The sequence below is a fragment of the Anabas testudineus genome, chromosome 14 (genome assembly GCF_900324465.2).
Source record: "Anabas testudineus chromosome 14, fAnaTes1.2, whole genome shotgun sequence".
Taxonomy (NCBI): domain Eukaryota; kingdom Metazoa; phylum Chordata; class Actinopteri; order Anabantiformes; family Anabantidae; genus Anabas; species Anabas testudineus.
Genome location: NC_046623.1, coordinates 16,636,765 through 16,708,270, shown reverse-complemented (window position 1 = coordinate 16,708,270; position 71,506 = coordinate 16,636,765). Strand labels below are relative to the sequence as shown.

The window sequence follows — 71,506 nt, the reverse complement described above, 5'->3', positions numbered from 1 at the left end:
GCGCTTCTTCCTTAAAAGCATGTGAGCTGCCAAGCCCTGAGACCGTTATGTAATAAAGCTGCTTCTCTCTGGCAGAAGAGCAAAGAGAAGAGGCTTTTTCTCTTTCTCTCTGCCTGGTTCTCCTCCCCATGCTCACTCTGTCACCTTTTTCCACACAGAGGGACACAAAGTGGTATGGGGACATGTCCCACTCAGGCTTTGGGCAAAGGATAATTTGTACTCCAATTTTTGTTTAGTCAAATACATGTAGTTTGTTTTCTCCTAATATGTTTTAGAAACACATTTGAATTTTGACAAAAGCATGTTGCGGATGGTGCCTAGTTTTCCTAGAAACTCAATTTTGCAGTCTGCCCATTTTTTCCCCACCAAGCCTAACATTATACATAAGACTCTGCAATACTGTCAAAACATAACAATAGAATCAAACAATACAGGGAAATCAGAAAAGTACTTACCAGAGCTTACCCTTCTTAACACAAAATAATCCAACTCAGAGCCAGTGCTACATGCTCAGATTAAAATAAATAAATAAAAAAATCAGCTTCTAACTTTGATAATGTAAAATGGACTTGGTAGGCCTCTACTTGCCCACAAACATCTTCTGAGTCTGATGCATTTCTCTCTTGTTTTTTCCAGGGAAACAAACAGATGTCACTGTTTGACCTGAAGCTTTTTGGAAAAAGCCACAAAAGCAACAGACAAATGTCTCATTAATTAATCAGCAAGGTGACACTTGTTCGGTGGATATTGATCATATGCACTTTGTTTTTGCCTCGTTTACTTTGCCTCTCAGTGAAGTTTGGGATCTATTATGAATCAAAGCAAAAAGTGAATTGTGTTGATTACGAGAGAAAAGTCTGTGCTGCATTCAACCTGTTACTACACTCACGATAATTCACCATGAATGTGAAACACAAGCAAACGTCTAATGTAACCTTACATCATCGTCCAGATCAGCAAACGGGGAACAAGAAGTTTTTCTTACAGACATCCAAGGTTCCTTGTCCTTTTCTACTAAGTTCTCAAGCAGTAGCAACATCAGAGACTCACATCTCTTGAGAGTTTTCTACCTTCTTACTCATTTTTTTGTCCTTTTCCTTCAGCATCTGACTCTCTTCCATTGCCTGCTGTGTCTCCTTCCCCAATTACCCTTTGGAAGACTCTGCAGATTACTTGGCCAGGTATCAGAGTGTGTGATTTGTTTTTCTCCTCCAATTGAAATGAATAAATGAATACATAAACAGCAATTGGAGCAAAAGAATGATTTTGTATTCTGCATCCACTGAAAGTAAATGTTTCTGTTATAAATGCTTTGCGCCAAAGGGCAGCATTGTTTTTATTTTGAAAATTATTTTCAATCTCTATGTGTGCTGCAGACTGATTATGTACAATAGAACAGACTAACTACACTGGGATACTTTTTTCCTCCCAGTGTTTTTGTTTTATAAAAATTCAAGTCAGTCATTTTTCTTTATCAACAAGGCTTAAGCAGTCAATATTGGACTGTACTCTTCAAGGCAGCCATTTCTATTATGCACTCCAGCCATTGTCAAAAACTGAATAGAAGCTAGAATAAAATTTACATGTCCAGTCCATGAGAGCAAAATGTTAGGCAGTAATGTGGGATAGTATTAAGACACAAAGTGCCAACCTTTTTATGGTGACTCAGTGAGATATATAGGCTGGCAGTTCTCTGCAAATGACTTCCATTAATGTACTGCAATAGTACATTAATGGAAGTACTGCACTTCAGAGGTACGTTGTAAGAGTTATTTCATTGTACGCCTCATTATAAGTTCTATATTTTGAATAAAAGCCTTGCACATGTGATGCATTACATTTTATAGTCATGTTACTGTACACCTTACAAATATTTACCAAAGATGTATTCTAGCTCTGCTTTGGTCTTGTTCAACATTTTACCTTTTAAATTTTCTGATAACATCTGGAGTGGAGTGCAGTTGTTTTATCAGAGCTTTTTTCCTGAAATTATCTACATGTCAAGGCTGGAATCAAACTGCTAATCCTGGGGTTCGTAGACAACTGCTCTGCCAACTGAGCTCCTGCCGCCCCAAGTCAATCGGGACTGCAAAGTTGTGCTTTTTTATATACGTAAAGAAATGCCTTCTTGTAATGCTGCAGGGAGAATTCGCCATCACCTTCTCTACTCCACCGGGAGGGAAACTCCTGACTGGTTTTACTGTGAAAGAAAAATACTGCATCAGAGAAAAGCAGAAGTTCTTCAGTGTGAGAAGTGAAGTTATGAGATCCATCATACACTCCTGATTTAACTTCCTTTGCTGTTTATTCTTTTCTTGACATTCAACCCCAAAATGAACTCTGGATCTGTGCTTTGTTTCTTTCAGCCTCAATGAACGACAGCCCAGTTTCCCTGAGGGGCTCTGTCACACTGCATGAGATTTTCTCAAATTACGGAGTCACAAAGAAATCCCATATAACAGCAATATCAGCCTCAAATGTCCTTAGATGCAAACCACAAAAAAGTGTTACTATTTGCAGCAGTAATGTTGCACACAACACAGAAAATGACTTCCTAAACTTGGTCATGGCAGCTTGTGGCAGCAGAGCAATGCAGACTTTAACCCACAAGCTTTCTTTAGCAATAAGGATAATATTAGTTATATAACATGGCATTTGGAGAGGCCACCACAGTGACAGGTTTATCTAAATGAGCTAGCTGTTAAGTCCTGGTTGAATGCTGCTGAACACTGGGCATCAGCTAATGATGTGGAAGGAGCCGAAGGCAAGACTCGTCAGTCCAGAGGAATAACTGGGTGATGGTAGGCATAAGAATAGGACATATTCTCTAGGCCATCATGATATCATCAGCATATTGTCTTTCCTCCCACAGCTACCGAACAGCAACTCATTCTTTGTCTTCTTCCTCTCTATCATCACATTTGAATGTTTACACCTCCTCGCCATAGTTTAGTTTTTATGTTTCTTCTCTACCCGCTTCTCTCACCTTGCAGAATATGAGACCCTGCCTCAGTCTCAGTCTTACCACTGAAACATTTGTCTTTTGTTCAATCATGCTATTCGGCTCCAGTAGATGTTTTGTTGCTTGCTTTACAGCATGAGTGAACGTGTGCCAAGACTGAAATGAGATATGGCAGATACAGAGCACAAGTAACTGAAATGGACTGAGGGGCAAGAGAATAAGAATATGGTGGGAAGAGGGGATGAAAGGAATGAGCACAAGGGCATGTAAGATGATAGATTAGGGGAAAGAAGGAGATGTTCAACAAGGATGAGGGAAGGTCCAGAGGCAGCAAAAGTCAGAGAAGAAAGTAAGAATAAAGAAAATGAGAAAAAACAGAAGATGGGAGTGCAGAAAAAAACAGGGTGATTACAGAGGAAAGTGAAGAGGTAAGAGACTGTGGAATAGAAGAGGTAGTAGAGGGGAAAAAATAGTCTAGGAAGGAGAAAATATGTCAAGACAAGGGCACAGAAAAATCCAGGAATGATCGGGGTTGAGGAATGAATAAAGTCACATGCACAGTCAGAAATGATACAACTATAAACTGCTTGACAATAAAACATTCACAGTAATTATTTAGGATTTCTCATCAGTCTAAACTCAGCTTTGCTTTGTTGAATGTTCTCTTTCCTTTTTATTTCACCGACCTTCACAGACTTGCCCATGGGCAGTTCCAGACCCTTTGTTTTCAGCCCCCTAAGGATTATAGACCTGCCCCTGGACTTGTTTTTCTTCATCCCTCATTTTTTAATATTATTTGAATTACACATCTGCTCCCTCCAAATTATAAACTCCATCCGCTTATTCAATTACCTGTAAATATGTATGCTGGACTCAAAGCTGCTTTTTTTCATCTACAAAATTGCTTTTCTTTATTGTTTGATACACATTTAATTTGTTTTATGTTGGTCTTATGTCATTTCAGTTATGTAACATAATTAAAAGTTGCTGTTTTACCATCATTGGATTACATGTGTGCGCTTTCCACTTGCCAGCCAAGCATCCTAAATCAAGAGGTCTTAAGCTTGTTGAAATCCATGGTTATATTTAATACCGACAACAGAGGATCATTTATTTGGCTTACATCACCAAATGCATCCTGTTCTATTAAATTACAAATAAGGCTTTTCGTGTGGAATTAACTAGTTTGATGGCTCACAGAAACACCACCAGTTAATAAGAGTCACACACACATATAGAGTTCTATGGAGCCTCTTGTGATTTTGTACCACAAAACAAAAACGTTTTTTGTTCTTCTGAAATAATGGGACTATAGTGATTATATTTAATAACTGTGGTTTTCAGAATCCTGAGAGTTGCACCAACTAAATAGGTACACTCATTAAAGTTATGAGTAAAACTGCTGTTTGCAGTTTGCTGTTTTGCTGTGCAGCAGTAAGGTGGTGCTTGTGGATTCAGAGACCATATCTGCAGCATACAATCCGCTCTTTGTAGTAATACAACTGGATTTATGTGGAACAAATTTGTCCTCTTTGCAGTTTTGAATTCTTTTATTCCAAACAATGACTCTGGCTTCAGTTTTGCTGCAGTAAGCTAGTTGGCTACACAGTCAGTAAACACTGCCTAATTCTTGAAGGTCAAAGCATAAATTCTCTTGGATCCAATGTGGACAATATGTTTGCTCGGTTCAGTGCCGAGCTATTTGGAACTCTTTACTGGGTAAAATCAGAATCAGTCTCCACTGACAGCTGTCTTGTATTAATGCAAGGTCCAGTAGACATGTATACTATTAACCCAATGTAGCTACAGTACTACACCTGCCACGGGAGTCATTCTGAGCACCAGGTACACAAACATTTGCCCACAAGTAGGTAAGGAGCTGACAAATGTAATAGATGTATAGCTTCACCTTGGCCGGTTACACGGTGTGATATCTTGCTGGAGCTGGTGTATACATATGACGCTCGTGTGAGTGTGTGTGTCCTGCCTAAAGCTGTGTTTCTCTCATTTTCACTCCTATAAATCACAGTGTAAACCCAGATTTACCATGGTCAGTGCAAGCATCATCTGGTTATGGTTCTTAGTCTTGCCCTGTTCAAAGTAAACTTTGCTTTCCCCTTCAGGGATACTGACGGGATCTCCTGTGTTCCTTCTTCTCTTGTAATATTCTTCATCCTTTTCTTTCTCTGTCCCCAATCTTCCCTTCTCTCCCCAAGGTCTTCCCAATGTCCTTTGTCAAAACCAACAGTTGCCATGCATATCTGTAATAAACTTGCTCAGCCGCACATTGCTATTGAATCATATCTTGTTACCATGACATGTCCCCTTAAACCATCTATTCTGGGAGGAGATATATCCATTCAAAGGGCACATGCTGTCTTGAATTCACTCACAAGAGCATACATTTTCTTATTCCAGATAATTGCACCATGTACTTTCAGAAAGTGGTTTGTCCCATTTTCCACTGGGGATTACACTGCAAAACTGACTTCCTGAAAGTATGACACAGTGCCAGCTGTAACCTTAATAGATGTATTGGCTTGTACAGGTACAAAATATAATTTCCTCTCGAGGCCAGAGCTTGTCCAGTCTCAAGAGCCTGAATCAATAAAGAACTTACAGGATAACACGGTGTGTGATCAAGGAAGCATTGTGTGAAACATTAAGCGGATGTATAGTTAAGGCACATCACGCTTTTGTAAAATAAGGTTCTCTTGTCATATTTCCCATTAATGGTGCACAGTGTCAACAGTACTCTTGACAAACCTGGACCTGATCAGAACCTATTTAGATTCTGTCTATGATTTGACTCCCTGCTGTTCTGTGTATGAAAGGCAACAAATACTGAATTGGATGAACCCTAAATTAAGTCTTGATAGATTGCGTCCACCAAATCAACACACATCTCCCATCACCTCCCAAGGGATGCATGACAAGCTAAAGCATCCATCAACAGTTGCAGGTTAAATTCAAACAGTGGGGAAGGCAAATGGAAATAGATCAGACTAGAAGCAAATGAAAACATATGGTCGCTCTTCGAGGATGAATAGCAGTTGTTACAAAGTGTAGTCAAAGGATATGGTGCTGCAGACTAAAAATGGAGCTTGTTAGCAGGGACATGACAAGAGTAAAAATGAGAAATAAAATAAGTTGTTTTACCACAGAGCTGCAGATTTAGTGTTTGGTCTTTGAGTCACGCAACCTTAAGATTGAACTTGGACTTAATTCTTGTTTTGTTATAAGAACATTTAGATAATGACATTATGGAAATTACAGATCTGCAACCTGATGAGTCAAATCATTTGCCATATTATGACTTTTATTATGAAGACTCTCTTTCACAGGAAAGCCGTGATCACATTCACACATATTCACACCCAGTAGCTGCCCAGTACAACCACTGTCTGACCTGAGCAGCACCACTGGAGCAGCTGGGATTAAGGGTCTCTGCAGCGATGATGATCAATGAGCGAGGGGGAAGTGCCGCTTTTTCACTTATCCTAACCAGATTCAATCGTACTGGTCTGAGGGGTTGAATCTGTGACCACAGGGTCATGAGCTCACTTTAGAGAAACTGTGTTATCTATTATGTTACGTATCTTATCTACTGTGTGGTGCATCCTGGCTGTAGTTTTTGGCAACATTACATGTATTATAATTAAAACATTATTATACAGTATGGGTATATCTGCTGTATTTTATATTATTTTTGACATATTTTAGATAATTCAAATTAATTTCCCTAGCAACACTAATCTGGATAATCAATTTTGTATTTATACATATATTTTATATACAGTTGGAAGGTTTTTTTGTTCCTTTCCCCTGCATGGTGCCATGTTGCTAGCTATATTTATTTATTTATTTCATGTCAGCTCTCCTGGTCAACTACACTGTTTGAAGTTGTTCAGATATTCTGAGATTTCAAGATGCAGAAGACCATGGAGAAAAAGATAAGGTGGATATGTCTTCCTTTTATAAATACACATGTACTGCTATGGTTTTTGGGCAACAAGTTCATATTACATGAGGGTATGCCCGAGGCTCTCTCCCTCCTTCATAAAAGTTCTTCTCAAACACTGAAACGATGATTTTAAATGATTGTTATTCATGTCATGTTTTGAAAAGAAGGGAAATACGTATGTTGTAATACCGAACATATCCATCATACCTCAAAACAGAGTGCCACACATATTTCACAATACTTGAGGATGTGAATACAGTTTTTGTGTTTAACCCCTCCTCTCTCTCTCTCTCTCTCCCCCTCACTCACACACCACTTGAAATGGTTTCATCCGGCACAGTCCCACCCAAAATAGATGTAAACAACTAGATAGATAGATAGATAGATAGAGAATGGGAGAGGAGGAGTTGGAGAGAGGAAGCATCCCCATTATTCATCGTCTCATCTCACTGCTGTAGATCCAGCAGGGGGAGGTGTTGCAATATTTGGCTGACTGTTGCAACTAACTACACAATTACATCCAGACTAACATATAAACAAATCACATCTCAGAAGTATTCCTCAATCAAAGATGGACTAAGTTGCAAGGTTCTCTGATAACCACTAGAAAATCATCGTGTTTTTTTGTCTCGTCTCTTTATTGATTGACCTCCAGTGTATCTGTCGCTTCCTTTCTCTCTCTCTCGTTCTCCCCTGTTCTTCAGCTTGAGTCTGCCATATTTGGCTGGAGGAAAGGTACATGTGGAGCAGGATGAAAGAGCTGTTCAAAACCATGAAATGTCTCCCCTCACTTGGGAGGTTCTGACATTTTTGTCTGTCTTGAAGGCGAGGAGAGTGAGAAAGAGACGAGGAGGAGGAGGGAGGGGGACAAAGAGGGTGAAAGCAGGTTACTGGAATGAACCCAAACACCAGGACAGAGTTGTATCTCAGTGTTACACACAGTGTGATTGTTGCATTCAGTGGGCGTCCATTGTCATCGAACAAATGAATAATAATAGAAGGTCTGGGATTTTGGTTTACTGTCACACTGAATGTATTAAATGTTCTGAATATATAATATTCCAAGTAGCTCTCAGCAAGTGGCTTTTTTTTATTTGACTTTTGATTTGGAAATTCAACTCATTACAACACCAACAATACTGGTTAACCTGCAGCTCCTTTGCCAAGCTAATAAGACCCCGATATTTTCTTCAGGAAGAGATTCAGATCACTCAAGGCCAGAACTAAATTGAACTTAATTTCGACAAACTGTACAAAACAGAAATCTAATACAATCAATGCTGAATAAAGAGCTCGAGGAAATAAGGTATCGGCCTCACAGTTTCTGACTGTTTCTGCATTGTGAATATCAGTTGGAGATGAACATGAACATGCACCATGAACGTAGAATAAACTAATCAAAAATGAAGGGAACACTTTATCATCACAGTAAAAGGGACACATGTTGTTCCTTGTCAGTTTTGGTGATGATGTCCTGAAAACGATTGCAGTTCTTGTTGATAAAAGCTGATGTATTCCCCATTTTGTGGGCAATAATTTTTAATTATAATACATGTAATGTTTCCAAAAACAACAGCTCTGGTTTTTAATTCTTCATCTCTGTTCCATTTCAGTTTATTATGACTGGTTTCACACAAAGTATTATGTAATTATTTAATCAATAGCAAATGTTATTCAAATTTTTTTCTGTCACAGATCAACATGAAGTTTTTCATGTGGCAATTTTGAGGTCTCATATTTTAATCCCATTATTAAAATATTGCACAGGCGCATGCACAACCAAGCTGCGTTGTGCCTCGTATGCTAACTATTATTTATTGTGAGAGAGGCCATGTGTAAGATCTTGATTTTTAGCATTAAATAAATCATTGTTGTATTATAAACCTCACCACTGACAAATCTCTCTCCCTCCTAATCTTTCAACACAAGCCTCCAGCTCTGCTGCTTTTTTTGTTCCAAATTACATCTCAAAGCCAAATTCTTGAAATTCTTGCATTTGAATTTTTCACAAGTTGGAGTTTTGTTGTGAGAACAAATGCCCCCACGACTAAAATAAAAAAACTAATTGTGTTTTAAGAATATGTTAAAAAACCAAACTACAACTACATACTGTACAGCTGTACATGACCTGGAAACTCAATCTGATAAAAGATGTTATGGAAACAAAATAGTAGAAAATAACACAAACTACTACATGCAGCATCAAATCATCAGTTTACATCTGTGATACCTTAACATTTAAAGAAGCTGTGGGAAATACCAGAAATGCTGATGTTGAAGTAAAACCAAACGATGCCAGAATTATCAATAGCAGTGTAAAAAAAAATTACTATTAAAAGCAATCAGCCAGTACTGTTTTGAAAGGGAAAAATTAATGTCATGAGCTATGAGGTCAGTGCATCAGAAGTCAGTATTTTAACCTGACTAAAAGATATTTCTTTTTACTATCCTCTAGTATCATGGTTCAAATGAAGGTTGGATTTTACCTCAACTAATCTATAGGTGAAAAACAACAGTGACTGAAGTGGAACTGAATATAAACAATAGTTTAAATTGTAGACAGCTTCTCCTAGTCAGTCACATTGACTGAAAACAGTGACAGCCTAAAGTTTATTCAGAGGTTTATATAATTATGTTCTTTTAAAACTTCTCTGGTAAAGTTGATTGAAGCTGGATAAGTCTTTAATTCTATCTTTGTGTAGAACCCTAGTGGGAGCTCTTCTTCCTAAGATCCGTTCATTCTTATTTTCAGGCAGGTTGAGTTACATTTTAACTTGGTTATATTCATTAATTTATTTTCTGGAAATACTTCTCTGGTGTGATGGAATCCAAACCAACAGCACATCACGTTTTTCCACTTTCCTCATCAGTTCACTACTAGAAACATACTCTGCCCTTAAACCACTGATCTCTGCCACAGTGGAACAGTCTTATTGTTTTTGTTGTTGTTTTCTACCAGACTTTTTGCTTCAGTAAATCTGAAAGAACTTCATATTCTAAAAGACTTACTGAAAGATTTACTGGACTGTTACAGAACCTAAATAGTTTTCACATAGAAATAGAAAAATGTAATTGAATGTAAACGTAGTAAACAGACTGAAACACATATGAATTGATAATCTATTTATTTCTTTCTGACAGTACAGTGTAAGCACAGATTCTCAGATAAGGGTCCATAGTGGGTTAGCGTGTGATTGACAGAGCATCAGATATACCAGTGGCAGGACACAGTGAGACCACATTATCTCCCATAACCTTTCTCTTTGCCTCTCTAGTGACACTTCGACACTGTCCTGCAACCATCCAGGTGAGTTTCTTGTTGGCACCATGAAACCAGACAGCAAAGATAAGAATGAGGGTGGGAAAGGTTTCTGGAGTGAGAACGGAAAATTCAATAGACACTTTCCAGAAAAGACATTAAGAAGTTACTTAGCTAAATCCATTACGCCACAGGATGCGGCTGCCATGATGCCTTAAATCAAATCATGCATCCAGGTAATTGTTCTCACATTAGAAAAACTGCATCCGCTCTACTTGCCTGAACGCGCAGTCACGCTGCCTCGTCCATGAGATGGAGGTTGATAAAAGTGAAAGGCCTGAGATGAAGTATGAATATGATAATGGTGGCTATGATCCTGATGATGCAGTAAGAGGTGGGTGTCACCAAGATTGCGTTGATGAGATTAAATGCATAATGAAGTAGAAACAACAACAGTGATGATGATGATGATGATGACTTATTGTGTAGATTCTCAGTTACACACTATAGTACAACACAATCCCACTCTTCTGCTGAGCAGCACCACTGGTGACTAGAGAGGATAAGTACCTTCATTAGAGTCAGCATGTTATTTATGTTTGGGAGAGAACTTGGCAGGGACTAAATATTAACAGCAAACTATTGTGCAGCCTGTCACAAGGGGGAAACTCAACACAAGGGAGGTAGATAAGTTCATGTATATTTAACACATCTAGTTTAATATTGTATTTATTATTTCAAGGTCCACTTATTTTATGTGTGTGTGGAGTTATTCACTGTATCTCAGCAGATGGCATTTACTCGCCACATGATAGTAAGAAGTGTATCTTCTACGGGATGTAATTCTAGTTCAATAAAAGGTTTAATATGGCCAAATACATAATTTACAAACTCATATAGTTTAAATCACACAAGCTCACCAATCAGAATTTACAGCACACTGTGGGCAGAGCACATTAGTCCTCATTCGCAAGTGAGAAAAATGACTGTGCCGCAGCAAATGAATTACTCAAACCTTCAATGTGCAAAGTCCAAATTGACCTTTACACGGAGCCTATCAAAGGGGAGCATTGCATAATTGAAAATCTTTAAAATATAAATGGACACTGAATCTCATCAACTTTCACTGTAGGACATCAACAGGATTAAACTCATGTAGTACCTCTGTGTTTTGTGTCTGTGTCACACACAGTCTCACTTTAGGCAGAGGAGAAATTGTTATAAAATTTCAATTATTATCATTAATTCTTTGCTGTTGCTAAAATATGTTTTCATACTGAATTTCTTTTTGCAACTGCATCAAATATAATCATCTCTCCCGTCTTTCACAGTATCACCTTTATTATTTTCTAAGACTAAACATATATATATATATATATTATTATTTATTATTAGTAGTAGTAGTAGTAGAAACATTATTCAAGCAGTTTTCTCTTTAGAAATAATTTGAATTATTAATATTCAGTTAGGGCCATACCACTGTACAGTCACTAATAACATAAATACAAACAAACAATTCCACCTTGAATACTGTGACATCATTTGCAGGTTTCATAAACATGCCTTAATTAAATCAAATATTAATATATATATAATATGAATGACATCAGTCAACACCTCCTGTTCTGTTTCCAGCTTAGCTCTGTTGATTTTTAAAGGGTTAATTTTATCATTATATAATATGGCTGATCTGTCATGATATCAGTACTTCCTGTTTAGTGCTTTTATGTTGTGTTCACTTCCGGTTTTCTCTGCGTCTTCCTGTCTCCAGCTTTATTTAATTATCCCTGATTACTTTCACCTGGCCCTTCTTGTCCCTTTATGAGCTCCCTCCAGTTCATTCTTCCTTTGTCAGGTTGTTGTGCTGTTTTCCAGCCTTTTGTTTTTGCTTGCTCTAAATTTATTTTTGTTTTTTGACCCTGGACCTGCACCCTGGACACCTTATTACCTCGGATCTCGTACCTGGACTGGACAACTCGGACTCACCTTGGACTGCAGACCCAGGGACCTCTGTCCCTCCTGAGATTTTTTCTGTTACCATAGCAGTGAGTTTGTTCTTATTCCAGTGATCACTTTGTTCTTTCTACTTTTGTTTGAGCTCCTCCTTCGGCCAGACAGATGGTTCCACACAAACTGAGCCATTACAACTGATCTCAGTTTAAATTGATATCCTATTATTTTATAATATAATCATGTAAAAGTATTCTTCATGAATTGTTTTTGTAGTTTAGTAACGTATTACTTTATCTTTAATATTGTTGGATGGACACTGTTACAGTTTAACATCTGACTGTTTGGCTTTAATTTGAGTTATTTTTAGTGCTGGTTTGGGCAAAAATTGTTATCTTCAGATGTTTTTATGTTTTTAGAAGTAGTAGTCAAAAGTCCAAGTGTTATCGATGAGATGCTGCCATATTAACAGTAACAGATTGGAGGCTTTGTGAAATCATGTAAAGCCTGTAAAAATAAAACATAACCAGGGGTATTGCAGTGAACCTACGCTCCCACAGCTGAGTCCCACACACTACATTTTCACCAAATGCACCACTATCGGCCCGAGGTGCTTGATTTTCTGCCTAAATTAAGACACAAAGCATTTTTCAGTTCCTCAGGAGAGCGCGAATGACCTAGAGTTGGGCAACAGGTATGAAGACACACTTCCTGATCCAGAATATACTTGGCTGTTTTATGCACAAGGAACTCTCAGTGAACTGAGAAGGGTCAGAGGGGTCACGGTATGAAAGCTGGAGCAAACCCTGATGTGATCCTATCTTATTGTCAGGAGGAATCTATCATCAATGGCTCATTTTATATATTGCCTTTTTTCACGTCTTATGACTTTTATAACAACAAATCACAGCCTTTGAATTCTTATAGTCATAGTTTATACGTGTTCTGTTGAAGCTTCCACAGAGAGCCAGGCTGGAACTGGGCTCCCACCAGGGCTTTTAGAGGCTGCTGAGTAAAGGTGTAGAAAGGGACGCGTTTCCATAGACTCCCCACTGGTTAGTGCAGAGGGATGAAAGCCACACAGGCAGATGGCCTGCACTTTCAAGGTTTTCAGCTAAACAGGTGGTTATAGAGGCGCTAGCAGGTTGTATAAATACTGGAGCTGAATTTGCATGTAGTGTGAAGATAATGGCCAAAAACATTAATATCTTTAAAGCTTTAGTAATCAATATTTGAGAAACCCACAAACCCACAGAGAATTAACCAGCCCTGAGGTTCTCCTCAGCTGTACTCTGCACTTTTTCAGTCCCTAGAAAGACGTGTAAAAATACTGTACTTTTAAGCCCATGGCACAATTACTAAAGAAATCTTGAATTTTGGGTAGGCTAGCTCTTCCTTTAAAGTCACAAATGTGCTTTAGTTTGGAATTTCCCTAATTACTTTAGGCATCACTTGGTGAAAAACTGAATTTTGGGGAAACTCTGAAGAGTGTTATTGTTGCAAAAGCAGTTTCTGTCCTTGTCTGAATGCTGATTCTGTTCTTCTTCCTTTTGTTGCCATGAACCTGAGTTGCCATTAAAATCCACTGCCATACACAGATTCACTGTTGTGGATCCAAGCTGCCTGCAGCTGCCATCCTCTTTGAAGGAGCAAGCTTTCAAGCCTAGAGGGGAAGGGTGTTTGAGGAGATTTTCTCTTTTTTTTTGTAACTCTGATCATGTAGGGCCTGTGCAGGTTTTTGACAATTTTGTTGTGTCGTTTTGTAGAGAACCTCTTTTATTTGTCCTGAAAATTAAAACTGCTACAAACTCACATTTCCACCATTTGGTGTTTCCATGGCATTAAAGGCCCTGAACCTGGCGTATGCAATCCCTGGCTGTTTGTATTAGTCAGAGGAAAAACAAATGAGAGAGGTCCCCTGCACCATGAGAGCATCAAGGCTGAGTAAATCATCAAGTGTTGTTGTGAGTAACCGATGTGCCAGTTGTTCACAATGGGACAGAGAGCTACGGCCTTGGGTGAAACAAGATGTTATATAAACATCCTGATGTAGATTCACAAAGGAGTGATGAGCTTTGGATAAAGCTTTCTCCTACGCAATGAATTCAAATCAAGGCACTGGGAGAGCAGATATATTCCAAGGCATGCCAAATCAGGCAGTAAAAACCACTGAAGTGTGTGAAGATGCATTTTATTGATTCCGTGAGGTAGGTTTCTTATTTATAACACTTAAACTGTTGTGCAGAATTGTACAGATGCTTCTTCTCTTGTTCTTTCGGATGCCAACAGTGATGAAGTGAAGAGAATTCTTTTTAATTTAGCTTTGTGTTGCTAAATGGTACCTAAAAGTACAGCGGCGCTTTGCTCGTCCATCTGCAGTGGTGAGAGTCACAGCCTTTTAATATGAACAAATTAAAATATCTCCCTGAGAATCAGTTGTCCTGCTGTTAACTTAATGATGCAGGTGACACGATCATCTGATGGGATGTGAACTGTAAAGAACTGTAACCAGAGTTAATGGACTAAATGTCTCATTCTGTGATTTGCTGCTTTAAATGACATCAAAACAGAGAAATGAGTTTCTAGATGGTGTCGGTGTGATGTTGAGATGCTCTGTTGGGACTGTCCACTTAATGAGGGGTGTTCGTAATGTATTATGTTTCTGACACACTTCTCAAGCTGCATTAGGGCTTTTTCTATCATCTGTGATCAAAGAAAAAGGCATCTTTATGGCTACTTCGTCTTACAACCCAAAAAGAAAATGGACTGACAAGAATATGTGGATTTTCAGACTCGGACTTTTAAAGTTCTTTTGAAAACTCAAGTCTGTGATGGTTGGGGAGCGGGGCATTAGTGGTTTTTCTCAATAGAAAGTGAGGCTCCAACTACAAAAAGATGTAAATGGAAACACAGCGGCCTTTATTTTGAAACCATCAGGGTGTGATGAAGGCCACAGGCAGAAATGCATTTGTTTTTCACTATAAAGTTGTTTTCTGCAGCACTGAAAGTGTTGCTGGATATTTCAAATCATTAGCATTCTGCCAGGGGAACAGCTAATCTTGATGGCAACTGTTGTGTAATAATAGGGAGATTTACTTTTGATAGGAAAAATGCATCACACTGCAATTACATCCCAAAGCAGATGCATATTTTGGCATTTGTGTTAGTGTGGAAACATTTTTGTTTTTGCAGCTTTCCCACTGTTAAAAAGTAGACAAATGTATACAGGTATGGTACAAGGGGGGGAAATATCACTCCACATAGTCCAGTAACTGTCCGTTTTAACTTACTTGACAGTGTTGTGCCTGCAACTTGCAGCACTCTTCCATTTTGGCATGTTTTTCCTCATATGTAATCTGTAGTGTCTGCATCAGTAGCTTTGGCCCCAGTTGTGGTTTCTGTCTGGAAAAAGACGCGACCCTGAAGAGAACATAAAAGCCTCGGAAATAATACCACAACTGAAAGCAGAAACTCCCTGTGATCTGCCTTTGGGAGTGGAGATTATACCTGCTTAACGTCAAGCAGACCAAATGCCACATAAAGAGGATATGAAATCAGCCAGCTAAATTTCCCCCTATAACAGTAGCGAGGTTAGACGCTGGCAGGCACCTCACAAACCACAGTTCACGTACGTGTGAAAGCCTCATAGAAAGCAGGAGACTGAGCTTAGAGCAATATGAATTTCTATATAATCATGGTTTGTTCGATTCATATACAAAGTCTGATTTGACGTTCAACTCAGTGTCACAGTATCAAGATTTCATCTGAACTTAAGAAATAAATAAAGTTTGTCAAATTCCAAATGAGTGGCTGCATTGGCGGGGAAAAAACAGAATTGCTCTTTCATAACTCAGTTTGATTTATTGGGCTAAAATATCTGTATTGAACGTTCAGAAGGAGTAAGGTGAAATTTAAAAGGTCAGTGTCTAGACTGGTCTGATCTCGAGTTGGCCCATTAAATCTATCTTGAATAAGTTGACATTTGTTTCGCTGACATATACATTCACTGGCCACTTTATTAGGTACACTTATACAATCCAATACAGGTTTTAATTCCTCTGTCTCTTAATATAATGCACTCCGCCATCCACTATGACATCATTAACAAACATACAGTAGAATTATCACCTTTCTGACAATTTTTAATAAGAACTGTGTTGAACTGGGTATAACAAATACTTCGGACAGTGGGTGTGGTCTGTTATCTGTAAAAGTCCACATAGCATGCCAGGTTAAATGCAAACAGCGTGAGGGTAAAGGCTCGCTCAGATGTGTCATCATGCTTAAAAGTTGATTGATTTGGCGTTTTGTGTCCCCCTTCTGGGTTGACAGATCTGACAGCTGTAGATCTAAAACAGTTCACACCCTGTAGCTGCTGGGCCACAGTGAGGGAGTTGTTGGCATCTTATATTAACCCTGTTCTACAGTAACATCCTCCAATATGACAACTTGGTGTTTTTAAGCTCTGTGCACATCCAGAGAGCACATGATGCTTCCCCCTTCAAACAGAAGCTAAAGTTAACTTGGTAAATGATTTAAAATGATGTATCTTCAAGCTTCTGTCCACAATTAAATTGTTGCTGTAATCAATTTTTTTTCAAGTTAACATGATGTATAAAATATGACAGAATCCATTATCAGCATGAAGGTAAAACAAACTGCAGCAAATCAAGAGACGCAAAGATGTTGCTCTTAATGGGTGCCTCATTAAATCAGCAGAGAGCACCAAATGACACAGCATGACATGTTGTTAGATAAAGGAACGATTTTGAAATGGGGTGTAATAAATAGAGATTTTAAAGAAAACTGAGTCCCAGAAATAGAAAGTTGGTTCGACTGAGGACAACTTAAAGAGGAAGTGGAGTCCAGTGTCCTGGCATTTCAGATGTCAAGAAGTTAACATTTTTAGTAATGGCAGACTGTGTGACTGAGTGCTTTCTCGTGTTTCAAAAAGCTCTCCACATGTTGAGATGTGTTTGTACTTTTCCTAAGTTTAATAAACCGACCACCCGCCCGTTTGCTGGATCTGTCTTTTTATGTTTCGGTCCACTTTAAATGTAGTTATTTTGTCAAGTCTGCAGCTAAATAACAGCAAAATCTTCTCATAAACAAAATCCGTTGTGTTTTTCCTTCAACTTTTTTTTGGATTTTTGCTTCTGATGTTACATCACTTTAGTCTGAGTGCCAGGCTGTTTTTCATATCCAATAGTGCTTACAGTAGATCATTCTGCTCCCACAGCTTAACCGAGTGGGGCTGTGACAGCATATGTGTGGGTTGCAAAACTGGAATGATAGTGGAACTGGGCATCTGTGTGTTCAGTGATGCCATTAGAGAGGACGGTACCTCCCCCAGCTTTAATCTAAAGATGACACAACACATCATCACAGCCAGGCTCACACATGCCACTCTGTCTACAGAGACAACGGGTGCCATGAAACATGAAATTGTTAATAAAATTCTTTAAGCAGACGTGTCACTAAACTAAGCCTTCACGTGCCAGTTCTGTCACTGCCCACAATGTACCAAATCTGTGTGATTACAGAAATGAAAAGCCTGTTGTTATTGACTGTGTGTTTAAAATACACAGTCTATGGACTACATACTGGATTTAGCTTGCTAAAGTAAAGGTAACCACAAACATACACGCAAATGGGTTTCTGGATGTAGGTCAGAGAAGGAGAGCCCAGGTGCATCCATGATCGGTGGATGCGCCAATTTGGCTCTAATTTCTGCTGCAGCCATTGAACCAAGTGGATCTAACCTGACATGTCTCTCTTTCCCTGCCTCGCTGTGTGTGTGCGTGTGTCTGCATGCGAGAGATGGAATGAAAACGAGTCACAGGCTGAGATTCTGCCAGGTGTATTAAGTGGCCATGTTCTGTCATCATACTAACTGTTAAATACACTGCAGTAAACATCTTGTGGCTTCACTGTTCTCACATGCTGTGAGAGCAACAACAGTCCGCCCATCTATCCCCACATCGTTATCATTTATGTATGTAATTATCAACCAACCACGACCGTCTCATCTCGTCTCTGGGTTAATTAACTGTTGCAGTTTAGTGACCATTGTGGTGTTTTAGCATTGACTAAATTTCCTTTTCCATCAGGTTGATCGGCACCGTCCACTTTTAACTGCTGACCACATTTGGCCACATTGAGGTCATGACCTGCATGGCCAGAGTCTCTGACAGCTGTAGTGAAGACACTGCAGAGCGACAGCAATGAGTAGGCCTGGGGGTACTATTATTAGGAATAGTTTTATGACACATTATTTTGTGTATGGTCATAATGTTTTACCTGATCATTTTGAGTTTTTACGTGATTGCAATCGTCAGACATATAATTTAATCAACAAATTGGATGTTGGATGGATTTTTAGCTACTTATAGTGTGTGAAATATTTTAGAATTCTTTTCTTAACTCGGATTGATTCGCATGAAACACATCTAAATACAGTTTGGGTTTTACAAGTATTATGTTCATATTCATTAAATATTTATTGAGCATCAAGACATGACCTAAATTTACTGCCATGTGGTCCCTGTTTAACTTTTAAACCCTAAATGTACAGTGATGGATTTAAGGATTTCTATCAAAAGAAATTTCAGCTTTTATTTTATGGTATTTACGGCACAATACATTAAACAACATATAACACTGAATCTTTTGTGATCTGTGAAGACTGCACTTCATAAATCAACAGGAAAACCAGAGAACAGAGGGGAAAATCAATGTTCGAATGGCCTGGACAAGTAGATGGAGACTTTGCCACAAGATGCAAACCCCTCATTGACAGTAAGATTCAGAAAGTCAGGATGGCATTTGGTGATAAGCCATAAACGTACTGGAACATAGCTTTATGGACTGATGAGACATTGAATGGTGGAAATGCCAAAGTGTGGAAGAAGAAAGGCTTTTCTAGTGATCCGAACCATGCAAGCTCATCTGGGGAACAGACGTGAGCATGGCTGCTTCTGAAAAAGTTAAACCATCAACCTCTTCATGTTCATTCAGAAGAGAAAGCATGTCTGTGTATATATACACACACACACTTTGATGGTTTTCTTGTTGAGGAGTGCTAAATGGCTGATGAAGCATCTGTCAATTTCCTTAAGATGATTAACCTACGTGGAGCCTCGCCTGCCACAAATAAACACATGATGGTGTTTTCAAATCAGACACACCTCATCCTCCATGCATGTCACACTTAGGTGGCACCAGGTGCAATCAATTCTGATTGCCTAGTTGAATTTTAATGTTGAATGTTTAAAACCTGGAACCACACAATGGATGGGGAGTGATTTTATAAGGCCACACACATACGAACAAATAGTGCAACTGTTCACTATGGCTGACATTTCACGGTACTGTAAAAGCTCCAGATGACTGTGGATTCATGTTCAGAGGGTACCTTGGGCTAATGCACCATGCTAACCATGCAAACACCTGTTTATTTTGACTGCACCTGCCTCTTTGGTAGTTCCTTTAATTCTCATTTAATGCTGGAAGGCTTTTATCGTAAATGAGATCAATTAACAGTAACTTTCCAAATTGCTGTTTGTCTGTTCAAGTGAAAATAATATTGCTCCCAGCTCAGGTGAAATACATCTTTGCCACATACACATTTAAAGTAAAAACCTTGACAGATGTGAAAATGTCCTTGTGTTGGTCAAAGCCAACAGTACAACCCTGCTGAGGAGTTGAGTCCTACTATATTCACATAATTCACATCACAAACACATCCCTAATCTTACTCACTGTTTCTGTGTTTTGTGTATTTTTCTTTATTTATCTTTTCTGTTATTAGTAATGTTCAATATATTTGACATGTGCCATCAAGGCAATATTTCTATGTTACAAAATGAATGGAGAAACAGTGGTAAAAATTGTGAATTATAATGGCAAACAAAGTAATTTATGTGAGTATAAGACGGGCAATTGTTTTGTACTTTGGATTATGAAGACATATCTACCTCAAATATCCCCTCAAGGAGTCCTTGGAAAGAAGTTACACAGTACCAAAACAGAAGAATTAGCATACGTATATAAGGAAATGGAATTGGGTACTAGATCACCTCACAAAGGACGCCGTAAACTTGAGCATACTCTCGCTGAATTGGTTTCAAAACATGTCAAAAGACTTTGAAAATCTCATACATCATAGAATGTTTGATACCTAAATACAAATCAGTACACTTCATTCCTATGTGTCCTATGTGTCAGTGAAAAGATCAACTTGAGAACAGTAGCAACAAAGAGAAGTGAACCAGGTTGTGTGCTCAGTTTTACAGATGTCAGTATCTGTTTATTTGTTGTTAATCAGCTGTGAGAGTCGTAAAGCAGCAACAAATTGGCAGGAGCTGTCCTTGGTGCTGATTAGTGGATGGGCCGTGGCTCTGAAACCGTGACTGGACTGAACTCACGTCTGTGGCTTGTTTGCAAGATCTGTAAAATCTTTAAGCAACACAAACACACATACACACACTCCCTCCATCTGATTAGTGTAGTTTCTCATAACAGAGCTTGTTTGTCTGCACTGCAGGTTGGAAAACCGCCAGTGAAACATGATTAAAACCTTCAGTGTTCTCCGGTCACTGACTGTGGCTCAGATTGTATATTTGCTCCTCATTAACCTGTTAGAAACGCCAGGATGGCACCTTGGATCCAATTCTGTGAGCCCTTGTATTTAATTGTGTTATTTTCTGGTGCAGGTTTACACTCACACACAGTGACTGCTGAAATGATTCAGACCCTCTCTGTATGTTTCGGTCCACTTTAAATGTAGTTATTTTGTCAAGTCTGCAGCTAAATAACAGCAAAATCTTCTCATAAACAAAATCCGTTGTGTTTTTCCTTCAACTTTTTTTTTGGATTTTTGCTTCTGATGTTACATCACTTTAGTCTGAGTGCCAGGCTGTTTTTCATATCCAATAGTGCTTACAGTAGATCATTCTGCTCCCACAGCTTAACCGAGTGGGGCTGTGACAGCATATGTGTGGGTTGCAAAACTGGAATGATAGTGGAACTGGGCATCTGTGTGTTCAGTGATGCCATTAGAGAGGACGGTACCTCCCCCAGCTTTAATCTAAAGATGACACAACACATCATCACAGCCAGGCTCACACATGCCACTCTGTCTACAGAGACAACGGGTGCCATGAAACATGAAATTGTTAATAAAATTCTTTAAGCAGACGTGTCACTAAACTAAGCCTTCACGTGCCAGTTCTGTCACTGCCCACAATGTACCAAATCTGTGTGATTACAGAAATGAAAAGCCTGTTTTTATTGACTGTGTGTTTAAAATACACAGTCTATGGACTACATACTGGATTTAGCTTGCTAAAGTAAAGGTAACCACAAACATACACGCAAATGGGTTTCTGGATGTAGGTCAGAGAAGGAGAGCCCAGGTGCATCCATGATCGGTGGATGCGCCAATTTGGCTCTAATTTCTGCTGCAGCCATTGAACCAAGTGGATCTAACCTGACATGTCTCTCTTTCCCTGCCTCGCTGTGTGTGTGCGTGTGTCTGCATGCGAGAGATGGAATGAAAACGAGTCACAGGCTGAGATTCTGCCAGGTGTATTAAGTGGCCATGTTCTGTCATCATACTAACTGTTAAATACACTGCAGTAAACATCTTGTGGCTTCACTGTTCTCACATGCTGTGAGAGCAACAACAGTCCGCCCATCTATCCCCACATCGTTATCATTTATGTATGTAATTATCAACCAACCACGACCGTCTCATCTCGTCTCTGGGTTAATTAACTGTTGCAGTTTAGTGACCATTGTGGTGTTTTAGCATTGACTAAATTTCCTTTTCCATCAGGTTGATCGGCACCGTCCACTTTTAACTGCTGACCACATTTGGCCACATTGAGGTCATGACCTGCATGGCCAGAGTCTCTGACAGCTGTAGTGAAGACACTGCAGAGCGACAGCAATGAGTAGGCCTGGGGGTACTATTATTAGGAATAGTTTTATGACACATTATTTTGTGTATGGTCATAATGTTTTACCTGATCATTTTGAGTTTTTACGTGATTGCAATCGTCAGACATATAATTTAATCAACAAATTGGATGTTGGATGGATTTTTAGCTACTTTATAGTGTGTGAAATATTTTAGAATTCTTTTCTTAACTCGGATTGATTCGCATGAAACACATCTAAATACAGTTTGGGTTTTACAAGTATTATGTTCATATTCATTAAATATTTATTGAGCATCAAGACATGACCTAAATTTACTGCCATGTGGTCCCTGTTTAACTTTTAAACCCTAAATGTACAGTGATGGATTTAAGGATTTCTATCAAAAGAAATTTCAGCTTTTATTTTATGGTATTTACGGCACAATACATTAAACAACATATAACACTGAATCTTTTGTGATCTGTGAAGACTGCACTTCATAAATCAACAGGAAAACCAGAGAACAGAGGGGAAAATCAATGTTCGAATGGCCTGGACAAGTAGATGGAGACTTTGCCACAAGATGCAAACCCCTCATTGACAGTAAGATTCAGAAAGTCAGGATGGCATTTGGTGATAAGCCATAAACGTACTGGAACATAGCTTTATGGACTGATGAGACATTGAATGGTGGAAATGCCAAAGTGTGGAAGAAGAAAGGCTTTTCTAGTGATCCGAACCATGCAAGCTCATCTGGGGAACAGACGTGAGCATGGCTGCTTCTGAAAAAGTTAAACCATCAACCTCTTCATGTTCATTCAGAAGAGAAAGCATGTCTGTGTATATATACACACACACACTTTGATGGTTTTCTTGTTGAGGAGTGCTAAATGGCTGATGAAGCATCTGTCAATTTCCTTAAGATGATTAACCTACGTGGAGCCTCGCCTGCCACAAATAAACACATGATGGTGTTTTCAAATCAGACACACCTCATCCTCCATGCATGTCACACTTAGGTGGCACCAGGTGCAATCAATTCTGATTGCCTAGTTGAATTTTAATGTTGAATGTTTAAAACCTGGAACCACACAATGGATGGGGAGTGATTTTATAAGGCCACACACATACGAACAAATAGTGCAACTGTTCACTATGGCTGACATTTCACGGTACTGTAAAAGCTCCAGATGACTGTGGATTCATGTTCAGAGGGTACCTTGGGCTAATGCACCATGCTAACCATGCAAACACCTGTTTATTTTGACTGCACCTGCCTCTTTGGTAGTTCCTTTAATTCTCATTTAATGCTGGAAGGCTTTTATCGTAAATGAGATCAATTAACAGTAACTTTCCAAATTGCTGTTTGTCTGTTCAAGTGAAAATAATATTGCTCCCAGCTCAGGTGAAATACATCTTTGCCACATACACATTTAAAGTAAAAACCTTGACAGATGTGAAAATGTCCTTGTGTTGGTCAAAGCCAACAGTACAACCCTGCTGAGGAGTTGAGTCCTACTATATTCACATAATTCACATCACAAACACATCCCTAATCTTACTCACTGTTTCTGTGTTTTGTGTATTTTTCTTTATTTATCTTTTCTGTTATTAGTAATGTTCAATATATTTGACATGTGCCATCAAGGCAATATTTCTATGTTACAAAATGAATGGAGAAACAGTGGTAAAAATTGTGAATTATAATGGCAAACAAAGTAATTTATGTGAGTATAAGACGGGCAATTGTTTTGTACTTTGGATTATGAAGACATATCTACCTCAAATATCCCCTCAAGGAGTCCTTGGAAAGAAGTTACACAGTACCAAAACAGAAGAATTAGCATACGTATATAAGGAAATGGAATTGGGTACTAGATCACCTCACAAAGGACGCCGTAAACTTGAGCATACTCTCGCTGAATTGGTTTCAAAACATGTCAAAAGACTTTGAAAATCTCATACATCATAGAATGTTTGATACCTAAATACAAATCAGTACACTTCATTCCTATGTGTCCTATGTGTCAGTGAAAAGATCAACTTGAGAACAGTAGCAACAAAGAGAAGTGAACCAGGTTGTGTGCTCAGTTTTACAGATGTCAGTATCTGTTTATTTGTTGTTAATCAGCTGTGAGAGTCGTAAAGCAGCAACAAATTGGCAGGAGCTGTCCTTGGTGCTGATTAGTGGATGGGCCGTGGCTCTGAAACCGTGACTGGACTGAACTCACGTCTGTGGCTTGTTTGCAAGATCTGTAAAAATCTTTAAGCAACACAAACACACATACACACACTCCCTCCATCTGATTAGTGTAGTTTCTCATAACAGAGCTTGTTTGTCTGCACTGCAGGTTGGAAAACCGCCAGTGAAACATGATTAAAACCTTCAGTGTTCTCCGGTCACTGACTGTGGCTCAGATTGTATATTTGCTCCTCATTAACCTGTTAGAAACGCCAGGATGGCACCTTGGATCCAATTCTGTGAGCCCTTGTATTTAATTGTGTTATTTTCTGGTGCAGGTTTACACTCACACACAGTGACTGCTGAAATGATTCAGACCCTCTCTGTACTTAAACTGTAAGTTACTTATTTACTGTAAGTTGAATTTTATCCCACTTTATTCTAAGCTTCTCAGCTTTAGGTCTCTCTATAGATGTTGTTGGAGTTTTCATTTCGTTTGTGACTTGGCCACCCAATGATCCAAACACGATGTAAATGAATATATAAATATATACATACTGTATATATTGTTTTATTTTATTTTTTAAGTAGACATTTTATCACATTGAAGAGATTTAAATAACAGTCGTCCCGTGATGTACAAAACTCAAATCCACTAATATGAAGCTGTCCCCTCTTCTGTGGAGCTCTGCTTCCGCTCGGTGAAACCACGCATGTGTTGATCCGTGCTGCAGCAACGTGCATCAGTTCCTCTCTGACCCCAGAGTTAATCTGCATCCAGACTGAGGCTCCACTGGTTTTGTCAGCTCCTCGATATTGGAGTAGCTCATTACCGGGGGTTTCGCCGTCTGTGGCTGTTTTCAGGGCCTCGCCACAGAAACGAGCTCTGCGAAATCGAGCTTCCGACTCGCATCGATTGTGTTTCGGCTGATTTCACTCCGGCGCACGTCCGCCTCGGGTCTAGATTTGCAGACCCGCTCCTGCTAGCGTGCGTAATGTATGGTAGAGGAGGAACACAGTAAATAGACGGACACGTCCATCTGCAATAAAGAGGAAGCGAAGATGGTGATGATGGCTTCACCAAATTCAGCCTCCAAGTGCTCGACAGCAATGGCGAAGCCTTCCGTTCCCCTCAAGCTGCTTCTCTGGGTGTTCATCGTCGTTAATCTGCCTACAAGGTAAGATGCCAATGCGGGTCATCTCCTCTTAAAATCGCCATTCTGTGTTGGCACCGTTGGATAGCAGGGTTTTTATTTGAGCTGCACATTATTGTGGCGTGCCTTACGTGTGGTGTGAGCCCATCCAGCCATTAGTGGCACCCTGAGGTGAAGCTCGGTGGATCCTGGTGTCGGTAGAAAACCTGGATCATGCAGTCCATACATCACACGTAGCCTGTAACTGGGCTTTGACGTGGATGTGTGGTTTTATTTTTAGCCTCAGCGACACATGAATCGCATTAACGGAGATGTCGAGTGTCGGTTTCATTTGCGTTTTAATTGTTATTTCTGACACTTGCACAGCGATTGAACTGCGACCAGCAGCTGATTTAATATCGTATTTCAGCAGCATAACATCTGTGTGAAGAGACAGTTTGTTCTCTGGCTTATTCTCTCACAATCTGCTTTAGAAATAGCTCAGTGACAGGCTAAGTTGGGTGAAGCTAAGGCTACATGGTCTCTGCTAAGCTGTCCTCAAGGATCAAGTCTATCCTCAGAGTCACAGCCTCGTTATTGGACGCAGATATCGGATGTGATCGGACTGTAAATAGATGAACGCAAACAGTCGTTTGTAATAAAGGCAACTTGAAAGAGGGGACGTTTCATCCCACCTATTAAATTAACAAAAGAAAAACCCATTTCAAAATGGCAGACAAACACACAGAGAATGGAAGTGTAAAGGCACAATAAGCACAAGGAGAACACATATGGGTTCATCCTGCTTTGCGCACACACACATACACATACACACAGGGAAGAGGGAGTCCCATCTCAGCTTTTACGCAGATTTGGGGTTTGTTGAAAAGAAGCTGTTTGGTTGTTTCTGTCAAGACATCAAGATCAGGATGGTCCAGAGGAAGCGGATGGTTAGGCTCCTCAGTGCTTTCGTCATGTGCTGCTGGAGGATGAAAAATGGAGGCAGATAAATCAGCCGCCGTTCAATCACCGTCATGGTGATGGCAACTCCAGGGCTCCCTGCCCAGCCAGCACTGCCCAGGCTTGTGCATTTGTAATTGTCAGTGCAAGTAGTGTTCACAATATGCTTGAGTACACACTGCACCTGCCTCACTGATCAGGATCCCCAGGTTATGGTTGTTTAGAGTTTGTTTTAAGTTGTGCCTGACTGTTTGGAACATAACGAAGCAGGATAGATGGTTTGAAATGGTCACAACACAGTCAGACGTGAGCTCCTCGTGTAAACATCTGTATACACGTCATAGAAACTGCTCAAAGCTCATTTATCTCTGTGTATTTTTTCATTTGAAGTAATTTATCTGCAAGTCCTGTGTTGGTATTAGAATTAAAAGGCAGATATTCCTTAAGTTGCATTGGAAATAACTTGTGAGTCATGTATGAGACCTCTTACATAAGAGTCTGTCAAGGCCCCAGGCGTGCTCTCAGTAATCTATGCTTCTTTGTGACTCATTGACAGTTACTATGTGCAGTGATTGCGTCACCATAAATTAACCCCATTGTGCAGTCAATACTATTTCACATCAAGTGTATCACAACATCTAGGTTTAGCACCGCATGGCAGGAGGAAGTGATGTCAGAGAGAGGCAGCTCCAGCAGGCCTCAGGTGTTGTATTAAGCCTCCATGAATAGGATTCATAGTCTATGTACTGTTCCGGTGGTATAAGCAAAATAAATAGCAACCATTTGACTAAACAACACAGAAGCAACATACTGATAACCATTCTGTATCTTGCCTTTATAACATACAGCTGCACAGTATCTGACCTAATTGTAATTTAAAGATATATCAAATAGCTAACTTACATTCAATCTGGGAACAGTTTTTTATTGGTGCCATCAAACAAGAGACTCCTGAATCTGCAGAGATTCTTTATTCCTGCTAGAAAGACAGGAAATGAATCACAACAGATAAAAATGAAATCAGGTTTGACTGATGTTGGATGTAGAGCGTGTCACTTGCCACTTGTTGCATTCTAGTTATTTCCAACCTGCATTAAATCTCATCAGATGTGTTTTTAAGTACAGGTGTGCTCATGTGGTCGCCTTAAAATCCCATCCGGGTGCATTGGATTTAATCAAGGCTTCATACACGGTCCGTCTCTTATCTTTACTTAGAGAAGTTTGGGGAATAAATTATTTTTACTGTCAATCTGTCACAATGGTTATTAGATCTATTTATGTCTCAGATTTCTTAAAATCGAGTTAATACAACGCAGATGTTAGTCTTCCTTTCTTTGTTGATTTGAGAGAGTTTGACAGGACAGTAGATGATGACAATCAAACCTCATAGCAGTCTGTTTTTTTTTCTGTCATATTCATAACACAGGAAGCATTAAAGCTGCAATGTGCAGCCTTTCAGACTCAAGCTAGTGGTAGCAGGAGACTCAAAATCAATCTGCTCCACTCTGCTCATTGCCTCCTTCTCCTTGCTGCACTATGTATTGCTATGTTTTGAAGGTCCACAGAAGCCCTTGATGGCACCCACATTACCTTCTCCACATTAGGATATGTTTTGGTGCATATTGCTACTTAAATATATTAGAGAAAAGTTGCATTATGTATTATTAAGGTCACCAATTTCAGATTTCTGGAATAGAATGGGGAAGGTTTGAATTAATAGCAGTGGTGACTGTTTACTCAGCCAAGAGAGCATCACAATTAACCTGCTCATGCCAATCTAACAGAGTGCTCTATTTTCATAATGGAAATCCAGGCAACCTCAGCTCTTATAGTTATTTTCTGTGGATAGATAAAGATATTTATTTTACTACCCTTAATCTAAAAGCATAAGTGAATTTCTAAGAAAACACATAAACAGCAGGTGAATTAGTTTTTTCAAAGTTTTTCCCTTTTGTTCTCAGTATTTTTATGTGAATCTATTATTGACTGCAAACATTTACTGCTGCATTAGAGGTTGACTCATTGTAATTTACAGAAATATCCCTATATCCCATATGCCCCTTGTACTGCTTTTATTATTCATAAATATCCATATAGTCCACTCAGTAACACTAGATTGCATCTTGATAAGTTATTAATATTTTAAATTGCTGTTAAAGTGTGTTGTTTATTTGTTGCTCAGGATGTTCAGTTGAATGTCAGCGTAAACTCACATCGTGGGCTGGAAATAACAGGTTGTTTGATTTTAGTGTTGATGGTTAATAATAAAAAATGATGATAGTGACTATATACTATATTGATCCATTTGGGGAAATTGTTGTTTGGACAGGTGCAGTAGATGACGGAGCTACTGCAGGCCAGTCGTTGTCTTGTCCAAGGACACCATGACGTATAGGCAGGGAGTTGAACCACTGACCCTGGAGTATATAGATGACTGCTTTACCAACTGAGCTACATGTTGCCCCAAGTTGATCCATCCTGTTCCCATGTGGAAGTGTCCTCCACGTTGTTCCAATGCCTGAAATGGCAGCTACACCTTCACTGGTGTGTCCTAAATGTCCCTATGGGGATCAGTAAATGCAGTATTTAAGAAAAAAAATGTAATACATTTAAACTTTCCCAGGATTTGATTAGCCCTTTAACTTGTTATAGGATCCTCACACGGTTCTGCCTTAGGTGATCTTAATCACTGACTGAAACAAGAAACCAGAACGCTGCATGCTAATCTATGTTATGTGGTTTAGATTTGACTGAGGATTTGGACTGAAGCCTGTAAATAGACTGGTTCTCTCTCCCAGGTCAGATAAGTGGAGCAGGCTGACAAAGTCCGGGTGATTGGCTGTTAACAGTCTTGTATGTGAAAACCATTACTGCGGATCAGCCTGACTGATCAAACAGGAGTACAATTAACATCAACTTCAAATTGTTACTGTTGTCAATTACTAATAAGTATCTATTGTATTGTTATTTGTTTTTTATTGGAGATAACCTGTGAAGGAATGTAGCAGTAGTATCTAGATGGGCGAGAATGGGTTGTTGTGTTGCTGCCATAGGCAGGAAAACAATCTCATGTTGGGTAATAATAAGCATGAGGGTTCATTAGATTTTGTTTCTTTATTAGCTGCAATTTAAAACATGCAAAGATGGTAGCTCAAGGGGACTTGACGTGGATGCTAATGCTCTTTCCATAGCTGATATTGCTGTATCATTACCCTCCTTGGACCTTCTCATGAATATGTAAAACTGCTGAGCATGGGGAAGGTCTCTGCTGCGTTAGATGAGATCTGAGATAAGATTTTAATTCAGATATGTTCAGAAGTAGGGACGGATTTGGCTGCTGCATCAAGGGGAAGTGCACAATGTGTGGACATTGTCTTCATACACTTAGTCTTTAAGAAAGTACCTGAGAACATAACACACATGGACATACATATACATGAAAAACAAACACAACAGGATGCTCCACACGCCTCTCTGTGGAGCTTCAGGTACTGAATTAGTAGGCAGAACCTCAGATCTGCCTGCAGTAGAGAACACATGGCTCTTCCTTTGATCTACTTGTCTTTGGAGCATTTCCATAGTCACAGAGATGCTCTGTGAGACGAATATAGAAAACACCAGTGATTTTTAGGTTCTCACAGGGTTCTCTATCCTGTCTCGCTGTGTCTTGGTACCAGAGACAGTTATTCCTTTTGAAAGTTTTTTTTTAATAACATCCAGCCAGGCATATCCAAACGGATCCACCTGAGTGAAGTAATTAAGATTTAATATCTAGGCACTAATGTTGTGGTGGAAGTGGATGTGGCACTCAACACAGTTTAAGAGTGCTGGTCAAACATGATTCCTCACACCCAGCCAAGAACATGAGAACACTGATTGACTTTATCTTGATGCTTTACCATGGAAACAGCATTTCATTTTCACCATTTCTGATTCTTTACCATCACATTCAGAAATCGTTTTTCTTCTTATTGCACTGAAGTCTTGCTGAAAAGCTCACCACTGTTTCAAGGCTGCTCCTTTGTGCTGTTGAGCCGTCACCCTGATCTGATTCAGTGGTGACTGGTGCTCAAGTGATCCAGAGCTGTGACGAAATGTTGCAGCTATCTGCTTTCCTATCACCTCTCGTTATGCATATGCATTTAAGATGTACATTCCATCTAATGTTATTAAGATACACACACGTGTTTTTATTTGATTGTGGCAATTTAATATTACAGTAGCTCACACTGTGTTCATTGATGTTGCTTTATTAAGAGAAGATTGGAGTAAAAAAATATGAATTCTCATGTTTTCTATACAGAATAGGTTTAAATAATTAGTTTAAAATCAAGACAAAAATAAAAGAGAAGCCCTAAATGACAGTATATCAACTGTATAACAATAAAGGCACAACAACAATAATAAAAAGAGAACACATCGAGTGAGCTGCTGATCTTAAAGTCAATATTTCATTTAAAATGTTTTCACTGTAGAGACCAGTGTAACCAGTTTAATTGGATCCTTATAGTATTTTGGGATGTTGCTATGACTTAACAAACATGATATTGTATTTTTGTTGTTGTCGTTGTTTGTTTGTTTCTTTTGAGGTTGCTAATGCCAGAAAATCCCACAAACGCACTGCATTTAAAAAAAAAACTCTCCCTTCACACATAAAACACATCTAGAAGGCAGTCCCACACACTGATTGTGTAATGAACTGCTGCCTTAGTAAATCACACGCTAATTACACACAGATTGTGCTCGCAGAAATCAAATGAAAAGGTACAGCACAAATCCAGTCTGCGCTTTTATGTACGTGAGTCTGGTTCACGGTCTTTTTCACTAACACACGTCACGGACGCCCTTTTTGGTCTGTTCACACACACACACACACACACATTACATACACATGCATATCTCTACCCTGCCCACTGCTAGTACAAACCTTCTTATAGCAGATAACATTATGTAGCACTACGTCTCCGAGGCAGCTTGTTGTTGTCAGCATATTAATTGCCCCCAGTACATTATCACTGGAGATTACATGTCTCCATCTTGTATTCAGATCTCTAACCTGAAAATGATCTATTGTAGCAAAGAATAAACCTTCATTCAAGACATTTACTTTATCAATATCATGCTTGTTTGTGGTAAAACAAGAATAAACAGTTCCTGCTCTAACAGGGTGGTGTTTGTTGTGGGGGGGGGGGGGGGGGGGGGGGGGGCTCTTGAGACATCATTATTCTTTCAGTTTGAGTCTTCTGAGGTGAAGAAGTGAACTCAGGGCAATTTGGCTTGTCTTCTCTAGCTCTCACAGAAGCATGGGGTTTCTAAAAATCCTCTTTATCCCGCGACAAACAAGCCGGCTGTCATGTCCCTTGACTTTGCCATTTGGGGATTTAATCATTATCTTTGTGGTGTCTTTGTGGTGTCACCACATGTTGTGGTGAGTTGGAAGTTGACACAAGACCTTTAGCTGTTACTGAATGTGCCATTTGTCTTTCTTATTACACTAGTTTTATCAAGTTGGTTGGGTTGGTGGTGTAGGGGGGAGGGCTTGGTATTTATACTTAGCAGTTATTTTAATTTAACCAAATTTATTTTTGTCATTAGCTGGTCAGCTATTATAGAGTCAATAGGAAAGAACATTTTTGAAGTGTGTAGTTGGTGAAGAGACAAAGCTGTAATATGCACAGCAAGGTGCACAGCAACATATAGTTAGTTTAGGTTTTAATTTTAAATTAAGTTAAAACATGTGTTAATGTGTTAAGAAATAAGAGGAACTGGCTAAAGAGAAGACCTAACTCTATTCTATAGGTTTTTGTGGAAAGCTGGTTACCTGTTTGGAATCATTGGCTCTATGTATTCTATCTATTTTAAATCCATTTTTGTTTCAGTGTTTTCTAATATTTTCATCTCATACAAATATTCCATTGCACCAACAAGACTAAGAACCATGGGATTATATCTATGCAGGAAGAGCAAAGATCAAAAGCAAATAAGTTCAGCCCTTTCATCTCATCAAAACTCAGATGGCACGCAGTTTGTTTATACTCTCTTATCTGATTCAGTCTAATGCATGATGGGACTCATCTTAAAATACTCTTGAGTTTATCACCACAACACTGAAGCCTAAATTGGCCTAAATGTGGATTAAGTTCACAAAATCTGATAAGAACATTGATTCGAATCAAGCTTGATACATATATTTACATGTGTAGTTATTTGAAAACTACAATATATTGTATACACAAAATTTATGCTGCAAGAAAATTAGATGACACAGTGAAAAATATGTTCATTGCAGATTGGATATTTGATTTACAGTAGTAGGGATGTGAGAAAATGCATGTTCTCCATCACATTTGTCTACCAGTGGATTCATATCTTAATCCTACATAATAATCATTCAATTTCTCTCGCTTCTATAAGTCATTAGTATTTGATGCAAGTACTGTGTGTCACAAGAAAAAGCACAAACAGAATGGAGAGGGAAGATAGTCACATGCATTTTGGTGTGTCTTGCAGTTGTTTTGTGATGAAAAGGGCTGAAAATGTTCCCAAATTTATCTCCTGACCTTGGGTAGAGATCTTAAAAAGCCTTGTCGCCCGCAGTGTCTCTCATCCCTCAACATTTCAGCAGAGCACACTAGAAAAGAAACTGCTCGCTCTTCTTTTAAAAGAAATTATTGATTGCATGAATTTTGTTCTCTCTCCACTCTGCAGCTCCTTCCAGAATGATGACGATGATGAGGTGTCTAACAAGACATGGGTGCTGACTCCTAAAGTGTACGAGAGTGACGTCACACACATCCTAAACAGCCTACTAGATGGATATGACAACAAACTCAGGCCTGATATTGGAGGTGGGTGCTGGTTTTTCACTGAGAAAGAAATAAAACAGCTTTTTGTTATTATTCAATGGGCTTCAAGAAGACTGATATTACCCTCCACTAGGATGTGGGCCCTTAATTAAATCATTAAAATAGTCAATAGCTCCAACCAAATTAAAGCTACAATCAATCAAAGAACAATCACTTTAACTTAAGGAAGTGGTAACATAAGACTCAAATCTGTCCACCCTGCACTGGCCAGCCCTCCCTTCTCCCCTCTCTGCTCTACGGGCTAAGCATTTCAGGTAGTCCTTGTTATGAAATTACAATAAATAAGAATGCTCAAAAATGTAATCAAGCTAATCAAGTGGAAATAATGTAAGTGCTCTGATTGGTTAGAATGACAAGCCTCCTTAATAATCTTGAAAGGGTCTCTGCACTGCTACTTTGATAGCACCTCTACACATTAGCATAGTTTTAAAGCATTTATCCATTAAAATATTAGAAAAAATATATATAATCCATCTTTAACTTTAAAAACGACCTCCAGTTCTACTTTTAATAACAGTGACTCACGAATGGGACTCCAGTCCCTTGGCTTGGAAGCACATGATATCCTCCCCAGTGTAAAGAAGTCTTCCTTTTCCTCACTACAGATAGACGTTTATTTACAGTCACAGAAATGACACCTGAACAGTGTTCATTTTAATGTTATGTGTAGTTTAAATACTCTTCTGTAAATGCACTATATGGCTACTGAATGTACCAGTGATTTACCCAGTTTGTCAGTATTCATGTCAGTCATGCCAACTTATCTAAAAGTTAAAATGGCATTTGAATGACATTAAATGAAAATGCTAGGTTGTACAGTAGTTGTACAAGAGAAACTGAACATAGAGAGGATGGGCAAAACAAATCGTGCTCATTTGCAGATGCCCAAGCACAAATGCGTGTGTGAGTATGTGTGTATTTTCTTTGCAGACAGGTAGGCAGGCTTGGTATAAAGCGTGTGTAATTATGGTTACAGTATGCATGTGCACATGTTACGGTCGGTATAGCAGGCTGTCATAGTCCTGCAAACCCTCTCTCTTAGTAGCTTCCCCCATTTGCTTTAACAGACAGCTTGGCGTGGCTCCCTTGTCTACACACATATATATCCTAAAGCCTGTCACGTCCATCTGCAAGAGCAGAGTGGGGAGATGCTCAGTACCCCTGAGTACTTGATTTATGGGTCAGTATTCCTGGGAAAACTGGTTTAAGTCAGAATCTGTCAGATACTGTTATAGAATGATAAAGATGTACCAATATATATTCTAGCAGGGAATTGCCTTTTCATCGACTCTAGTCAGGCTGCACTGGGGACACTGGCTAGTGCTCTATTCAAGTTGGAAATGGCAAGAAGAGTTTGGAGAAATGACCCAGTCTTATCAGCCTATGTCAAAGGAAACTATAGTTGAGCTGTTAAAACAAGTGCTCAAAGTGAAGGGACAGCTTTGAATGGCTGTATTATATGTGTTTAACCAGTTACTGGTGGGAACGCAGTGCACAACACTTTGTCGTCTTTGTCACTGCTCACTCTACCATTATCCTAGGGACAAAGTAAATATGCTGCGTCATCGACTGCTCCTTCACATCCTTCACTGAGCTTTAAAGTATGACTAATTAATTGAATGAAATGATAACACAAGACGAAGCCAGATGAGTAACAGGACTTTAAATGGTAAATCCGGTTCACTCAGCTGCATTCATGTTTTTTCCATGTACTGCAATGTCACACATACAATGATATATGCACAGCGCTCTACATTTTGTGACACATTTCACGCAGGGCACTATCTTTGTTCTTGAGACTTCAGACGGGCTTTCGTTATAAACTGAAGAGCAGCTCAGATGCGCTTTGAGCTGCAGCTTCGACCAAGAGAGCCGCTGCATAGCTGGGAGCCTGGCTGCCACCGCCTTACCCATCATTTTCAAACGTGCTATGATCTTGCTCTCTCAGTGCTGGTCTTACAGCTGCAACACAGCTACACAGGAGTTATAATTAACTGGTTCTACTGTCATCTGAGATCCCAACCAACCATACCAAGTCAAAGCCTCTCCTCCATTCCTCAGAGCGCTGAAACACTTCGAATTTAGATTCGTCGTTGATTGTACCTTTGAAGTCCACTGTGATGCTCATTTAATTTTAATATCCCTGAAGTCTACTGTACATATAAAAACTAAAACAAATGGAACGGAAAGAAGGGAGAGGGAGAGAATTTAAAACTTCCCTTATTCTTAATTCAGATTCTGAAAAAAATATTAGTGTTTCACAGCATGCAAAATGAATATGTCAGTGGCAAAAATATCAGCAGTATTACAGTGATTTTAATCTGCAAAGAGACTGTGAAGTTTGCAGTGATGCATTTGGTCATTTGGATCCTATAAGCTAATTTGACCAGCCTTTTTTCCAGGATCCTTGTGGTGGGTGTTTTGGCATGTATTATGTTTTCTCACACAGCAAAAAGAGATTTTAGCACAGCCACTTTATGTTCACTGGCATCTTTGAGTAATGTTTCCTTGGCACCTGTTTGTGCATTTATGAAACACATACACTTTCCAGTTGGCTGTTTAAAATAAGATAATTAATTTGGTTTTAATATTCTGTGTGCTATGCCCACAACTTTATGTCATTTTGCAAATAATCCACTCCAGGTTTATATATATATTTTTATATATTTTTTTTTTTACCACAATTTTAGTCGAAGTAAATTCTAGTAATGCACATGCAGTAAGATGCAGTGGTACTCAGTCACTCACTTGGTGCCATACCTCTGCATGTATGTGTTTGTAAATTAGGGCTGTTTTCCTGAAATGACACTGAATTGATACAAAACTCTCTACTGCTCTTGCATTCACTCTCTCCCATATGAAGCCTTGAGGATGAATCAGTCTGTAAAAATGTACAAATCAGGTAGTAAAGTGTAAATGTTGATCTGGGCTGAGTCAGAAGACCTGACAGAGGGTGGACGTCTATTTGACACCAAGCTGTCCAGTTTATTCAATGAGGATATGCAGTAGACACCAAGAGGTGTAATGCAATATAGTGAATGACATACATGCAACTAAATGTGTGTGTGTGCACTAATTTCCTTTAAAGGAATTAAAGTATGTCTGTTTCTTGCCAATGCAGCTGCTGCTTTACTTCTACATGGTCCATGTGATGGATGAGGATTCTTTTTGAACACAAATTGTAGTTTTGCCAAGTCAGAATATTGATGAGACTGCGTGGGAGAGAGAGAAATAAATACCTTAAGGTCTGTAGGACAAAAGGGTAAATGATCTGCTCACAAGCCTCTAGCATGGAAGGACAGGAAAAGGGAAAGTGCTGTGCAGAGGGCACAGAGGTATTCTGGTAAATGGGTCAGGAGATTGGTTGTAAATACAGTGTGTGTGGTTCTTTGACATCGCCAGGAAGCCTGTTTGAAAAGGAAGTCGGATGTAGTCTCATCGCAGGAAAGAGAAAATCTGATCCTGGTAAAATCCCGATAATATAATACAGGGTAAGAAATGTAAAGTGACATGATTTGAATTTTAGAAAAGTACAGTTTGTGCTTCAAGTGGATAAAACTGCAGTACTGGGGTGAAAAGAATTACAGTACACTGTATTACATAATATGAATTTTACAGGTTTTTATTATTTAGAAATATATTGTTGGTTTTAGAGAAAAACAACAATTAATTGTAATTTAGTTTAAACAACAAACAACGTTAACAGGACATTAACATTAAAAGTTAGGTTAGGTTAAATATAGTTAAACAAACTCAGAAAAGCTGGGACTAAAATACAATAAAATAAATAAAAATATACAGACAAAACTGATAAACACTCATTAAAAGTACAAATGTTGTAATTGAGCCAACATTACCAATGTGTATTATATAGTTTACATCATATTCCATTTATAAGAATAAATTATATTATATTTGTTAATAAGTTAGTTTGAAGCTTTTGAAGATAGAAGATATTCCACAAGATAGATTCCTGTTTGAATATGGAACCTGGAACCAGTCCATGATGAAATTTCTGTGCAAACTTTGTGCTAAACACCATTACACACATTGTTTTGCCTGATTGTGTGTCTATCTACGAGGTGTATCAGGCCACACTTACTGTATATTAATACGTTTTCCCTATTATTCATGATTATGATGATAATATGAACAGAATTGATAAACGCCTTCATACAAAACTTATGTTTTGGAACATTGCTTATCTCCAAGATTTATTTTTCCCTTGCTTCTTTGCAGTCAAACCGACAGTGATCCACACAGACATGTTTGTCAACAGCATCGGCCCAGTAAATGCCATCAACATGGTGAGTAATAATAGATTTTGTTCTTAATAATCGGTCTGAAACCAATGGGGAGTGCTGTTTTTGTGTTTGGCCAGTCTCTATCCTCGGTGAAGTGAGAGTGTAAAGATCCAGATAGTAGCTCTCTTCTTTCGAGCTGGCAGGGATGCAGTGTCTTGCTCAAGCACACTTCAGCAGGACAGATGCTTGCTGTCATGGATGATTGGTTTGTTCCCTCTAATCACTATGCTGCCCCACTGCCCATGTAGTGGTGCAACACAATGCACGTGTCATTCAGCTACGTAAAACCTGCACTGACCTTTGCATTACAGTCCACTTAGTGTATGATTGCATTAAACACCTCCTTATTCTGAGTTTCAATACCGATTAACACTTAACCAGTTGTGTTGCTCCACACACAGGCCAGATCTCAAAGCAGCATATTTGCAAATGGCTGTGTGCGCTGGCAAATCCTGAGATGTTCTCGCTTCTCATATTTGCCAAGAATTGCATCAGCTGCTATCTGAGGTGTCACCTGCTCAAGCTCTGTGTGGTTTCTGGAGAAAGATAGATGATTAGATTGTGAGAAGATTGTGAAGAGAAGGGTTTTGATCATTTCTGTTTGTTGTTATTGCTAGATTGATTACACGCGTGGACTGGGCACTAAATGTATTTCTTCACCAACTGCAGTATTTGTTTTCTATAAACACAACAGTCTTTTGTTTCTTTATATACTGACACAGTAATCAGTGTTATACAGCATAGGATCTCCTTGCATCATCAGGTACAGTCTTTGTGTCTTTGTGTGTGTTTTTATTGGTAAAAAAACTCTATGGTGTTCAGATTAGCTCTGATAATGGTGTTAAAATAACCAAAAGTAATTGTATAATTAGTATTAATTAATTAGTAATTCAGCTGTCATCCTGCAGAGATGCCTGAAATAGGGCGGAACACGTTATCTGATAGTGTCGAGGAAAAGTTTTTGCAGGAGCGGAAGCGAGAATTAGAAATTGAGGCTCTTTAAAATTTCCAGTTAGCATTATTGTGTGTGTCATTGTTTTCTGCTGCCTGTTCCTACTGAGAACCCACTCCTATTGTAACTCTCTGGAGCAGTCTGCCCTCCTTCGTGGTGGCGTTCCATTTCACTTAGTCTTAGCTAAAACACCCACTCTTAATAACTGCAGTCACTGTGAAGTTGGAAGAGATCCATCGATGGGATCAGTTAGAAAATGTGTTTGTGCTCACATTAGTGAGTCTGCTTGCATGCATGGGTGTGTGTGTGACAAGGGCATTCTGCTGACATGAAAGGTTGACTGATTGCTTCACATTCATATGTAATCAGCATCATTGGGCCAGTGCCTTCACACTGTGACATGAAAAATGTGGTGAAGTTGGTAGATTTTCTGAAGAGCAGAGAATAGACTGATGGTGCGGGGGTGTGAATCGAAGCATGAACTCAATTTTGAATTCTTAATTATGCGTTAGGAATCTTTGAAATATGGCAAAGTTACAACTCGTGAGCTTGAGAGAGGGAGGAGACGGGTAGGGCCGAACAGAGAGAGAGAGAGAGAGAGAGAGAGAGAGAGAGAGAGAGAGAGAGAGAGGAGCGAGATCAAGGTTTGAAGAAGAAAAAGATTTCTAAATTGATGCATACATTGATGCTGTTCTTGGATGTGTGGGACGGTTTGAATTCAATGAAAGATGCCTGTGTGAGTATGTGTATAGGTTAAAGAAAAAAAAATAGATGTTTATCCTGCAGATGAAGGTCCTAAGGCAGTCAGTCTTTCTCACCTTATTGGTTTTGATCTGTCTACCTGTCTGTTGTGAAAAAGGGATGCAGAGAGAAATGGGACGCTGCCTAGTGAAAATGTTGTTTTTCAGATCTCATTTAGGACTCTTTGCCATGGATTTAAGCTTTATTGTTGATCTAAGCTTTGTCAGGAAGTTAATGCGTCTGTGCCCCCTCACAAATCCACAGATTCTTTTTCTCTCTCCTGCTGTACTTCACTTTGAACCTCAGGGCGCAGCCATTCTAAGTAACAGAAAAACAGAAACAATAGCTCCCTATCAGTCACTGCCTCTCTTTCTTCCCCTCATCTCACCTTTGCTCTAAGCTTTTCAGCTGTGCCCATGTCTTTATTGCCCATGTTTTCATCCCTCATGTCTGTTTTAACACAGCTCTTATAAGGATTCAGTAGGAGAAGGGTTTTGTCAGGCTCAGGAGGAAGTGCCACTCAGGCACCAGGTTATGAGGTTAGATAATACTTGAGCCAAACAAGGGAAATTATTAATTGCCCCGTTGAACATTTAATTTTCAGGTTGAGGGCGTCAAGATGGTCTTTTTCAGCAGAACTCTTAAGTAGGGACAAAAGGACTTCTTGGCCTGAATAGACACCATTTTAACGGAGGAAAATGTGTCCCAGCAGCAGGTTTCCACCAGCATAGAAAAGTTAACTTCACACAGAAGAAACAAAGAGCCCACATTTCAATTTGATCTCATTGCATCTGACAGTTAAAAGCTACACATTGGTGACAGCGCTGCTTCCAAACAATACTGTTTGCAAGGTTTTCCTGACAAACAGACTTTTATCAAGTGTGTTACATAAAACATGTTTTTGCAGCATCTGAACTGAAGTAAAACATAACATTCTGGGTGAAACTGTTTTTATCTGTCACCAGGAATACACCATCGACATCTTTTTTGCCCAGACCTGGTATGACAGAAGATTAAAATTCAACAGCACGATGAAGGTTCTGCGTCTCAACAGCAACATGGTGGGGAAGATCTGGATCCCAGACACTTTTTTTCGCAACTCAAAGAAGGCCGATGCTCATTGGATCACCACACCCAATCGCATGCTTCGAATCTGGAATGACGGCCGAATACTCTACACCCTCAGGTAAAACATCTTGGATGCCTGAATTAACAAATTACCAGCAGAGCTGGTGTGAACATTTCTCCTCTGTGACCCTCTGTGATTGATTGTACAGCTGCGTGGCTGAATTATTCAGTGTAGAACTACGATTTTATCACAATGAAAGGTTGTCATAAATAATTGTTTCTCTCCTTTTGCAGCCTGTTTTAATGCTAGTGTGTCTAAAGTAAAATGTAACAGCTAATGCTTCTAATTACAAATGTAGTGGAAACAAGTATATTTCCCTCACCAGTGTTGGACTAATAGTTTATAATATTATATCAGTTTGATGCCACTAAGGTGCTTCTTGCTAAGAAATAAGCAACGCTTGTACTACAGAAAGCATTCACCCATTTGTGACCTCTTGACATAAATGATTTATGACACTGATTATCCTCAACAGCCCTTGGGCAGTTTTAAATTTCAACATTTTAAATTTGACATTAATTAGCATGCAGGAAATCTGTCTCACCAAATGAGGCAGGAAGTTGTTATGTGACAAGGAAACACTGGAACAACGTTGCCCTAAACTGTGGCTTTAAATAGATGGTTTTAACAATTTTGGAAAGATTCTCTGCAAAAATGGAATCATATGAATTATAAATATTGCTTTATTGTTTAAAGGCTCATTCTTGCCTAATAAGCTTGAAACTAAAAAATAATTAGTGACTGATCTGATGGGTCGGTTTGCCAAATTATATTACTCGTTCAATAATAACTGAATGGAGTGTAAAAGCAGACTGTTTGTCAGTGTCAGATCAACTAATAAAAATATGTGAAGTGTGTGAAACAAGAGGATAGATTAAAAGGAAATATTCATTATGCTTATTATCATGTTTTGCATGGCATCATAAATACAGTGGACATTTATACTGACACCACAATATATCATCGGTGATGATACGAGAGAAAGTGAACTCTTCTGGACTCAATCAAGCTGTGATGGATGGTCTGTGCAGAACACCAACCCCTCCACTTCGTTAATTTGTTAAGGAACTCAGAATTTAACCAGTCGTTAATTAGGATGACCGCTGTGATTCAGAGGACAATGATACATGACAATAGCGAGTGCATGGATGGGTAAAGTCATTTAAGGTCATTCTCTCATTAAGTGGAAGTTTAATGACTTTGCCTTCAAACTCTTTCAAGTGTGAAAAGAAGAGGCGAAAGCGTTTCTATGAAAAACATCAATTTACTTTTCTAAAATTTTAATTAATATGGTCTGGTGTTAATATTGATGATGCTAGAGGTTTAATTTTGACTTGTCCAACACAATCTTCAATCTGCATAAACGATTGCTTTGTGACAAGGCTGTTATGTAGTTTAAGATATACATTCTACAATGTACTGCTTTTTTTTTTCCTGCTGTATTAACTGAGCCACTCGATCCTAATATTTCGTCTCCGCAGGTTGACCATCGATGCCGAGTGCCAGCTTAAACTGAACAACTTCCCAATGGATGAGCACTCGTGTCCCCTGGAGTTCTCAAGCTGTAAGTTTGGCCATATGCTGATTCCCTACTGTCTTACCCTTCCCTTTCTTCCTCTGTTTCACACACACATACGCACACAGTAATTATGCAACAGGCCAAACCCATAAATTCAAGCTGCAGAAGTCATATGATTCATTTCACAGCACTCCAGCACTGATGAGTCATATGTGGATTTAGGTTTATGTACCGTATGTATACATGATTTTACAGCACATATTGCTATGCTTGCTTAAATCCTATGTGTTGTTAAATGGCTTTGTAATACATTATACATGTATAGACATATGTATTCGTGTGTTATAATATACATAGAATATGTTAAAACAATTTATAGTGAGTAAAGGCATTCAGTAAATGGATTAAATGCAGACTCAACCAAAGGCAAAGTAGTGTTTGATTTTTCTGCACTTTGTCAATACTGTTCTAAAAGACTTTTTAAAAGGTGACACAAGTCTAAATGAGTCCGTGTGAGGAGTGGATGGGGGGCAAGTTATGCAAATGAGGTTGCTATGGATCTGCAGAGAAATGCAGCATGGGATATTCTCCTGGGAGAATGCTTCCTCAATAACTCTAGAGCAACAAGAAAGAGAAACCAAGGGGGTAGCAGGTCTAAAAATAGAACAGAGGCATTCATTTAAGTTTGATGAAAGCCATGGATGTTTTTAGAACTTTGAAATTCACTTGATGTACATGAATCTCCGAAGCTGCGCGCAGGAACAGTTTGTCACGTGGCACATTTTCTCAACATGTGCCACAGAGCAACAAAGCATGGCGCATTTTCCAGTGAAGTGTCTTCAGAGAGCGGCTGATGTGAACAGTAGAGATGGAGTCAGGGTTGGCAGTTTGATCCCTGGCTCCTCCTGCCTATATGTCTGTCTATATATGAGTACACTGGTAAGACACCGAACCTCTAGCTGCTGCCTTGGGCAGGTCAGTGTTTTCCACAGGTGAATATATTAAAAAAGTAAATTGTAAAATGCTTTGTGAATTTCTAATTAAATTTTTACTTTAACTGCATATTGTTTAAAATGCAGTATGTTAATTACCTTTATGACCTATTGAGCTCCGGGACTATTGATGCTCTACCATCCTAAAAGGAAACTAAGTCAATACTGTCCTGTATGCATTTCCAATGAAGAAGCAGACTGTCTGTCTGTCTGGTTGAAATGTGGCAAATGGGAAGATCCTTCCATCCCATGCTCTTGTGAGGTCCAGCATTACTGGATGTCTGAGAGCACTTTAGACATAAAGCCATTTCAAGTCTGCACCGAGGAAAGTTCATTATTTAAACCGCACTCTCGTCAGACACACACAGCTCGTCACTAGACTGAAGACAGCATTAAACTGGAGACTGAAAAAACTGACTGAACATAATTAAAGTCAGAGTTTTACCACCTGTTCTGGGAAACATTTAGTCTGGTCCATTAACATTATAAGGAGCCTGGTTCTTAGTCCGGTACCTACCCCTTCAAATTGTGGCTACAGGACAGAAATTCAATACTAACAAATATGATAATGCATCTACTCATGTACGTGAATCAGCATCAGACAAGACTCCTGTTATTATTCTCACAGTCTGCTCTTAAGGGAGTAAAATTACTAAAATGCAACCAGCTGTGGATCAATGTAAATGTTGCTTTGAAGCCAGTTCAGTGATCTAGCAAAAGAAGTTTTCTCCCCTCAGATGGACTGAATATTTTGTAAACAGGTTGTGTAGAAGTCTGGTAAATAATAGTGCTTTCATGAAATAATTTATTTGCAGGCTAGCTGACTGTGAGTATGGATTATTCTGAAATAAAACAGACTATGCTCCGTGGTTTTGTTTCCTATTGAACGGTCTTGCAACATGCTGTTTTCTATAGCAGGGAGCATTTGTGAGTCTTAAGATATTTCCTATCAGGGATGGATGTTAGTCTTTGTGTTTTTTTTGCACCAACCTTCTGTTTTCTCTTGTTCAGACGGCTACCCCAGGGAGGAGATTGTGTACAAGTGGAAAAGGAGCTCAGTGGAGGTTGGGGACATTCGCTCCTGGAGGCTCTACCAGTTCTCCTTCGTGGGCCTCAGGAACACCTCTGAGGTTGTGAGGACCGTCTCAGGTAATAAAACGATCTATTACTTTATTTTTTTCTAACAAGCCTCTAGAAAAATAGTATTTATTCAGTGAAGGTTGTTCTTCTTCACTTGACGTTGTATAATTGTCTTCTACATGAGACAGAAGTGGTTTCTTGAGCAACTGAGCAGGCATTTCTTTGGCTCCACGCGACATAGCATTGTTGATTTCAGGCTTAACAGTTCTTGACATTGCTTTTGTGCACGTTACTAAATAACGTTAGGTGTCCCTTTGATTACACCTTTGTTTAGTACAGAATCACTGCTGATCTGTAGCGTGGCCTCCTTAAAACATGAACTTTCGGAGAAATGGGAGCATGAACTGTGATGTTTTTTTATCCACTTTTAGTCCTCACTCCCTTAAGTAAAATCCATAAGGGCTGCCTACCTCACATCCCCGGAGGAACCGGCAGATGTATTTTCAATAGAAAGCTATCTGGTGGTCAGAGTGGGATGGCACATTTACAGTGCAGCAGCTATGGATTTATTGTAGGAAGTGGAGAACAGTGTTTAAAGATGGGGTACCATCCATTTCAGTGAATATTGCTCACTCACTGCTTGTTCTTGTGTTTTTCAGTCCTTGGCATTTTGATCCATACAAGATGGATAAATGTTTTTCTATGGATGCTCTTTGTCATGCTGCTCACATGCTTGAAAGACAGAAATGTTTCATAAGATTCAACTTGACTATACTTGAATATACAGTGGGATCTGATCAAAAATCTGCTCTGCAAGTTGTACAGTGCCGTTCACTTAGATCTTCATGAGCTGACACTGAGGAGGCCTCTCGTTTACTTACTTTTACTGTATTTCAGTGTCATGTTTCCCACTATGTTAGTGCTTAGTAAGCAATGTTCCTCTGGAAACTTTGTATTACAGGAGAACAAGTTGCAAGTTGTTTTACTTGAATAAGTCTAGATTTTGTTATTTAGCACAGACTTTATCCAAAGTGACTTGAGAACCCGGGAACCAACCCACCAATCTGGAGTTGGTGTATTTCTGTCCACCCAACTGGGCCTAGTCCCATGAATGCTGACTCCACCTACTTTAGTGCTATGCTATTGGTAAAATGAACACGAACCAAGTCGTGCACAATATGTATTAGTTTTTAAACCCTTTATATGCTATATAGAAGCTAAAACCTTACTACATCTAGGTTTTTCTTTTCCTCTTTATGCCTTGCTCCAACAAAGCTGGATCCATTCAGGATATGTTGTTTTTATGCTGTGAGAAATGATGCAGGAATATAAATTTCTGCTTGAGGAAAAGCAGTTACTTTCCCTAGACAGCGTTGATGTTTTAGAGAAGAGCCAAAACTATGTTTGTATGCATATGCTTGTTTGTTTCGGCTTTAAATGAGAGGTCAGTATAATACATGTAATGTTCCGCATGGAAATGTGTGTTTTCCTTTCCTTGCTTGTCTGTGTTGTGAATTAACAAAAGCATAGATTAGCTTTGGCCTGAAGAGAATCCTCTCTCATTAGAGGAACTGACTGAACATTTAAAATAGGAGCCTGTTAAATTTGAACAAGTGAAAGCCCCTCATAAATCCTGATATCTAATTGCTCGGGAGGACATGCAGCCATTTTAGCATTTATTTGTCCAGATTTGTTTTATGTTTTCCTAACAACATCAGTAAGGCAATATTTTCTCTTTGAATTTCAGCTCAACCCCCTTTTTTATGAGATATTCAATAAAGTCTGTTATGGGAGTATTGATCAGGGAGACAGATGTTTTCTGGACCTATTCCATCTGTTTAGAATATAGTGTAGACTGGGAGTAAATGCATTGTATCAGACATGTGGCAGCAGGGCCATTATTCTTGCAGTCATTTGCCGATAGGCCTGTCTAGTGATTTAATTTACTGCTTTGCTTGTAAAGAGCCCAAGTTTTGTTGTGAGGCACACGAACTGCTAGTTAAAGAGTCGAGCAGGAGAAGTGAAAGAAGTTTTAGTTAGTTAGTAATGATTGTTTTTAAAGCTCTACTCTGTACACACGTGCCTGATTGTTCAGCTTTCTTTCAAAGAGGCTCTTTCTGTGAGGTACCAGTGCTCTATAAGCTTCATATTTGGCATAAATGCAATATTTCAGATAAAGAATTATCTAATAATATCAGATACACAACATCAGATTCCTGTAAAAAGCTTACTTTTCAGTTGTGGCCTACAAACCTCTGAGAATTACACAGAAACACGCCTGTATGCACTTGTACACAAAGCAGCCATGGGAGTAACGGAATTTACCCAGTCGTTCTGTAATTCGCCACAGTTCAACGAAGTGTCACTGCATCGTAAAGCTTACGCACCCAGGGAGGAAGACGGAGTGCCTCTGTGCATACATTCACTTTGCAAGACCCGAAGCTTGAATTGAAGTGGTGCAAGATGGTAAAAAAGATAAAGACTGCATTTTTAAATCTTCAGCTTTATACTGTTTTAATCAAAAAAAATTTCAAGTGATAACATGAAAAGGCAATCTGTGTAGGAGGATCAGCTGTGGTGAAAAATGTGCAGTGTCCTCTGACTCGCTCTCTCTCTCTCTGATCTGGTTTGTTATTTCCACAAACAGCCATCTGCTGTCTTGTCAGAGCAGAGAACCTTGACTGTGGCTGAGAGACCTCTTGTCTCATTTCGCAGTCAGTTTGTATATGTGACCTGCTTCGAAATTCACAAACACAACATCTGTCTCCAAAATCAGTCTGTTAGGGCCTCACAATTACCCAGTTATCTCCAGTACTTACCATGCAGCGGATAGTGCTCCTGAAAGATGAGCCCAATATGCTGCATCATCGGGAGGCTCCTGATTGTGTGTTTTATGTGCAGTCAAATATTCTAATGGTAAACTGTTGTTCTAGAGGTTGTGATTGTTCTTTGATGACTGAGATGATGAACCAGCTTGTCTGATGGTAGAATTCAGTTAAGGTTGCTATCAAACAAAATGCCTATAGACCTTTGTGCCTTTCATTGTTTCTGCAAGCTGATGCTATCCCTATCATCTTTTCCACTTTAGTGAAATGCACATTCAAATTTAGAAACGTATGTGATTGCAACTGTAATGTTTGTTTTCTTCGTGTTTCCTGTTATGTGATATCTGAATCTTGGCATGGAACTGCCTCATAGTAATAATGTCTGTATTTATTTGCATAATACTACCTTTCTATTGTTGTTACTATTATTCTGGACTTTGACATACATTGAAGTTTGCTGCCTCGCTGACTGGTGGGTTTTCTAATCTTGAAGATGTTTTGGTAGCAGAGGTCTGTAGATTGTAATGCCGTGAACTTGGTCCTTCAACAAGACAAACCCGAGGTCAAGCTTTCATTTCAGCATTTGTTGGTGTGTATCGTACTTCACTACATTGTTCATCAGGAGATGACATGTTTCCAAGTCTTTGTCCTGCTGGGAAGGTTATACTGTAGTTAGTTATTCTTAAAAGCCCTACTCTACACAATTTCAGTTAACGCACAACGCTGAATCACGATCAGGTAAAATAGTTAAAATGGGTCAGGTGAGGCAGCAGAGAGACATTTAATGCTGAGCAAAGCAGACAGGCAGGCAGGTGAATTGGCCTGATCCAGACAATGACTGTAGCAAATAGCCAGAGGAAGATATCCCCTCTCATTCCATGAGACAAGCCAGTCTCTCCCGGGCTCAGCTTGTCACAGTGTTACTCTGCAGGTTCATGCATCTGTGCTCGAATTGTCTGAGTATTTTTTTAAATAACAAAAGGATGATAAAATGTGATGCATGATTAAAGAACGACTGAGTGATATTGTAATGAAAGCGGGTTGGGAGGAGGGGGGCTGACATGCCATCTGCTGCTCTGATGCAGTTGTGTTGTAGTTTTTTATTTATTTTTTATATATAAAGGTTGTCTGTCTTATTTGGTTTCTCTTTTCTCCCCCAGCCAGTGTCCACAGATTTAGTCTCTCAACATGTCACTTCATATCAGGGCTGCCTGTACTGCCTGGAAGCTGATACCTGTATTTACACACACACACACACACACACACACACACACACACACACACATTTGGAAACACTCTAAAGCCTAAAATAAAATAAAAAAATATATATGATTCGGTGCTGCTTTTAACAAGCAAGGACCCTTAAAGGACACCAGTGGACGGAATAGAAAGAAGCTAAAAGAGATGACTTGTATGCAGGATTGTTGAAGCTCAGTGCTGCTGTTAAGTTACCATCAAAGTTAACCCCTCTGTGACTGGGTTGAGCCAGATGCTGGGAGCTGTCTGTTAGACAGGCAAGAGGCAAATAAGGAGAAGACAGAAGAAAGAGGAAGGTCAGACAAATGTGAAGGGAATACAATGGAAAGGGATGGTAGCAGTGGCATTTCAGTAGTCCTGAAAGAAAATTCATGTCACACGGGGTGTTAGTTTAAAAAGGTCAGGTCTAAAGTTTGTGGAATATACAGTTCTCAGTTTTCAGATAATAAGAAATAAGTTAGTTTCTAAAGTGACAAATTAATATACAGTACACAAAGCATATAGTGACTTAAATGGAAAACTATCAGTGCTTGAAAGAACTAAACATGATGACTCATCGATGGTCACCAGTTTGCTTTATTACATTACTGATGCTGATCTTGAGTGTTTGATAGATGCAGTGGAGGTAAAGGAAGATAAATTGGAGGTTGTGAAGGGAGATGAATGAGTGATTTGCTTTGTTTAGAAATGGGCGGGATTCCTGTCTAATCAAATTCTATCACAGGGATCTGTCTGCAGCTGTTTTACAAGCACATTCAAACAAATGAGCTTAAACATGCTTTACCGAGTTGAGCAACAGGGTTTTCCTTCCAAACACAAAGGGAATTGATGCTTTTTTCTTTCTTTCTTTCTTTATTGTCCCTCAAATAACCTGCTCAGCATCAAATCACGGGATTGTTAACAGATATGATGTGGTTAAATTGGTGTCATTATAGCTAAGCACATATGAAGGCTGCATGCATCAGCCAGTGGCCAGTATTCCTGCATTTGGTCTGCGCTTGTGCACATGAATTAAGACATGTCTCTATGTGTCCATTTGCTTGCATGCACATTCCGGCGTGTGCTCTTTTTTATGTATAAAAAGCTATTCTTAGAGTGACCTTCCAAAAGGCATGGCGTGCAGCTCTGTTGTCTGTGTGCACCCGCCTGTGTGATTCAGTTTGAGTGGAGAAAGCCCAGGGACACATCAGTGGCCTTCTTCCGATTACGGAGCGCCACAGTTTGCAGATGATTCTTTGATGGGGCGAATCTGGAGGCGCTGTGTTTGAAAGGATGTAGCCCGGCAAGAGGAAACTGTCAGTGGAATAAACACATGAATATGCATGTGCACAGTAGTGTGTGTGTGCGCGTGTGTGTGTATACATATAGATCACACTCATGTAAGCAGCCATTGTGATGTGCCAAGTGAGTCTTCTTATAGCATGGCAGAGTGCATTGTGTTGTTTTGATCCTCAATGGGAGCCTAGAACTTTAACTAGTGCTGCAACAACATAATGTGAGGTGATAAATCACATTAGAATGGGGCCAAAGATTGAGTCTGTATATTGTAAAATTTTAAAGTTTAACGCTGTGGTCATCCAGGTGCCCATAGTGGCTTGTTAGTTTCTCTCGCTTTTTTCCTTTTAAGCCCACAGATCTTATCCAATGGTCTTTGCAGAAGAAAATCATTGTCACTGGTTCTTTGGATAACATCTGAGCTTTGTGTCAGCAGTATGCAGTAATTAGTTGGGTTTTATCAAGGCTGTGTTGAGTTTTCATTGCACTGCCAAACAAAGCTGTTCTTTTAAGAAAATCCACTTTAAAGAGAAGCAGGGCAGACGTGGCAATATTGTGTTGGCATCAGGAGGTTTGTGAAATGTCCCAGCGGTGGTGTGGCAACGGGTATGCCACATAGCCAATAGCAATTCAGTGCAAATTAAAGGAGAAATGCTATAATATTCCTTCAAAGAATTATGCCATAGAGGCAACAACGCTTGACATTGTCTGCCTGGTTTAATCAAGGAAAGATAAAGTGAGACAAAAAGCAATAAAACCAAAATGCCTGTAGTTTTTTATTATTACTGAGACATTGCATCCCTAATCAAATAAAACACCTTTGAAAGATCAAGCATTTCGTGCAAAATTATTCCAGTTTCTAGCGCATAACTTTAATGAACATTTTGTCCTCGAATAATTCAAATAAATAAGTGAAACACAATAAGATACCTGAGCAATAGAAAGATAAAAACAGAGCAGGAAAACGTTCAAATATTGGTTTAAGGTGGCATCGAATGCAATACATTAAATTCACAGACCGGTTTTATTGTTGAAAAAGGAAAAGGAAAACAAATACAGGACAAAAGCAGGAATAGAATAAAATATATTACACAACAGGTTATCCATAACTTCATGTGGTATATGAAAACAGTAATTTAATCACAGTGTGACGATCGCTCCATTTTGCTGAAAATAAAAGGTGAAGATGTGCAGAAACAATCCATTAGCTGTAGTGTGACTCTGTTGCTATAATACACTAGCTGCTCTCTATTCTCTCCCTCCCTTTACTCTCCCCCCACCATCGCCTCTCTCTGTGCATTCTCCCTCTGGCTTCTGGGTGATAGTTGTGATGGGCAGGAGTGGGAGGAAAAATGCTCTGACTCAGCCAGAATCCTCCTTTTGTGACGTTAAATACCAATTTACACTCCTCCCCATCATCTCTCCCATCCCCCATGCACACATGCTAACCCAACCTATACATTTATACAGTATTCACAGTTACAAGTGTCTCCGCTATCCAAGCCCCCTTCCAGCTGTTTTTCTCTGCTCACTCTGATTTTTATTTTGCGCCCAGTGTATTCTTGTGTCCTACTTACCCCATCCCCTCCCTTGCTTTCTCTCTCTCTCTCTCGCTCTGCTTTTCTCAGTTGACAGACTAATAAGCCGGTAATTAACACCTAAAAACAGGGAATGGTAATAAACGATAGAAGAAGAGAAGGCTTCAGGAAGGTAAATCTCTTGTTTTTCTCCCCATCAGCCACAGTTCTTTGTGGTACAGTAGGATTGTCAGTCCTCTGAACAGGTGTACAAGTGTATTTATACAAAAGTAAGAGTTGATAGCTCCTGATTTTTGGTTGAGATCCTGGTCGACAAAGATGGACGTCATCTGGCCGAGACCTGAAAAAATAAATAAATAAAAGATGAGAAATGAGCTGAAGGATGTTCAGCCAATACTAAAACAGGTCAAAGCTGTCATAGATGACATTTTCAGCAGTCTGTGTCCTTGACTTCTTTTTGTGCGTCTGTCAGCCTGAACTATCTCTGTCACTGTAACAGTATGTAACACCGGACACTTGTCAGACTTGAAGTATGCTGCACAAGTGTGGATGAGACTTTTTTTTAAGCCTGATGGTGCAGAAAGGGAAATCTGAAATGTAGGATCAGATGTTGTGTTGGGTGCTTGGACCAATATTGCTCTGATCTGAATAGGAAGTGAATATTGTTATAGTGTGTAGCTCTTAGAAAAGTACACAGTATTCCTGTAAAGCATGAAGAGAGGCTGACTTATTTATTTATTTATGACAGACTCATAAAAAAAAGGTTTTGTATTAATCAGACAGTTAATACTAAACCTATAAATGGAAATTTGTACATGTATGCTTGTGTCTGCATGTGAAAAGACCTTTTAACAACAGTTTCCTCCTCCTACCCTGTTGAGACAAGCGCTTTAGAGGCTGAAAGTGGTTTAAAGTTGATGCCACTCTGTGGTGCAGTTATCAAGTCCCCTGTCAGGGTCCTGGTTACTCTTCTGGTTCAGCTGATTGGTGTCACGTAATATTCTGTAATCCAGTGTTTTAAAGTAATTAACAGTAAGAATTGTGGGACATGAAAGATGTTTTCTGTTATTGTGATATTAGATCTCTGTAGTGGTTCATGATATCACCATGTCGAGCCTTGAAAAGAGAACAATATCTATATCGATGAGAGACATTGGCACTGTCTTTAACACTGGAGAAATGTTTAAGTCGTCAAAGTTTGACCGACTTCCATACTGACCAGTCTACAAACAATTAATGTTATCTTCACTGAAACTGTCCATTAACTGTTTGAGGTGATTGTGAATGAACTCAATCACAAGAAGCACATTTTACTTATGAGGTGTACTGCAGTGTGCTACTGTAGGTCATATTATGTGCTTTTTCTGGGATTGCTGTTTTGGCAAGGCTTTGTGATTATTAAGGTAATTAGAAGAAGCCACTACTTTAATGTGAATATGCACAGGCGAAAATCAGCGTTTTCTAGTTTTGGGCATATCAGTCATTCTGTTGAATACGATTAATTAGGTTTCAAAGCTTAAAACCAGGGATCCAAAAGTGTAATTTGTAATAGCACAAAGCCACTGGCAGTGAAACAGGCACTGATTGTCTTGGCTCATACATTGTTTGTCTGAGCTTATCCATCCAATTTAAATTTAAATTACATTATTGCTATTGTAAAGGCCAGCACATGGAGCCATTATGAAATCATCCTGAAGATATCCTTCAATAGAGAGTTTTCCTGACAGCATCTGTGATTAAGGAATACACTAGAAAAGGATGGAATGAATGTTAACTGATTCTTGTTGGTCCATTTAGTGCAAAACTCAGACTTCTCTGACTGAACCTACTTAACCTAAAATAACGATGTCAGATGTCTATTTTGATTGAGATGTGCAGGGTTTGTAGTAACAATACATAATAACAAACTATTACTGCTCTGTTGTTCACATAGGATCATTTTATTTCCTACTTATGCCATGAAATACATGGCTGGTGTGACAACACCCTTCGATTTTCTGTTTGAGGCACTTTTCAGCCACACTTGTTATTACTATGGAAGCTAATTATATACAGGATGGTGTGGTCATTGCAAACAAATAGCTGTTCATGCAGTAACACACTTACTCCAGTATCATGCACCAGCCTTGTAGGGAGGAACTAGGAGGGTAGCATTTAACAGATTACTGTATTGAGAGTAGAAATTTTGTCAGATTACAACACAGATTACTAAATTGATACTGTGCACCTTAAGATAATCCAGTTTGCTGAGGTAGCCGTTCACCAACTCTATAAACTACTTTCGTAGTTTTGTTTGACCTGCAAAACGGTGAGACTGAGTTTGAAAGCAAGAGGCCATCAATCACTGCACACAGATGACTAAATTTGTATTTCTTGCTCTCAAATTGCAGCTAATCTGTTCTTTTTAAAGAAGCACAGGTAATGCACATCAGTCAAGGCGTCAGTGTCGTGACTGTTTAGTGAGACTAAGTCCTGTAAACTGGCCAAAGTGATGAGAACAGAAAATAAGACCAGGAAAAAAAAAAAAGGTGATACAGTATGTTAAACACGGGGAGAAAGGAGAGCGAGAGTTGAATTTTAGAACTTGGAGCTTATTTAATGAGTGTGAATCGCATCTCTCCTCAGTGTGTGAATAAGAAATAATGAAGCCATTTTTAGACGAGGTAAGATCGAAGAAAGATAAAACGGAAAACTGAGAGAGACGTCAGAGAAGTAACTTGTGAATGTGTCGCCCTTGTTTTTAATTATATATATATATATTATAGACGTGATGGAAATAAACTAATAGACTAATAGAGCTTTTAGACCCAAAATGTGGAGAAATAAAACATGAAATAAGAAAACCTTTTACTTGTTACAATCTTTTTTAATTGATTATTTCACCAGTTTTTGTTTTCTGTATTAATCAATCATTTTCAACACGTGTTGATGCTTTGTGTGTTTTTATAGTAATTGCAGTACTACTGTATCTGTAACTGGGAAGCAAAGTATATGAAGTACATTGATAAGAATGTCAAAAGCAGAAACGGCTTACAGGCACTAAAAGTATAACACTGAGTCTGGCATATGAATGAATCTGGTGAGCGCTGAAGCTCTCACTTGAAATGTACCACTTGTTCTGCTGCATGAAGGTATGGGAGGAGCATGTGACTCCATCATCTGCTTTAATTGTAGAGAGAAGATTTTTAACTTGTTTTTCTGCTTCCCACTAACTCTTCAGATAATGTTAAGGAAAACTGTTTTGGCAGCTTCTTCCTACCTGTCATAAATCCTATAAACAGCCCTGTTCTCAATAATTTGAGAGCCATTAGTGTGTCTAAGAGAGGCATAATCATCTGTCCCTGTCACCGTAAACACGTTAACAAGGCAGTCAAACTCTGTAGACTCCTGTCTGACTGCTGTGTTGCTGCAGTTACTCACCATCACAATGCTGAGGCTTTTTTTTTCCCACCGTGACATCATCTTGCCACCCACTGTCTGTTAGGAATCGCTGCAGTAGCCTGAGAAGGCAAAACGCAAAGCCATGGTAACTATTTAATCACTTGCATATAGCTCTAAGTCATGTCAGCTAAAGTGGTGAGTTAACACCGTGTCTACGTATTGTTGACCGTGGCAAACATTCATGACATAACCCTAGTCATTAGCAAAGTTCCTGTCTTTCTCGAAAACACACGCCCATGCACTATAGTATCTGCTGTCATCTCTGATATAGATGACGCTCGACAGCAGATGAGCTCAGTAAGACGGACTGTCAGCAGCTCTGCAATGTGTCTGGCTTGTCTTCCTTCATTGGATGGCAAGCATGTGCCTCAGGTCTCTCCTGCCCATCTCTATCCACACCAATTTACAGTCTGGCTGGCAGCAATAATGTTCTCATGTGACAGTTTTGTTTTTCTTCTGGTCAGCATTTCTGAATTACCATATTTCATTCCTATGGACTCCCTTGTGGATGTTCTCCAATAATCTACAGCCACACTGGGTTCAACTTGTCTCTTGGCTGATTCAATACTGTCATCAAGTACAGAATGTTATCTGTATTTATTAATAATAATAATGCAACATCCATCTTTGTATTTCTACAACAGTATAAGGCTCATACTGGGAGAATGATATTTTCTTCTTCTCCCTCTGCCGTGTGTCTGTGGCTTTTAACAACAAAGCTGTACTGTTCTGTGATGAATGATCATCCCCGCCAAGTTTTTATTGCTTTCTGTAGATTACATCAGTTTGTAGTAAATCGCTTTTGCCAGGGAAATGTGTGATCCTAATAAAAACACTTCCAACCATATCTTAATACAAACAATAGTTTTGAGCTGTTGTCTGCATGGCTGATTTTTCACACAGCTGTTGTCAGCATGTTTCATTCATGAATTAAAGAAAACACAAAGGAGTGGATTGAATTGATAGCAGTGCAATTATGGCAATATGACTCACAGGATTGGGAAGTCTTAACACAAATGTATACTTCTGTTATTATTATTAAAGAGCAAACGCTGAAGCTACCTGTGGGATTAATGGAAATGGACATTGTTACTTGGAGCTTGATTCTAACTAAAGGCTGTGAGATCACAGCGACTTCATATTCATTGTTGATCCACAGAAGGACTTTAGTGGTAACAGTTGTGAAAATGAGAGCTGTCTGTAGTTCCCATGAAGATAAAGTGTGAACGGTCTTGTGAACATGCTCACATCTGCTGGCGCTGACAGATGGGGAGATCTAGCTAAGGTTAGCACGAGTGCTCCCATTAGGAGGCACGCAGTCTCAAAAAGCTTGACTGCTTTGATATCCCAGCTGCAGTCGGATGAGACATAGACTGGGCCCATCCCACACACAGGCGAGCTTGTATATGGGTGTGAAAAAGTGTGCAGACATCTGCTGCATGTATAGCTAATGCTAATATTTCAAGAGGAAAATCTAAAGATGAATTTGCAGCAATAATCAAATTCTGCTATTTATTGTAATGAAAGAGTCTAAACATGATGCTTTGTGCAGCTGCTGTTATTCTTGCATCAACCAAAACGTTTTGAAATGAGTGATGGAAGATGAACTTTCCTCATCGCCAGCATTAATCCACGATGTGTTCATCTGATGGCTTCCAGCTTCTCATGTAAGTGGACTGTGGATGTCTTTGAAGTCTGTCCAAACACCACGCAGCACTATGTCTCACAACTGGGTCCAACTCAAGACATGTTTGAACATCCTCAATGAGTGTGGAAAAATACAAAAAAACCTTTAGGTTTGTGTCAGATGCGTTTACTGTCCTTTAATTGAAACTGTTTTAATGAGCTTCCACCTTTACATTTGGTAGCATGAATGTTTTAATGCTCAGAAAAGTAGAATGAGTGAGTTGCGAAGCTGACACCATGAGGAGGGTAGAAGTTGCCAGGCAGGACGTGCAGGCATGTGGGAGTAGGACCTGCAGCCAGCTACTGCAGCTATTGATCACCAAGTGTCCCATAGGATGGAAGGGTTGCAGAGGTCAGGTTGCTTTGACCAGAAGGATTTATTGGATCAACCAACACTGATCATACGGCCCCAAGCACAATCTTGTCCCCAGATCAGAGCATTATTGTCAATTAAAAGACGACTGCTAAAGTAAGTGCTGGTAGATGTTGCTACACAACTTCATTAGAAAGGGGAAGAGAAGAACATGTGGATAATTACACTAGTACAGAGACAAAAATTCTAGCTGTCAAGTGTGTTTCTACTAGATTCTCTTCTGGTCCTGATGTGGATACTGCGAAGTAACAGATTTAGCTCCTTCAGCGTCAGTGCTAAATGTGTAACACAACTTTTTTTGTATTCACCCAGTGGACACATCTTTACACACTCAGATCTTCAAATTAGATTTAACATAAAGGCAACCTGTGAAAATAAAAACTAAAGTTTGAAATGATCATTGTATTTATTGGAGACCTAACAGAAATTTTTAGATAAAAAAAGTTTTGCTTTATGAATCATCTGTAAAGTTTTTGATAAAATACTATATATGAAATATTAATAATTTATATTTACCAATGCTGTACCAATATATTTACCAATGCTGTAGACTTTTAGGAAACAAAAACATCTCCTACAGGAATAATTACAAAGACTGCAAAATTATGAATTAAGAATTCTATAATGCAAAATCCCAACAAGCACAATCTAATTTATGAATTACAAAATTCACACATATAAGTATCAGGTGTTGTCCAGGTTACTAAACTAGTTGCACCTCCTCATATTATAATTTTGTGAAATCCCAGCTAAACACCAGTGAGGAGACTAGAAATCATTTTGTTTTGAGTGAAATCAGGAAGTCATTAACAAACTGATGTATTACTACAGAGCTGTAATGGCTGGCAGCCTGTTACTGATACATCAGGCTGCCAGAATGGAGGGCATCGGTCGATAACACCTCCTCAAAGTGTCCTTCTGGCAAGTGCTGTGGCCTATAATGAAACTGGCAAACAGATAAAGAGAGGCGTATGGCAGGAGTGTCTTACACCAGCCGACCTCACCTCTGTGGTGGAAAGCCCATTATCATTAATAGTCTGAGGAAATGTGAAGGAGGCTTTGCGTTGCTGACCAAGCTGAAATAAACGTATTAACTGGCAGTTTCTCAGCTGTCAGGGGTCCTGGTTTGGGGCCCCTGCTAATGTAATGTTAATAAAAACAAAATAGTGGGCTGCAGGACCCCTGAGACCAGCCTTCATGTGTCTCTCGTACTCCTACAATCCGAGGCAGAGCACTGTAATATCCCTCGCACCTGCCTGCATCAGCAGAAAAGACACGTGGCGATATGAACTGTTATAGTTATGGTTGTGCAGCTGGGGTTATTGCACTTGGTTTGTTTAATGATGCCATCAATGGCTGGGTGAACAGAGGCGCATGCTGGGATAAATCAGAAAGACTTGGTTCCTGTCCAGACACCACGAGGACTCACTCACACAGAGTGCACACGTTTGCAGACATAATAAGCAGTGACATCCTCATCTCTGTCTCTCTCTGTCTCTCATTAGCACACAAATACACAGATGTTGGTTGTTTTTCAATAAACTGCATTATGCGTTGCACGGCCCTTTCTCATGAGGAAGATTATTAGCCAGCTGTTCATTTCCCAGCTGCACATGATTCCATGTCCTGGGGTTGCTTAAAAACACACACATACACACACACACTCTCTCTCGATGTAGATACATGGCTGAGAGAGGGTAGGTTTGTGCCCTGCAGGTTACAAGCCATACCGAGAGGCCAGGACAGCCTGATGTTACTCAATTAGCAGACAACTGACTGAGCTGGAGGCCAGCCATGAAGTGCCATTAGACTCACAGAAACAGACAGACAGGAACACGGGAAGACTGCTCAAGACGACAGGAACTATTGGCAGGTTGCGATGTATTGTCAGGCTCACAGAGCCGTTACTGGAGTGTGTTTATGTGTGATGAGATTGTTCATACATGGCTCTCTCTCTGTTTGATCCTGGCTCAATTCACCCTCACTGCAAGGATATTAGAAGCATATTTGCAAGTGTGTGTGTGTGTGTGTGTGTGTGTGTGTGTGTGTGAGCGAACGTGTGCTTAGCTTGCATTTTGAAACAGTCAGGCCAGATGATCTATATTGTCAGGGTCAGGTCTATCTGGGCTCAGCTAACCTCAACCTCTTGACACTGAACATCTGCTGGGGTCAGACGGGCAGCCCAGGGTTGGCTCATCAGCTGGATGCTGGTGCTCACACTGCAGCTAACTACTGGCAGGAGACGAGAGTTTGCATGTGTGTATTCAAGCAAGGCCAGCTCGGCCGCTCTGAATCACTCAGTTTCATTTTAGATCTCGACTTGCCCTGGGCAAACAAGCTGTGATGATTTTAGTTAAACTACATTATGTATTGATCAGTCTGTGATTTAACAGCATTTTTCCATGCGTGGTGTCTCTGTTGACAGCTTTCATTGTTCATATTGGATAATGTGCAATGGTTTAATAAATTATTAAAGTACTGTTTAACTTTCTCTTTGATACACATGTTCTGATATTTTGTTCTTGATTTTTAGTACAGACTGCAACTATCAATATTCAAGAATAATGATTAGCCACGATTAAACTTAGCAAAATGTAATCCCCATTGAATCTCTCATGTCTCTTTTCTCCTGTTCTTTATCTCTCTCCAGGGGACTATGTGGTGCTGACTGTCTTTTTTGACCTGAGCAGGAGAATGGGCTACTTCACCATCCAGACCTACATCCCATGCACCCTTATTGTCGTCCTCTCCTGGGTCTCATTTTGGATCAACAAGGATGCAGTACCTGCTAGGACGTCATTAGGTAACACAGCGATTGTCTTGAGAAGATTTATTTTGTTCATGATGCAGCTACATATGGTTTAGTTACTGTTTTCTAGGCTCCATATCTAGTTATGTAACTGCTCATCAAGCCTTGACAGCTTATAGTTCAGTTTCATAACCAGCCTACCTTTCCATACACACATATGCTGTAGATCCACTGGTGAGGTTCATTTCACATCCTGGCCTTAATTACTCCCTGCTGTGAAACACATCAAGAACCCTGTGGTGGTCACGCACCACCTCATATTGCACCTAAGCTTCCTCTTGCCTCCTCTTCCCTTCTTTCCTGTTGTCTTCTCCTTCGCCATCCTGTCTTCTGTCTTTTCCCCCCTGAGACAGGGCAGCTGCTTGGGAATCTAGTCCATCTTGATTAGAAGAGCCTATTCTGGCACATATGTTTTCATGCATGCCTTAACGAGGCATTAATTATGCAGTGCAGCAGGGAAGAGATGCAGCCTCAGCACAATAATAATGCATGTGGCCTCTTCTCTGAATGCTAAAAAGGGACACGGATTGAAAAAATGGGGCCAAATAAGAGAATTTCAAGAAAATTTGTCAGCTTCTGAACTTGCCCTTGGCATCACGTACACTATCTCCGAAGTTCACTTGTGATCCAGCTACATAAATTTTTCTTGGTCAGCTTCTTTTTGCACCCTTAAAACTCTAAATGCTGACCATAAGCATATGTGACGTGATCATTAGTAGGCCTAAGTGAATGCAAAACAATCCCTGTAGGCAGAAACCCTGATTCTACCTCATTATCTTCATTGCACTTTGTCCATCATTAATCTCTCTAAAAATAGGTTGTTTTGTTTTCTTGTGCTTCGGCACATCCAGAGATGATTCACAGTTGAAATAATAACACTATTAATTCTCTGGTAGAATGGTACCAGGAGTCAAATATCTTAATTTCTTCTTTGAAAGATGATGTAGGGGGTACAGAAAGCCAGGTGGTTGGGAAGCAGATTAATGCAGATGACATAATTCTTAATCCTTCAATGCCATCCAGAAATATATCAATTCACTCACAATGCTGCAGTGTTAATCTTGACGCAGACTGATGTTTTCTAGCCCACATTAAATTTAGACATAAATCTTTTCAGTACAAGTCCTCTTATGTGCATGGCTCTATTGAAAGGTAGGAGGCGGTCCCTGTTGTTGCTCGCTTGTTGTCGGTGCTTGTGACGCTGCTCTTGGTAATCTGTTGTATAAGTATAAAAACACATTTCGTCATCATGTGCCATCCTCCATCTACATTATTATTATTAGAAACAAGCAGAGAGAGTATAAGGGTGGAGGGCTACCAGATGGTGGATTCAGGAATGTAGTATTTCCGTGTGGATGTCGGCAACAGCATCTGTCAGGACTTTTATTATGTGGAGCTCTGGTTCAATTTTGTTTAGACCTGTAATTCTCTAGTGGTGTTCACCTTAGGCAGTATATGTATTTGTAACTTGAAAGATGTATCTTCTACACTGAAATATTTAGAAAAAACGTGTTCCTAGACTAAAAAATGTATGAGCACTTATATGATTTAAAAAATGCATTAACACATTGAAAAACTGGCACACAATCTGTGAAAATGATTAAAAGCATCCACTGCATGTCTGAATCTCCACTTGGACTTGGTTTCAGCTTCTTTCCAACTGTGAAACTATTTGGGGAAAATGCCATGTTAGTAACACGTGCAGCGTTATTATTACTTCACCTTTCAGCACCGAAACAAGGAAATCAAAGTGTTCAACTTCGTGACAAATTTACCAACACATTAAGCTACAAGATGCCTGTTTTAATGTTAGAATTAACAGTACATTTCTTTTTGTTAAAGCTAATTTCATTTTCCTTGTTTTCTCTCCTCTCGTTACCAGGTATCACTACTGTGCTGACCATGACCACGCTGAGTACTATTGCCAGGAAATCCCTTCCGAAAGTTTCCTACGTGACTGCCATGGACCTTTTTGTGTCGGTCTGCTTCATTTTCGTCTTTGCTGCACTTATAGAGTATGGAACACTGCACTACTTTGTCAGCAACAGGAAGCCGAGTGCCAAAAAGGACAAGAAGAAGAAAAACCCGGTGTGTATCTTTCTACATAGTTATTACATTTTGTACATTTATGAACAAAAAAGCTTCCTCAATGTGACAATTATAACCACAACACTATTATTTTGATGTATGTAGTATATGAGAGGGTGTAACATCTTTACAGTATTCACACAATCTTTTTTCACCCTGCAAACTAACTGACCCTCCCCCTGGGATTAGCCTTAGAAAACATCTACACACAGCCTAGTGTCACTGAGGGAGCATCGGCCCAGGGGCCATCACCTCGAATTATTCAATGAATGAAGCGTGCAGCCTGAATCTTCCCCTGACCATCACACATCTGTTACAGTTGTAATTTAGACCCATGTCACATGATAGGAGAGTTGGCCTTGTGTGAGCCTTAAGTCCCTCGAGAGATTACAGCAGCTCGGTTAAAGGCCCAAATATACGAGCACTTACAGAGCTGAGTACATTTACCCTCAACTGCAAGACTAGCACTTCTTCCTCGTCAGCGAGGGCCTGCCTATGGCTGTGGAGGTTTTTGTTGAAAAGTAGTCCAAATCTATCGCTTAAGGTCTTCATGAAAGATTTTTAATCTTTTTTTGTAAATGTTTGTTGCTACTTTTTAAAGGGTTGTACATAGGTAACTGAAATCATCTCAGTTTTTAAAGTCATGGCATGTTTTTGGACTGCTTTCACCTGAAAAGACATTAATTCTTAAACTTCTAAGTAAAATGCACTTGGGTGAAGAAGAGTATTGAACTGGAACTTAGGGGGAAAGTGGGGCACTCTAGTTTCAGGCTCTGTGACTAAGGTTTTGCACACGGTCTAACTGTCTCGTAGTTGAATAAATTAATAATGAAGTGGAAGGTTTGAGGGGCTTTTCTAAATTCTCTGCATGACTTGCCAAAATGAACGAAGAAGGAAGTATGCAAGAAAAGGAGGCCTTTGACTGAAATTCTTTTGATGTCCATGAATTGTTAAAGATGTGCACATAAGAGGAAATCGAGGAAATACTGTATATTAAACTTCAAAAGTTTCTGCTACTAGTTGAAAGCTGTTTCAGTGCTGTGCAGTGTAGCTAGTGTGAATCCTGTGAGTTGCTTTAATATCAGTTAAATGTCAGTTTGTTTTTACTAGGACTGATTTTTAAGTGCGTCCAAACATTAGTTTTTTCTGACCAAGCCCCGTTGTAGCCGTCGTGTTCTTTTCCAGTCACCATGTGTTGTCTGCACTCCTACAGTCACTGCGTATAAGTACATCCAGTAGCTAGTCTGGGCCCAGTCATGTCGGGGAGGTTTCACCAACAGCTGAGTCACTAGGAAAATGATTCAGGTGCAGTCGTCTAATGAAAGGACAAGTTGTTTGTTCACTTCTTTTTTTCTATCAGGTGGAGATGCAGCTATCGTTCGATGAATAAGAACCATGATGTGAAAACGATGTCACACTAACGGAGCATTTGAATTATGCATTATATTTACTTAATCTCATTAGTGTTGCAGTGATATATTTCCTATGGTGATGCTGGTGTAAGGAGCATGTGAGATACTTATATCCCACCATGCATCTCCCCTGTGTGTCTGTAACATGTATGTCCCTCTATAGTAAATTTCCTCTTTCCATTTTGAGCTAGATAGTACAGTACTTGTAATTTTCACACATTATCTTTGTGTTCATATTTGCTTTTATTGATGTTTTTGTTCTCTGTTTACATGTATTCTTTGTTTTTTGTTACTCTCTTTCAATTCTACATATACTTTGTTTCCTATCTGGACAAAAGCTCCTCCGGCTCTTTTCCTCAAAGGTATATTGCCTGTGTCTGACTGCATGTGTCTGCTGCATTTTGGCTCCTTGAGCCCCCAGCACCTCACTGCTTTTAAGTCTGTTCAACAGCAGATATGCCTCTCTCTGTTCCCTCTTTATTTACCTGCATTCTTACTGTTCTCCTCCTCAGTTACTAAATAGGTGCCAGAGATAACGCTAAAAAAAGGGGGCACTCTGCAGTGCACAGTGCGGAGGCAGCCAGCCAGACGTACTTATGCAGTTTTTAAAATTCAAATAAGCATCTAGCACAACCCATGTCCAGAGGAATGTAATAGTCCAGGCCCAGTGTGGACTCATTCTGGCTTCCTCTGTCCTGTTTCACTCTTTGTTGTTGTCGTCGTCGTTGTAGCCACAGTGAACTAGCAGCTGCTGCAATAGCTTCCTCTTCTTTCCCACTCCTGCCACTAAATCTATATCTGTGTTTGTTGGGCTTCTCAACCTGACACTACCTACAGAGTCAGCAGAGCCTTAACAGACTGAAACAGACAACCTCTGCACTGTGTGAACTGTAATTACAATTGGAGGTCCATTCAGATTAACATGCTAATCTTTAAATACCTCCCAAAAAAGCACCCACAGTGGGTGGGAGCTACGACAAAATCTAAATTTAATCCTAACCTAACACACGAGCCAATATAAAATAATCAGCTTTTCCATATAGAGGTCCACATCAATATTGTACTTGGAAAGACACATTTTTAAGATTTTTGCCCAGACGTGAGCCTAAAGCCAAAGTATTGCTGAAAAATCAGTATTGGAAACGCTCACATTAAATATTCTGCTTTAACCAGATGACCAGAGGATCCAGTAAAGACAGCGAGTGTTTCTGCCCTTTGTCTTCTCTGAGAGGTCGTCTACTTTCAGTCAGTTAAAGTTGCCAAAGCCATTGTGTTGTTTCTTTTTTTTTCCTTCTTCTTTTCGCTAACACCGACTCAGCACAGCCCAGCTTGACCAGGTCATGCGGCAGGATGCTGTTAATGCTCCTTCAGCTTGAGCTTCCACTGCGCTTCCTCCAGTGCAACCAATCCCCTTTGAGAACCGAGTCATAACCTGTTCTGCTAATCCCCTCATTAACTCAACATACTGTCCATTATGGAGACAAATGCCGAAACTAACCTTATGTTGTTTTGTTTGTGGTTATGTATCGTTTTCAAAGGGACAGCAGGTGTGTGCACTAGTGTTGGGCAAGATGATAAGTTATAAGGAATGTACACATCAATCAAGTTTAATATATTTTAAGCTTGTTTGAGGCTGCATGTTCACAGTAGATAATGCCATGTTCAAATTAAAACTGCAACGACCTAATTTTTTTACAGCAAGAATGAGGAATTAAAAGAAAGTATTTGATTTCAGTTTTTAAAAGGATTAATTATTTTTTAAATGTATCACAATTCATGTGCGGTAATGCAAGTGCAGTCATTTTCCCATCATTGCCCCTATATTATAAAGACAAAGCCTAAAGAGCAAATAACAGCTGGCACGGTGTACACTAACTCTGGAATATGCTCAACTCACTGTGTCTTTTGAAAATCATGAGCTTCACATGCTAGTTTATCAGCAAGGTCACGGGACGGCATTTAATCTGCCAAACAGCCAGAATTCCAATTTGTGCAAAGGTGACATGGCATTCTGAGATAAAAGCTGATGAAAATGGTCTATTTGAATATTAATTGTCATCCTTTAGAATGAAAGGCCTGTGCCCTCATGTGGTGAACACAATTTAGAAAGAGCTTTGTTTAACCTATTTAGTGATGAAGAGTGGGCTGAAGAAGTTCGGAGATGTGTGGTGCACATGTGCCATGTGACAAGCGCCTCACTAAGCATCCTAAGCCCTTTACGCCCTATATTTTTACATAAGTAGTGTTAGTGTAATCAGAACAAAACATTGAGGGACATGGCCCAGCAGTAGCTGTTTAGCTTGTTTAGCTGGTTAATGTATATTATGACTGCCTAAGCTTTCACATAAACCCCAGCCCAAAGGTGTAATTTGCATCACAGGGACTGACAATTTATCTCTATAAGCCTCAATAATTAAAACCGCAGGCTGGTCTACTTGTATTTTCCTGACCTAACAAGGGTCCATTGGCAAGTTGAAGGTGCAAATGACATTTTTGCTGTCTAATGACAAAAAATGAAGTGGGAGACAGAAAGTGGCAGCTGAAATGAGGTCCCCTGTTATGCAGGTGAGATCTTGATTATGGCACTCCGAGGCTCTTTTGGCTAACTGTCATTTTGCCCTGTTAAAAGCAGACACCCACGGTAGACATCCGTCCGCGCTCAGCCACGGCCATTCAGATGAACAACGCCACACACATGCAGGAGCGGGACGAGGAGTACGGCTACGAGTGTCTGGACGGAAAGGACTGTACCAGCTTCTTCTGCTGTTTCGAAGACTGCCGCTCTGGAGCCTGGCGGCACGGCAGGTTACACATCCGCATCGCAAAGATAGACTCATATGCACGCATCTTCTTCCCCACTGCGTTTGGTCTCTTCAACCTGGTCTACTGGGTCTCCTATCTCTATCTTTAGGCCCTGGTGTGTATCGAGCCTTATCATACATTCATTGCATTCTACATATGCTCGCGCCAGCAAGGGACATTTGAAAGAAGGGACCCACTGAAACGATTTGATTTAAAGCATTTCCTTTAATTTCTTAATTCTGATCTTCATATCTTGTTTCTCTGATAACTTTAAGAGATATTGCAAATGTTGTAGCATTACATTTTACTGGCATAAAGAGATTTGTAGATGTGTTGTGACAACATCGATTGTGTGAGCAATTTAACAAGAGTTTTTAAAACTGGAATTACCTTTTCATTTCTTTTCAGTTGACTTATTTATTTATAGCTACTTTTAGACAAATACATTCCCTCTACAGTACAAACTAAGTACATAGTAATTCACGGGGAAATTCAAATTGCATTACCTGTGTTTCATCATTTATCGCCACTTTTTTTTTTAATTTCACCTACGGTAACATACTAAAACACAAAATCTGACGCACTTTAATATAGCTATGGTAGACAGTGACATTGAGAGTCAATAATGCTACTTTTAAGTTATTTCGCTAATATGTTAGCACAACTTAACATTGAAGTTTGTGTGGTCATGAACAAAGAGATGCTGTTTATGGACAATGCTCAACTGTACACACTGTATATATTTTACTATTACATAGTGGTTTACATTTATTGCATGCACCTTTCAGGCCAAAAATCAACATGTTTTCTGCTCTTCTATTGTTAGCTATGGAAAAAAATAGCACTGTTGATTATCATTCAGGATTTAATTATACTTTTTTCTAGGAAAACTGAAAACTGAAATAATAAAAATGTGCCCAGTTTATGCTTTTAGGTTGGGGAATTATCTTTGCATACAAGTCGGAGGATCAGCCCTGAATTTCAGGTCAGACGTGGTTTATATAATTTTCTTTGCAGCCATTAGCTTACAGTATAGACAACACTGACCTCTCATCCTCTCTTCTCCATTTGATGTTAAAAGCATGTATTTACATAATGGCACAGTGCTGTTGTGTTTCCAAGAGAAACTGTTCAACAACAAGTTGGGCTTCCTCATACAAACTAATCATTTTAAATCCTTTACACAGCAGTGATAACTGCAGCTGTGCAACCAGAGGTTGAGCGTTTGCCTTCAAACAGAGGAATTCCAACTAATCTACACTTGAATGAAAATGTTAATTCAGACAGCTGTAGGACGATTTTAAATCTCTGCAGCAGAACAGGGTTCATTCTCTTTTTAAAAACGAGAAACAAACAAGAACAAACTTGAGAGTTTCATTCAAGCTAAAAAGGGGCATCTGATTGTGATGGGAACAGATGTGGGAGCCTTATTATCGAGCATCTCAATTCCAGTCTCTTTGTGAACAAACACAACAACAATATAAATTATCACATAATGAGGAAATTGATTCACTGGTTGGGCAGAAATAAATATTTTTTTTCATTTTTCTTAAAAGTTCCTTTGAATGTTGTGATGTATGAATAGATTGGAGAACAAGGCGAAAGCAACAAAACAGTATTTGTTTAGAACGAACTACAACCCCTTAACGATCAATTTTGATAGACATGAGTATGCAACAAATGAGAGACAGCGCTTCGATATAATTTGCAAACTCTTAGATGTAAATTGCATTGTTTATGTACATAAATAACGAATGGAAGAAAACACTTGTCAATCCCTTAAGATTTTGTAAAAGGGTATATATTTTGTAACTTCAGCCTTGTCACAGTATATCATACAATAAGTTAGATTATCGTATTATACTGGACTGACTGTGTCAAACACTTGGGGGTAATATGGGGTATTTATTTATTTATTTATTCATTAATGGTATTTATTTATTTATTTTATTGAATGAAATTGTATTTCATGTTCATATAGCCCCTAAAAAGAAACACAGAATGCTGTCATTTATATCAATAATACATTTTTGTTCAGTGTGTCAATGGAGCTTGAGCCTATTTATCTTGTGTTTTCTATGTTGTGGTCAGTGTACACTACTCTCACAAAGGCCTGTCAAACTGTTATATCCGTTGAATTAGTGAGTTGCAACATTACTTGTTGTGCAGCTTCTGAGTAGTAGATTAAATATTTTCAGGGGAAAAAAACAGAAAAAAGCAGTTCCCAAACCACCAGGAAAAAGATTTTTGCTTGTCTAAGTGATTATTATTTCCTCATTTTCCACCACCACATGGGTTGTTGTTGGTATTAGTATTTGCTATTATTAATAAAACATCAACTGGTGATACTAACATATGCATTTACCAAATTTCTCTCATATTCCCTGGAGATTTTTTCCCCTTTTGTATTTAATGGTAGTCCTGTTGTGTTCCAAAGCTGCCACTAAATAGTCTAAACCAGTCTTCAGTGTGCAAATACTCTCTCACTGTCAATAGCATTGTAGGCTGGTCATCGTCAGTGTCCAGTAGTTTAAAGAAGTGTAACAGAGTGATTACGTACAGTTCCAAACAGACACACATGCAATAGAGAATATCAAACTGTAACATCACTTGTTAATTCACGTATCCACAGTGCAGTGTTTTCTTGATGAAAAGCATTTGCTGAAACTGAAAATACGTTTTCTTGTATTAAATGTTTCACATTAAATGTTAACCACATCGTTGCTCACTTACAGACGTGGATTTGCAGCCGTTCAGGACTTTTTCTCAGTCGTTATCGTTTTGTCGTATTTTTTTTGTTTTGTTACGGTAACCAAAAGCATAAACTGTTCAAATGTAGACCAGACTTTCTATTATCATGGTCAACAGGAAGACTATCTGACATCACTGACAAACCCATCATACTGAGAATGATGCATGTCTTGTGTTTCAACAGTGGTGCAGAAAACCACTTTTTTTTCTATGATAAAAAAAAGCTATGTGTTAAGTACTTAATATATTTTGTGCACGCTACAACTAATGCAGAGGTGTACAGGTGAATGGAAGGTACTGAAGTGTAGTGTGCATTTTCAATATCTCATCAGTCAAACTGGAATGTTTGGAAGAACTGGGACTAATTCATGCGCCGCTTCATTTGGTCGTTTGCCTGCATTGACTTGGACGTTTACTACACTTGACTTATTTTTGACAAAGTGATTTTATTTATTTTGGGACCCACAAATGAAACATCATGAACAGCACATGTAGATATTTTCTATTGTTATGTATTTTGTCAAACTGCACAAAACTGAAAAAGACAGTGGAATTACAAAGCTTGGTAAAAGGTATCCAAAATAAATTTCATATGATTCTCATACATACAGTATGTTAGTTGTTTGCCATCTATGTATATTTGAGTATTGTATAAAAGGGGCACTGATCAGTTCTGTTAGGGTCTGCATAATATACTATACATGTACTGGAAAAAAATCCTTTTCATAAGGGAATTGCACATAGCTGTGGAATTTTACAATAAAATGATTGCAATTATCAATGTGTTGTATTATTGGCAGTACTAGTAGATTTATTTGTAATATTTTAATGGTGTTTTAGCGATACAGATTTGTAAGCAACGTTATTATAGGAAGTAGGGGGATGTGGTCACTGCGGCAACAGTTCCTAGGGGAAACGGTCAGGTCTATATCAGCTGTGCAGCACTGAACTGTTTGTGTCCATTGCCAACAATCTTGGGGGGTAAAAAAGTAATTGCATAAACATTATTATGGTTTCATATCTGGGAAATACAATCTGCTGTAAGAGCAGGATCCTCTTCTTTCTATAGTGGAGATTTGAAGTAACTACTTTAATCAGGTCATTGAAAATGTACATTATGCACCATCCTAAGATGAACTAAGAAGGCCACTTAAGTCCACACTATCACAACAGATTTAAGTGGGTCTACAAGTAATTCGAGTACAGTTCCTGTTTTTCTAATTTGATTATAATTTGATCAGCTGTCAAGAACTCAGTTGGATAGATGTTACAACTGACATGGTAAGACATTTTTATTATGTCTGCAAATTATCCAGGAAGGTTTAATTTTCCCCTTGTAGAAGAAGAAAAAAAAAACATTTAATGGTCCTGACCACTTCAGCACTTGTCAGTTACCTTGATGAGCTGCCAACTTTATATCTTTTTGAAGCATCCCTACACCCTCCAAAGATTTTCAGGAAGCATATTGTGCACTTAACTGCTAAATTCTGAGGCAATTGCAAACCATATGTCACCAAGTTACAGTATGTGATGCATAAAGTCATTTCAGTATTAACCTATTTTCAGAAAAGCGACGGACATTAGCTTGGGCATGACATAACTCCACCAGAAGCACATTTCCATTTAATAGGGCAGTGTATAGGAATAGCACAGCATGTTCTAGTCCTGTCCAGTGAGTCTCTTCCTTCCAGGAAAGTGCACTTGAAACAGAACAGCAGTTGGCTGATGGACCCCTGTGCTGGCACCTCTCCCTCCACTGGGCATGGTGGCAGCTGCAGAGACAGCCAGTGTATCCCTCTGATTATTATACAACCATCCGCAGTGTACCACAGCACCGTGCTGTCATCGCTAGCCCTTTCATCAGCAGAGGTACAAGCTCTTGAGCGAGTGCAGAGCTGGGAGTGGAGGGAGACCTCCATGAATAATGCAATCTGCATATGGCTCACTTTTTACTCACTTCACCCGTGTGCTTTCACCACTGTGCACAATGAGATTTCCAGAATATGAATTTACTCAGCCCTATAGTCGGATTTACTCATTGAAACTCGAGATCTATACTTACAGTAATAAAAGTTCTGAAAATACTGAACCATTAGCATGTTTATTTTGTTTGCTGGATTTCTTCTGCACTAGATGATGGGTGTTACATAAATAAATAACTTCCAGTGTTTTCATTTCATACAAACTGAATTTCCAACTTGCAGTCTGAACCCAGCAACACTGCCATCTTGCTAATTATATGTCTGACACTAGATTCATTTAAAAAAAGAAAATTCTGTCAAGCACAATTTCAGGCACATTAAACTGAAGCAAAACAAGTAAAACACTATATAAGCACAAACATGACCCTACAATGGGTAAGCTCTCTGATGATGAAACATTTCAGTCAAAACGTGGATGGATCGAGCTGTGCCTCAAGAGTGCTATGGAAAATTAAAACGGGAGTTCAAGTGAAGGGATAAACAGAGCATCTGAGAATAAAAAGGTGGCTTCACCTATTTTCAACTTGTTTCCTATGGTTCTAGTTTGGGGATTACATTTGCATATTAATGTTATTAAACTCTCCCCCGACTTAAATAAGCCCTGCTTCTTGCTTAAAAACTCATCCAGCTGACATCTATAGGTGTTTTCCAGTTCAGATGACGTCATCTAAAGGGCCGGGTCAACTTAGAGTACAGAAATATTTGAACATGTGGAAGTCAGAAAGAAGTTTATTACCATTCATATGTACTCTCCAAACTGGAACCATGGAAAACAGGTTGAACAAACTATGTGAACGAGATGGTCTTTAAAAATGTAAAAGAGACTTCTGTAATGTGTATGATAGTGACTTCTTTTAAAAGCAAAGTTTAAAAGGTCGTGATACTGAAGATATCAGCCTCTTACACCAATATACTACAGACTTCATTAGTGATGACATTTAATGACTTTTGAACTGTTTAATCAATGAAGCACGTTGTAAAATGTCAGCCATAAAATTATTTAACCTTTAACATTAATTTAGACTAGGGCCTCTGTGCTAGCTAGGAGGGATAGTGGGTAAGAACATAAATGTTTATCTCTGTGATGGATATTTTTCTCATGTTTCCGCCTGTGTTTGTAACATAAATTTAATTGTGTGTGCTTGTTTCTGCCTTTCACCCCTCATTAACAGCTCAAATCTGCTTGGGCTCAGTAACAGTGTGAGCAGGGTAACAGAGGGATGGTTGCATAACAACGTCTTTTAGCCAAGACACTCTATATAAACAGGGATTAATTACCAGGACTTACTGTCAAGATACTTCAATCCACAATCCACACAGGCAGATATGGAAAGAAAGAAAAAAGAATCC

The 71,506-nt window shown here is 39.2% G+C and overlaps 1 protein-coding gene across 4 annotated transcripts; it reads left to right on the top strand.

Moving 5' to 3' along the window:
• The first annotated feature begins 24,913 nt into the window (after positions 1-24,913).
• gabrg2 (gamma-aminobutyric acid type A receptor subunit gamma2) lies at positions 24,914-68,951 on the top strand. Of its 4 annotated transcripts, none has more exons than XM_026372948.1 (10): positions 24,914-25,419; positions 33,043-33,182; positions 37,440-37,507; positions 40,163-40,383; positions 41,808-41,890; positions 43,849-43,986; positions 58,963-59,115; positions 61,004-61,209; positions 62,960-62,983; positions 65,254-68,951. In XM_026372948.1, the coding sequence occupies exons 1-10, from the start codon at positions 25,304-25,306 to the stop codon at positions 65,530-65,532; spliced, it is 1,428 nt and encodes a 475-aa protein (XP_026228733.1). In that variant the 5' UTR covers positions 24,914-25,303; the 3' UTR covers positions 65,533-68,951. The 4 variants fall into 4 exon arrangements, with proteins under 4 accessions (XP_026228733.1, XP_026228732.1, XP_026228735.1 ...); XM_026372947.1 differs by having other exon boundaries at positions 24,915-25,419; positions 65,251-68,951; XM_026372950.1 differs by lacking the exon at positions 62,960-62,983 and having other exon boundaries at positions 24,915-25,419.
• Positions 68,952-71,506: the final 2,555 nt, after the last annotated feature.

Bases quoted from the DNA above. Each gene is read 5' to 3' on its own strand.
- gabrg2 (XM_026372947.1), top strand. From the start codon at position 25,304: ATGGTGATGATGGCTTCACCAAATTCAGCCTCCAAGTGCTCGACAGCA. The intron at 25,420-33,042 runs GTAAGATGCCAA...TCCACTCTGCAG, and splicing joins GTCGTTAATCTGCCTACAAG to CTCCTTCCAGAATGATGACG. The intron at 33,183-37,439 runs GTGGGTGCTGGT...GCTTCTTTGCAG, and splicing joins ACTCAGGCCTGATATTGGAG to TCAAACCGACAGTGATCCAC.